Source organism: Urocampus carinirostris, chromosome 2, assembly GCF_059441175.1.
Source record: "Urocampus carinirostris isolate Australia breed hairy pipefish chromosome 2, RoL_Ucar_1.0, whole genome shotgun sequence".
In the NCBI taxonomy this organism is placed as follows: Eukaryota; Metazoa; Chordata; class Actinopteri; order Syngnathiformes; family Syngnathidae; genus Urocampus; species Urocampus carinirostris.
In genome coordinates this window covers 23,574,733-23,641,245 of record NC_142350.1, presented here as the reverse complement: position 1 = coordinate 23,641,245, position 66,513 = coordinate 23,574,733, and the positions used below count along the sequence as shown (strand labels likewise).

At 38.2% G+C, this 66,513-nt stretch overlaps 3 protein-coding genes and 1 pseudogene across 4 annotated transcripts; 1 reads left to right on the top strand and 3 right to left on the bottom strand.

The window, feature by feature from the left end:
• Positions 1–3,101: 3,101 nt before the first annotated feature.
• Positions 3,102–5,171, bottom strand: hoxa11a (homeobox A11a). 2 transcript variants are annotated; one of them, XM_088327860.1, is made up of 2 exons: positions 4,529–5,171; positions 3,102–3,376 (listed from the first exon to the last, which is right to left on the bottom strand). In XM_088327860.1, the coding sequence occupies exons 1-2, from the start codon at positions 5,169–5,171 to the stop codon at positions 3,144–3,146; spliced, it is 876 nt and encodes a 291-aa protein (XP_088183986.1). In that variant the 3' UTR covers positions 3,102–3,143. The 2 variants fall into 2 exon arrangements, with proteins under 2 accessions (XP_088183986.1, XP_088183987.1); XM_088327861.1 differs by having other exon boundaries at positions 4,541–5,171.
• A 17,086-nt stretch (positions 5,172–22,257) lies between these two features.
• hoxa13a (homeobox A13a) lies at positions 22,258–24,721 on the bottom strand. The gene is made up of 2 exons (XM_088327859.1): positions 24,037–24,721; positions 22,258–22,517 (listed from the first exon to the last, which is right to left on the bottom strand). The coding sequence occupies exons 1-2, from the start codon at positions 24,689–24,691 to the stop codon at positions 22,258–22,260; spliced, it is 915 nt and encodes a 304-aa protein (XP_088183985.1). The 5' UTR covers positions 24,692–24,721.
• A 14,163-nt stretch (positions 24,722–38,884) lies between these two features.
• On the bottom strand, positions 38,885–38,974 carry LOC148371416 (U2 spliceosomal RNA; annotated as a pseudogene).
• Positions 38,975–43,299: 4,325 nt separating this feature from the next.
• evx1 (even-skipped homeobox 1) lies at positions 43,300–48,928 on the top strand. Its single transcript, XM_088327857.1, has 3 exons — positions 43,300–43,624; positions 45,412–45,647; positions 48,425–48,928. The coding sequence occupies exons 1-3, from the start codon at positions 43,366–43,368 to the stop codon at positions 48,926–48,928; spliced, it is 999 nt and encodes a 332-aa protein (XP_088183983.1). The 5' UTR covers positions 43,300–43,365.
• Positions 48,929–66,513: the final 17,585 nt, after the last annotated feature.

The window sequence follows — 66,513 nt, the reverse complement described above, 5'->3', positions numbered from 1 at the left end:
ATGGCGGCCGAAGAGGCACTCAGGGTCGGATCATGTTCGACCAGAGTGCAACTATGAACAATAACGCGGCGTTTTATTACATCCAAGCGGAAGCATTTATTTTTCACCAGAGAGAGGTGGAAAAAGAAGGGCGGGTGGGTGATCCACACGCCTTGAGGTCCACAGACACCGAACAGATCCCTCCAACCCCCCTCAAGGGCAAGGAGAAACGGAAAGGAACCGGAGACGCAATCAGCGCCCGATCCACTTTGACTAATCCGACTTTGTACACACTTGGCACGTCTCTGCGCGTTTTTGGAAGGACGTCAAGCGTTGCTGTCTCGAGAGGGGAAACCAGGAAGATAAGTGCGCTTGATTTAGGAAGGTGGTTATTGCAAAGCGTGTTTAGGATTTACGCATAAACTGATATGGACCTTTACATGTGCACGCATGTTTTTTTCTGTTCTCAAAGATTATTTTACCTGTACAAGCTTCTCGGCCGTGACATTGGCTCCAATAGCGCCTCCCCGTGGTGACACAAAGTCCAGTCCGGAATGCTGGAAGTGAGGTCCAAAAAACCGAAGTCCAAGCATGGGCCAAGCGACAAGAAACTGCTTTTTCCTCTTATCCTTCCTCTTCCTGTCGTGTAGCTCTCGCCTCCCTGGTAACACAGTTAATAACCTTGGGTCTCAGACGCTTTATTGCGGGTGCACTCCAATTGTACAAACGCTCCAGACCCCTCAGACAGCTTTTACGACCCCGTTGCCGGGGAAACAGGGAGGATGTCCCGTAATTAGGGAACAGAATTCCAGCGCGCAAGCGAGGGGATGCAAGCAAGGCGAAGGCGAGACAAGGCCGGACTACAGCAGAGGAGTAAAAAGGGGGAGGTGGGGATGGAGGGCAACCATAAACTTCAGCCTCTCTCTCGACGGCGTTTATGACCCTTTTGACTGTCATATATGAACGCCAATGCGCTGCGGCTAGCTGCCATAAACACTGCGATAACAACAGCAAATATGGCGAAGCTGCCCAAAACTGAGGGCTTGTTTTGGGCGACCATTTCCAAAGGCAACATGAGGCATGACAGCTTGACGGAGAGAAGACACAGAAAAAAAGGCGAAGCAGAACGTAAAATCCAATGTTACAATTAACGGAAAACGTGCTAAACGAATTTAGGCGTTTTGGATGCGAATAAACTACACTGAATGCACTGTAAACAAGTTATATTTACGTCATTTAAAAATTACACGCATGCATGTGTAAAGGTCTACTAATGCATGGACCTTCAGTGTTTTTCTCCTCTTCAAAACAACGCAGAACCTATAGTCTAACTGACCCAACAATTAAGAAAATCAGTTGAACTTTTGGCCAAAAATTGTTAATTTTGACACAGGTTTTACTGTTTGTACTCGTTGATTTCTAAATTTGTATAATACAACTAAATGTATTGTCCACTCTTTATCTGGAATCCTTTTCGAAGAGCAATTGTGCTCAACCCGATAGTCTACACAATAAAACGATAACTAAAGCAACTACAAAACTAAAACCCTACTCAAAACTGATATATTTTTAATTAAAAAACGCATGATAAGAAAGTGATTTATGTTCTTAAATACAAAGGATCTTAGTGGAGCAAGTAAAATAAATACCTTCAATTCGATTCTGCTCCCAACGTTTGTCGATGTAACCTTTGTGTTTTCTTCGGGTCAAAATGACCCACCACTGAGTTGTTAAACCGAAAAATAAAATCCCCTAAATTTCATTTCATTAAAGTTTAAATGTTATGACTCTCCCTAGATTGGTCCTAACATTAGAAATAAATTATTGTTTTTATTTACATTTTCATCGACGTAAGCTGTATCAAAAAGGACGGTCCTTAAAATGAGGACAACACGAGGATTATTCCATTTTGAAACAAGACTCTAAAAATGATAACAAACAACCTATAAACTTCCAAATCAAACCCGTAGTTTAAAAAAAACTGTATTCTAAATTAACAAAACACCTCAAAGTTACTGCGACAAAAATAAACCAAATTTATGTTTTTTTGTTTTGTTTTTTACATTTGTTCGCCTAAACTCTTTTGGTATGAAAACAATCTGAGGTTCAGGGTTGTTTTGAGTAAAATTGACCAAACAATCTAACACCTCAGTCCAATTTTTGACCAACACTGTGTTATGTTTGACTCCGTAGGTCTCAGTCTGTTTATTATTTTCATTCTCGTTTGTTTTTAAATTCGAATAAAAGAAAGGAATGAGTACGCATCTTTTGGTGAAAGCTGCATGCATTCAAAAAACTCATACAAGTGTGTTTTCTTTTGTTTTTATTTGGAAATATAGTATATATACAATCGTGTGTTGAACATAACAAGCGGGCAATTCAATGCGTGCACCCTGAAATTTTCATTTCGAGAATAGTCATGATGCCGCGTAAAGGTTTCCGAATCATGTACAAAAAACTCAACAAATTGTATTGAATGATGCAGGAGAACCACTGCATGTTCTGACTTGTATTTTCTTTCTTTTTATGGGGGAGGCGTGTACGTCAGTGCAACTCCGAGCTTATGTCTCTGGTACGCCTGCAGCATTTTTCCTAAAAAGCTTGTTTAAAAAATCTAAATGACATTGTGGGTTTATTACAAAGTCGTATAAATACATTTAACCTGCTTGTTATAATAAATTTACGTGACATTAAAATAGAGTAAATGAGTGGCTACAAAATAAATACAGACACAAAGAAAAGAAAAATACGTTACATTCTCATTTGGTCACACAAATATTTGTATTGATTCACTTATTCATTAAACAAGACTTCTGGTTTGTGAAGGGAAAAAAATACATTTTGATAACAAAATACACTTGTTTCAGTCAGCGTACAAACTGAAAATAACAAAAGTATAGGACGCGTAACTTGCCTCTATTGCGCAGTGCACAATAGATAGTCTTTCTATCCTTGGAGCAAAAATAAAATACAATAAAATAGAATTAAAAGTCTTCATTCAAGCTCCAATTCTGGGGCATTTGGGCGCCTGTTTGCAAAGTCTAAACGCGCCAATTGCTGTTGTTGTTTCAGCGGCCTTGGCGGTGCAAGGACAACCAGAAAAAGAACCGCAGCCTGAGCAAATGGTCGGTGCCGTCCACCCGATCCAAGAAGCCTCACATCCACTAAAGCAGCGGATTGGATGTATAATATTGCAACCGGTCCCTGTTGAGCTTTTTCTCCTTCATTCGCCGGTTCTGAAACCAGATCTTGACTTGGCGGTCGGTGAGGTTGAGCATCCGCGACAACTGCAGACGCTTCTCCTTGTTTATGTACACACTGAAAAAGAATTCTCGCTCCAGTTCTCGGATCTGATATTTGGAGTACGGGCACCTCTTCTTGCGGGCTCTCTGACCACCTAAAAAGAAAAAAAAACATCCCAAAACATCCGTTTTAATAGCCTATTAAAATAGGACAAAACATGCGATATTCTCCCGCTTTTATCACCAATAAATTATCCAGTCCAAACAGTTGGTGCTGTTTGGCTTTGACCTTTTCCAGCAGGGGGAGGCTAAATACACTTCCAGAGTGGGTGCAACTTGGAAAAAAGACAATTCCTCAACTATACGGGGTAAGATGGGGTGACACGCTGTAAAGTCAGAAAAATCCTACGACTTAATTGTTGGAGCGAGGCAACGCCCTCGAGATTTTAAATGGGGCTTTTTGAAGAGAGATGTGTACATTTAAACAGCAACATGGCATTGTGCCCCGCGACAATTGGGTTGAAAATAACCATTTTAGGTTAAACGCACAATGGGCTATTACTTGTGTTAGTTTGGGGTTGTAATGTGAAAACACCCCAAAGTTATATTTTAAGGCAACAAAAATGCGTAAATGTGTTTCAAATCTCCCTCCTCCATTGGCTTGATTTGTTAAAAATGTCTTATCACAAAAAGAACAACAAATCTTAATAATTTGATTTAAAGATAGGTTATTCCATGTAACAACAATTAACTGAGCAAAACGTTCTATTACCCCTTTAAGTTGCCCCGTAAAATCTCACACAAGTTTCAATCACGACCCCCAAAATGCGTCATGTTGTAAAAAAGCACTCCCAAAACTGTCTTGAAAATGAAAAGATTGAGTTGATTCATACAAAATAACCCAAACGTTAATAGAAAAGATCAAATCAAGTAATAAATCAGTTTATCCTGAACCCTATTTTGAGTAGTATTTAGTTTTTGAGGTGCCTTCAGAAATTTTAATGCTTTCTAAGGTCGGTTTTGTGCTTGAAATTTAACCAAGTAAAAGGAACTTCTTCATGATTAAAAAACACGACAGTTAACAGAAAGCGGAATTGCAATGCTTTTTCAAACATTTTTCTGCATAAATTTAATTAATAAGATATTAAAATGCTCTTTAACAGGTATACGGTGCGGTTGAGAACAAGATTTGGTTGTTGGGTGGAAAAAACTGGGTGCAGACCCTCTATAAACATTATATGCTTATAAAACAGCTTATAAAAAATTTAATAGCAGTGTGGAAGATTACAAAGTTTCTGGCTACTCACTGCTGCTGCCACTGCTGCTGGATTTCTCCTCGTTGTTGCCGGAAGACAGCTCCGGGCTGCTGGTGTCCTCTCGTGGCTCCTTAGCCTCAGAAGAACCCGAACCCGAGTCGTCCGGAGCCGCAGCCGTCGGCTTGCCGTGCGTTTTGTGCTCTGCCGCCGAGTAAGCGTTCCCGGAGGGGCTCTGCTCGGATCCAGTGCCGTAGGCGGTGTCGTAAAACTGGTCGAAGGCTTGCGGGAGGACTCCGTTCCTCCCCACGCCGCCGTAGAAGTTGGAGGAAGCAGGACCAGAGTGGTGGTGATGGTGATGGTGGTGATAGGCGGCTGCAGGGGGGTTGTTTTTCACAAAAAGGTCTGCAGGCGCAGGAAGGCAGTCTTCTGCACCCGGGTAGCACTGCGACAAATTCCCTCGGTGTGGCCATTTACTGGACGCGTCGATTGCGGCGTACTCTCGGAACGTCACCTCTCGGACCGGCTGCACTTGGGGGAGGTTCGAGGAATACGAGTAAGTCATGGGTCGGGTGCTCGGACTTTGTGATAAAAAGGAAGGTAGCGCGGGGAAATCGGCCCCCGTCGATACGTAGTAAGTGCAACTGGGGAGGTACATGTTGGAGCCGACAGGGACCCGCTCGTCGAAATCCATCATGGTATCGTCGGAACCGTTTATGCATTGGATTCCATTGTGTACAGCGCTTGATCCTCTCCTGCAGCTCCGCTAGGCAGAAATTCATAGACGGAAAGCTGACGTGGAGAGCCATCGCCATCCACTCCACCTCGGCGGAGGCGGGTGTCACGTGATCACACGAGAAATTGACAGATCGCTTGTGTGTACGGGCGCGCGACCACCTCCCTCCTGCCTGTGCGCTTCTACGCTTGACATTGATAGTTTATCGCCGCGTCGGGCTCCGAATGGATTCATTGAAATTGCAACAAATCAGAAAGGCGCGCTATTGTTCCTTCGTGATTTGGACTTAGGAAATCGGAGACGATCCAGCTTATCTGCTTTTAGAATTGTGCACGCACTCATCAGCGTTTGGTTTGTTTTTACAACCGCGAGCATTTGGATATACGCGCATTTGGTTATCAGGGTCATGTTCAAAGTAACGGCTAATGTTGCAACCCAACCGGAGGCCGATAAAGAAAGAGCTATTGTGAAGTTTTCCTACATTTTAATGCAATGTGTGTCTTTGAAACGGTACGTGACTTACAAGTGAGGAATAAACCGCTCCATTTCTCGCAGCACGCTTTTTACGCGCACAATCGTTTCTTTTCTTTCCTGGGACATATTGCCCCTTTCCAAGAGAAAACATATTCCAGATGGGTTTTTGTGCATATATAATCTACATTTTCCTCACTGGGTTTCATATCAGGTCAATAATTTACTTATTTCCTTATAGCCCGGTAGTCAGCAACAGTCAGGCCGCAGACTGATACTGAGCTTAAGAAATTGTCTAATATATTGCTTGAACCGAGTTTATTCTTGTATAAGCGCATTTTTTTTCAAAACCCCCAATACTCAAACTTTGGGTTTGTGTTACTTCGGGGTTTTACGGTAGTATATCACCGTAATTGAGCAATGATTGATCAGACGACAACCGCTGCTGACCTCATTTGCTAAGCATTGGGTGCAACGGGGATGGAACCTGGCAGCGAGAGCGTTGAATCTTAACCACTAGCCACCAGGAGCATGGATGATAAAGGAAAAGGCATTATATTCTATCTCATCATCCCATTACTTTTATGGTGCTGTGTTGTACAATGTAGTAATGGAGCATCATGGGGAGGAGTTAATCCAAAACAACGTTGTACAATATGGTACCATGAGTAAAAAGAGTGTGATGATGAGATTTATTCGAATGCCTTTTCCTATGTCATCTAGATCCCTAGTGGTGTAATGATTACACAGTGGATTTGGGCTTATTGCTAACGTATTACCTGTGAACAAGGTGAGGGTGGGGATCATGTTTTTTAAGTATGTATACATGTTTGTTTTTTTTGTCCGTTTGTGTGTGCCCATCCAAGAAAAGGTGGAAGGAGTTTCGATATGTCTAGGTTACCCCAGACGTGAAAAATTCCCCAAAAAGGCAGACATAGCACCTTTGATTTTGTTGATCCAGCATCATTTTTGCAAATAAGAGCAAGAGGGTGATTTAACAGCTGCTTCTCAACTTCCAGTGTCCAGTTCCTTTTGATTTCTATGGATTATTTGCAGCGCCTATTCCAAACAATTGTAGACAGTGACATGTTTGTGCTGTTCGTACCCCCATTACAGTTTCCATCTGACCCAATCTTATTCTTTTTGGTTTTCCATTCTCATATGCCAATGACTCGGACAAAAAGTGAAACGCCACACAAAAATGGGCTCCAGTCTCAAACTGGGTGATAGTCCAATGAAGCCCATGCAGGCATTCTAGTTACTGATGTTATTGTTGGGCTGGTCCAAGAGAATATTGTCGGACTTTAAACCATTTTGTGAGACAAATAAGGTTGCCGACCACTGTTCTAGGCCACCATGCTGGTGTTGGAGCTGCAATCTGACCCTAATGCGCAGAATGGGGAGGACTTGAGCTTGGATTATGGAAAGGGGTTGTGGAGGGGGTTTTAGTAGGTAGGGGGCGATTTGGTGATAGCATATGTGAAACCCAAGCTGAAAATATCACATGCTTATATACGTTCACATGTTTTTAACATCAGGAAAACGCGCCGTGTGGCCCCGCTGCGGCTGTTTTCGCAAATTATTCATTTTTCAGTGATAAAAAAAGCAAAACAATCTTTAGAAAGTTTAAGACTCGCCTTTCTTCCCCTTTCACTCAGTCTGGGCTAATTCTACGAGGTGTGCAGAGGCTTTTAAGGTCTAATTGAGGTGGGGGGGGGGGGGGTGTGGGGGGGGACCAAAAGCAAGCCCTGCACAGACTTGCGTTTTTATAGCTGCTATACTACTCTGCTGTGCACAACGCCCCCCCCCCCCCCCCCCCCCCCCCACCCCTTTCCACAAGCCCACAGGCAGACACCACAAAAGTGGCCAAGCGTGACAGCAAGCCGCCACCTCCGTACAGAAGGCCAACACCAAGCGGTAAGACGCACTTTGCAACAATCGCCCTGATCGACTTTTTAGGGAATCTAAAAATAGTCAACGAGGCTTGTTAAGCTCCCGCTTCATTCTCTTTCTCTCTCCTTTTTTTGGCAAGTGAAGTGCAGTCTGGCACGGGGTGAGGCTCTCAAAGCCAAAGCTTTGTCTGAACGGTCGACTTCAAGTTCGGGGGAGGGAGGAGAAGAAAAAAAAGAGGAGGCACTAAGAGCGAAAGGGCCTACTTTGCCCAAGATTAAGTGACTTTACAGTGCTTTTGGGTCAAAAGATTGCGATTTAATGTCACACTGTAACTGCAGGCTTGGGCCAACCGCCTCATTAAAATGGGCTAAAGTGTCATTTTCAGTTGGGATGATAGCAAATCTGCCTGAGGGATTTGGATTTGCTGCTGTCATTCGTGAGAGAAACTATGTAGAAAACAAAACAAAAAGCATATTTTTCAGTGGAATGATGGCTTGCATGCTTGGCGGTTCGCATAAAAGAGGAAAATGTCGAATCAAAATCCATTTAAAACGAGACTGTCTGATGACACTTGCATTTTTTTTGCACAATTTTCAGTGAAAAATAGCCTCACAATGATCATTTACAACAATGACCATAAAGTGTCAGGAATATTCCTTTTACGTTCTACCCCCCTTGCCAATGATTGTAATACTTTAAACATATACACAGTTTTAGCATAGGTAGTGTTATATACTGATATCGTTGCTAGTTGAATATTTGTCTGCCATGATTCAGTAGTTAGTATGAATACAATTAGGATTAATATAGTATTCTGAGAAGACAAAATTGAATCGTACAGAATTTATTCTAATTCACATTCAAAATAGTTTCATATAAATGAAAAAGTATCTATTAATGCTTAACCAATGCAAGAGGTAAACTCATCTTTTCAGTGCTACCAGGCAACGGAATTACGGTCGATTGTTAGGCCTTGTAAATAAACAGAACAGGTCTTATTTATTTTTAGAGGTTGGTGAGGGAGAAAAATATACTTAACACGTTTTCTAAAGATAATAGCTAACTTTCAAAACACTCAGTGCAAAAATATAATATTTTCAATAATTTTCTTTTTTGTGCTAAAGTTTAAAATATTAGTTGAGCGAGGGGCTCTATCAAACCTTTTGAAATAAATTATTAGTTTTTATTGTCTGTCATGACTGAGTAGTTAGTAGGATAGAAATTAGTATTTACCGCCCTATTCTAGTCAATATGCGTGCGTCCTAATTACTAATCGAAGTAAACGTCCTAATCGATATGAATACTATATTTACGGGTGCTTCACTAATGCAAGAGGGGAACTGATTTTACCTGTTACCAGGCAACCAAATAACGGGCGATTATAATGTCATGTAGAAGAACTTGATTTTGCTGTTTTATTTTATGATTTTGATTCTTTCGGTTGAAGAAAAAAGGAGTAAACCCGTTTTGGAGATAATATTTAACCATAAAACCTTCTCACTGCCATGGGAAAACACTTTTCCAATAGACTCTAACTTTCTTTTGCAGTTCTTAAGTTTAAAATGTGAGGTGGGGGAGGGGATATAACAAACATTTTTTTTTAATATATTTTGCTGAGAAAACATTCACCTTTTAAAATAAATCTACACAACTCACTGTCATTTGGAATTTGAATTGAATTATTTTATTTGAAGGGACAGTGTGTAAGTTTTAGCGCCTCTTAGTGATAAAAATGGAAAAAAAATAAAAAAAAACTTTGCAGAATTACATGAACTCTCACATAAGCTCAATTTTCTGGAAATCCTTGTAGCGCCAGAAATTATTATTTATTTTGCATAACATGAACCTCACCTAAAGGGGGCTGACATAAATGTCCGCCATCTTGCTGCTATGGGTCAAAAAGGTCCAGGCAAAAAAAAGGAAAAGTAAAATGATGCGTTTTGGTCACTTTGAGTCTTTGTAGTTTGTATCTTTCCTTGTGTATTTATAGCACTCGTTTTTGGTTGCACTACACCATACGGGAACATCTAGCGGTCTAATAATACACAATGTCCCTTTAAATGAAACCATTTGTCCACCTTTTTAAGATTGAAAAATAGAAAGAAAAGTAAAGAATATAGGGAGAAAAGACTATCAAACAAGCATATTTTCACTTTTAACCGGGTTAAAAATTTGAATGAAAAAAAAAACATTTTATTTAATTTTTTACTTTCGGGGGAAAAAAAATGCGTAAATTAGCCTCAAGGAAAAAACGTGGACACTTGTGCACACATCCACATTAATTTAACCTTTCTGCATATTTGTCCACACTTATTTAACCTGCCAGTATATTTGAACTTTCTTTTAACATTCTTGCATTTAAATTGAACCATAGAAGAAACTGTTGTGTCTGTTTTCTCTCTCTTCTGTTCCTCACACCAGGGGTGGGCAACTATTTGGAGTCGGGGGCTGCACTGGGTTCAAAAGTGTGGCCAAGGGGAGCATCCTGGATACCTATCAATTTTTTTCATTTAAATGAAAGGTGTTATATTTTTTATATTTGTTGTGAAATCGATTAAATTGCTCAAACTAGTTTCAAAACGATCACAGTTGAAGCAAAATAATATATTCGGTCCCCGTTTTAAGCACTCCATTCGTTTGGTAGTACAGTATTACTGTAGTTGTATTTTGGAGTGCTTTTGTAGTAATTCTGCAGTCTGATTTTTGCTGTAGTTCTGTTTATTTTTTTGTATTACTTTAGTTTTTTTGTAGTACTTCTGCAGCAGTACCTTTGTAGTATTTCCACAGTAGTATTTATTTAGAACTTCTGTTGTATTTCTCGGTATTTTTGTAGTCTTTCCATAGTAGTTTTTTGTTGTATATCAGTATATAGTATTTTGATAGATTGTAGTTTTATTTTTGTATATTTTTATAATGTTTCAATCGTAGCAAAGTTGTAGTATTACAATAATTTTGAAATATTTTCTCCTTATACTTCTTCAGGGGTATTTTTGTAGTATTTCTGCAGCAATATCTATCTAGCAGTGTTTTGTATTAAAGTTTTACTGTGGTAGTATTTCCGTAGTATTTCTGTAGAAATTTTGAAGTACTTTAATTGGTGGATGTTTGTCGTATATCTTTGGTATTTCTGGGGTAATATTTCAGTATTAGTATTTTTTGTATTTTTTTCTGAATGAAAGCAAAAATGATAATATAAGGTCCATATTTTCAAACACTAAATTTTGTATTTAGTTTTATAGTAATTTTTAGTATTTTGTTGTATTTCAGTAATATTATTTAACACAAAGTTGGCACAAAGAAACACGTTGTCATTGGTAGTATTTTAACCCTTGGATGCATGACCTACCAGTACATACACTTTTCCATCAGTGAGGTCGAAAACTAGCAGGGAGGACGACAAAAAATACAATGGCATTTTGTCAGAAACATTTTGATGAGAAATACCAGAAATATGACAGCATTACAATTTGTAATTTTTTTAAAGAAGATTGACCCACTGAGCCATTTTGACCTCACTTAAGCACCTGAGGGTTGATTTGCTATCGTCATGATATTTTGACAAATCTGGTTTGAAGAGCCGGATGAACAAAAACTGACGAGCCGCATATGGCCCACGGGCCATAGTTTACTAGCTTCTGTTCCACACAGCCAAGAAAGTAGACACCAAGCATGCGCCATAAACTTTGGACTTCCGGTCAACAATTGATTGCAAAGAGGATGTAAGGGTACAGTTTAACGCCACCTCAGGTAGGTTTGCCTGCAGCTTGTCTGCTTTGGGGCTATAAAGCAAACTCAATTGGCGCATTCAAGCCTTGCAGAAACAACCTCCTGTAGTTTGGGCACCCCGAAAGGACCCACAAATTTACTGCAACCGGCTTTAATGGTGCAACGAAAAAAAAGAAAAAAAAAACTCAAATAGAAAGATAGCTCTTTGCTCACTTCTCCAATCGTTTCACGTTAAAATCTCGTTTTTGAACTTGAATGATCCGCACTCGCTGTTGCAAAGGGAGTGTAAAACCATTTGGCTGGAACAGGGTCAAAACATTTACAGCTTTAGGAGACTTTAAGAGCGGAAAAGACAAGGGCATAAACAAGGTGGGATGAAATAAATAAATAACCTGCTTCCAGGCGCATCTGATGACTCTTTTTGGGTCTTTACGCACAGCAACTCCACGGTCAACGAGAGGAACCTTCGGACACGCCGGCGAGGATCCACAATGACGGCTTTTACTTGGTTTGGGGGACACAATGGACGTGGACAGGAGGGAAGAAAGCGGATTTTTTTTAGGGCCACAATAAAATAAATGCGCCATGGAGTGAGACGGCGCCGTAAAACGCGTTTCAGCACAGAATGCATCGCACAAGTTCAAAATACAAAGGCGTGCTGAATTCCCTGTTCTCGATTCACGTTGAAAAGTTTTATTTTATTATTATTTCTTTTAGCCTTTACAAAGGCAATAGATCGTCGCTGCCGGGTTGAGTTTAACCTTGCACTGGTACGGAAAGTGTTTTGTCAAAAAAGAAATACATTTGTACGCGGCCGTCTTATTTGCCTGCGGACACGTGATGCCTTCACTTGGAAAACAAACCATCGTTTGAATGACAATTGTAAAGGGTCTTTTTCCCCTATTTGTGAGTATGTGATTTGTATATTTTTCTTAAGGGCTTTTTCCTTGGTTTATTATTTGTTTTGCGTTTGTTTTTGTGGACAGACCTTCATTTTCTGTGAGTTTTCTTGGGTAATTTTTATTTTGCATAACCCCAGTTTTATAAAAAAAAAAAACATATTCCCCTGTGTTTTATGTCTATTATCTTTAAAAAAAATGTTATCCAAAATATTTTGAAGCAGCAGATGTTCTGTGTGTGGTATAACTTATCCAATTACTCAGAGGCTTGGGAAAAAAAACTCGGTTTTTGTTTTTATCCATTTCTGAGCGGTATTTTCCTACTTTTTTGAGTACGTTGTGTACGAACCGGATAAAAATAATAAAACCGAAAACAATAAGGCAAACATCTTTAAATAAACAGAGTTCCCTCTTACGTTTTACGGAGCTTGTTTTGTATCTAATTTAAAGGTACAATATTTCCCTACTATCCCAGTTAGATATGAACAAAGTGAAACGATAGGAAACAACTTTAAAAATGGGCAAAACAACATTACACATTAAAAAGCTCCCTAAACAGAGTGTCATTTTCAGTTTTACGGAAGACACGTATTTAATCCCCTTTAAAGATAAAATACTTTTCTGCTTATTGTGGACGTTTTTTGAGAGGCAAAACAGGGGCAAAGGACTAAAAACTCCAACAAAAAATAAAATACAGGGAAATAAAAAAAACTAAACAATACAAAAATAAATATAAAGTAAGAAAAATAACATTTAAACTCCCCAGAGTATCATATTCCGTTTTACGTGGGTCATTTTTTAAATGCCCTTTAATCGTATAATATGTTCCTGCTTTTTGGATATTAATTTTAAAGAAATTGGGAAATGACCAAAGATTTCAAACCAACAACAATAAAAAAAGGGCAACAATAAGAAAATAAAGAAAAAACAAACAAAAACTCCTAAACCAGAGTATTCACTTCTGTTTTACGGGTGTTACTCAATAATCTCCCTTAATCATATAATATTTTCCTGCTTTGGATGTTTCTTAAACAAACAAAAACAGCAAAATAAAAAGGAATACACATTGGGAAAACACAGAAAGAACAGGGAAATAAAAGGGACTAAGAGCCGCAAAAACATTAACAATAAGAGAAAAAATACAGAAAAAGATGAGTGAAATAACATTTAAATATTGCACATTGGTTAATTAACTGTAACATTTCCTGCTTCTTCGTGGATGTTTAAAAAAAACAGTCTTAAAAACGGCCAAATAATAATAACAGAACCTTAAAAAATACACATAAATAGATTAGATCCCCCACCCCGGCAAATATAAAATCAGGAAAATCAGGCATCTTTTATTGTAAGTGGATTTAGCCTATTACAAACCAACTCAAACAACATTACATTTTCATTTAAACAACCCCAAAATAATCTTGCAAACGGCACATTCGAATGCAAAAAAGTCAAGGGCAACAACAAAAAAGCTACAAAAATAATTTCACGAAATTCACTCTTCATTTCCTGACAATTAATGCAAAAAACAGCTGCACGAAAACCAACGCTAAACAAATAAACAAATACATAAATCAAACAGAAACGTGACTCCCGCTCATTTAAAAGGTCACTTACATCCCAAACGGTGTTAAAAAATCCCCAACTGATTATTACGCAATAAATTCTGACATTTAATTCTTTACAGCAAATGAGTTCCGCTTGGGGGGAAATTCCGCCTCGTTTTTTTTTTTTGCAGACTGAGGCGTTTATTTGGGACATGGAGGATTTGGCGTCGTGTCGATCACGCGTTGTACTCAAGACCTGTTATGGTCGTGGGTTGGAGTTTTCTAAGGGGGGGTCGCTTTTGAGATTATAGTCCAACCTTGAGCTGCCGAGGTGGGGTATATGTGGGCGAGACTGCGCATGCGTGAGAATGTGTGGGTGTGTTTTGTGTCTGTCTTCCATTACTTGCAGACAGCGAAGGTCAATGTAAAGAGCACAAAAGCGTGCTGCTTTTGGCTTGAGGCTGTCTCCAAGCAGCGGTTATAGACCCCTTTCCAGTCTAGGGACACTTGAGATGCGCACATAGTTGACCCAAAACACAGGAGTACGAGTTTAAATAGAGCGGGAGAAGATTTGTATGTTGAGTTGCGTTTTTAGATTCGCAATATACAAAAACAACATGCCGGCAGTTTTAATGAACACACTTTTTTGGCAATCCCCAGAGGGAACGGGCATTTTCAAAAATACATTAGGAGCCATTAAAAGAACTGATTAGACCAAGGACATCACTAGGAATGTCCACATTTGCGGTGCCTATTTCATATCTAGTAAGTCATCATGGCTATCTGGTTTAGATTTACCTGAATACCAAATACCTTACACTAGTTCTCAACTAGTCTGACTTGAAGACGCACCATTCCACCCTCAAAACAAGCTGTGACCGAAATCAAGAAACACAATTCCACTTCTCAAATGCATCTAATGAAAGGATTGTACAAACCGTCTTTAAACTAAAGCAGAGACAGTAGAATATCGTCACCTTTTATTTCAAAAACCAAAACGACTTCAAGTACCATATCTACTCACATATAAGCCTAGAGCGCATATAAGCAAACTCCCTAAAACGACTTTCAAACAGCCACGTACCAAAAGATATTCAAAATATGAATAAAGCGTGTACCTAAAAATCGGTATTGATTTAATTGTGCGATTACAAAAGATTAATTTACTGATAATGTAAGCTTCAAATATAACATTTCAAACCATCTACTGTACCTCCTAGCAGCGCTTCGATGGCAGACACACTTCATACTCGTATTTTTCTTTGACTCGCTCACTATTGACACTGTTTTCCACTTTTCCTTCCTCTTATCACTCACTTTCTTGGGATCTATTGTTTTGGGCAGAAATAGGGAAAAAAACAACAAAATCAATGTATAATGAGATGTGATCCCTTTCAAACGCAGCAACTGAAGATATTTTCCAGGACATCATCACCATCTAGTGGTAAGGAGTTAATTGACCCCCCCCTAATTTTTTTCTTATTCTTAGTGGGGTTTTTTTGTCAAGGGAAATGCCTGTGACTTAAGGAGGACAAGTCTGTGACCCACTTCTGGACCCACCAGTTGAGAAACATTACTCTCATAGGTGTAAGTAAGAGAAGTGTAAAGGGGAATAGTAAGTGTTGGCTTCCAATACATACCATAGATTGTAAGTTTGCTACTACTGCTGCTAGCTATTAATTAATTGTGATGGTTATCTTTAAAAAATATTGTTATTATAAAAATAATAAATGGTAAATGGTCTGCATTTATATATCGCTTTTCAAGTCAAGCGTTTTACAATGTGCTTCACACTTACCCATTCACACACACTCACACACACACCAATAGCGGCCGTGCAGCCATGCAAGGTGCCAACCTGCTTATTGGGGGCATTAGGGATTCAGTGTCTTGCCCAAGGACACTTAGACATATAACAGGGAGGAGCCGGGAATCGAACTTGCGACTTCTTGATCAATGTATATTTCATATAATATATACATGTATTGTTAATAATAATAATAATAATAATTGATTAAACGTCATTATCAATATTACAATCGACCCTACCTACATATAATGTATTTAGGGTATTACAAGCCAAGAAATGTCAAATTACAAATTACATTTACCTGGATAAGTTTTGTGATATTTTGTACTTCGAGGAGTATTCTTAAATCACTATACTTTTCACTCTTACTTGAGTAGATTTGTGAAAAAGAAACTCAAGCTCTGCTACATTAGGCTACATTGAAGCTGTTACTCAAATCCAGAGGTGGGTAGTAACAGGTTCCATTTACCCCATTAAATTTACTTGAGTAAGTTTTCGGAAATGTTGTACTTTGGGGAGTTTTTTCATATCACTATACTTTTCACTTTTACTTGACTAGATTTATACTCTTACTCCATTGAACCTGTTACTTGAATCCAGAGGTGGGTAATATGTTTACTTTTACTCAAGTAACTATTTGTATGACTATACTTTTTACTTCTACTTTAGTCACATTATTCTTATTTTTATTTGAGTCAAATATTTGGCTAGTCCACCCACTTCTGTTCTGATCCTTTTGTGGTTTTTGTTGACTTTGATCACAAAATTTAAGTTTTTATCTTGCTGCTTGCGCATACTTTGTGCTCATTTGACATAATCGAAATAAAAATTCTTCCAATAAACTGACATTAAATCTGCCACTCTTCCTCAACAAACCACGTGCAGCTCTGTTACGTCACTCTTAATTACAAACACAAAAATCATGGGTGTAACCAGACCATTTTTGGGGGTGCTCAAGCGCCCCCAAATTCAACCTAAGCACCCTCAAAAACTATAGCATTTATGAAATTCTCTTTCCCTGAATAAAGTGTAGCATAGGCTTGAATATGATAAACGTTAGATTAAATTTTTTTTAAAACTAAACAAAATATGAACAACGCAGAGTTGGAAATACCCCGCTGCATTGAAATGGTTCAGTCCATTTGATTCATAGCACTATTTTCGATATTCAGTTTTGTCCTTTTACCGCCCTATTTTTTTTTTTTAATTTTTTTTTGCAGTCACATTTTTTGTAGTATTTCAGTATTTTGTAATTTTAGTACTTTTCCCTGAATACTTCTGTAAAAATATTTTTTCTGTCGTAATATTTATGTAGCGGTATTTTTGTATCATAATATTGCTGAAGTAATTTTTTTAGTATTTCTGCAGAAAGTATTTTTTAAGTTTTTCCATACTAGTATCTTTGTAGTAATTCTTTATTATGTTTTAATATTATGTTCTTGCATTTTTGTAGTATCCCTGTCATAATATCTATGTAGCAATATTTTTGTATTATAGTATTACTGTAGTGTTTTTAGTAGTGTTGCTGTAGAAGTACTTTTTAAGTATTTTCATACTCAAATCTTTGTAGTATTTCTTTGGGGTTTTTACATAAATTTCGTTGTATTTTTGTAGTGCTTATGTTGTAATACTTCCGTAATAGTATTTTTGTATCGTAGCATTACTGTTGTAGTTGGGATCAGAATTAAGAAAAAAGAATATATTAGGTACTTTTGTAGTATTTTTGTAGTGTTTCTGTCATAGTATTTTTGTTCCAGACAAACAAAGGGACAGTAAGGACAAAAATCAAAAATCATCGTTTTATTGGCAGTACTCTATTTATTATATAATAATAATAATAATAATAATATATATATATATATATAATGTATGTATTGTCATTCGTTATATGTTGACCATTTTCGTTAGGCGATGTCGATAAAAAAGCCTCACAGTCCACGTGTGGCCCGCTGGCCCTAGTCTGCCCGCTCTTAATCCCGTTTCTTATTCAAAGTCAAATATCTCACAAAAAAAGGAGGTCAAACCAAGCCTTGCAATACTCTATTTGGCCTTAAGATGACGCCAGAAGTCAATTTACTGAGCCCACAGTTATGGGCGTTCCATTCATAAAAGAGTCACGTGACCCCAAGGTAGACGCCCTATGAGCTATCTGTGGTCAAGTTACGCTCCGGCTATGAGAGGCGGGGCTTGCAGCTTTGAAACCGCCAAACCAACCAATCAGGGCAAGTCGTGGCTGGTGAGTGACAGCAAAGGCTTGGCAACCAGCTTCCGCAGTGACCCCGTACTGCGCATGTGTAAGAGTGAGCTGTGACCCCCAAGCTGCAGCCACGCTGTCGCAATGTGCTCATTATCTATTTTTCCGCTTGATTTATAATAAAATAAAATGTTGTCGTTTTTTAGTGTTATGATGTGTTCTTTAAAGTTTCATTGAGGTAACCTCAATTTATTCAGGCTTTAATAAAGATTAATCCCAAAAATTTTTGTTCGAGGACTTCATTGACATCAGTTAGCAGCTAGCAACGTAAACAAACAGCATATAATTTGTGCAAGTGACATCACATGCGCTAACGATTGTTTTGACTCTATTTTTAAAGCAGGCGGGAAAACACACACCCTTAAAAACGCGTGCAAACAATTTAATTGTAACGATTAAATTGGCTTTGCAAAGAAGCATTTGAATTGTATTATATTTTTTATCATTATCAACAAAAGAATGGTTACTATTTCTGAGAACTATTTAAACACTTTAGAGCAAAAAAAAAATGTTATAACTACTACTATAAGCCAGTCGATAACTATTGCCTCGTGAATATTGCTCATTGATCCTAATAATCTTTTTTTGATGTTATTTTTTTATCTTTAAGTCTTTCCTTACTTGTTTATCCTTGACTGTGTTTAATCTCGCTGTAAACAGTCCAAATAAAGACAAGTTATTGTGTTGTGTTGTATCATATTGCATTATATTGTATTGACATTAGAAAAATACCGTTAGTTAACAAAGAGGACTGATTTCAAAATGTCAATATTTTTAGGGCAAATGTGCTGATGATTTCCATTATAACTGCTACTAAGGGGCCAGTCTATAATAACTACTCTATAAATATTCCTCTAATGTAATTTTTGTATCGTATTTAATCTTGTTTATTAATTTATTTGATTAGCTATAATATTGTTGAAAACCATGAGCAGTATGTTGTGATCAAAGACAATTATCTCATCTCATCTCATTAGCTGCACCGCTTATCCTCAGTAGGGTCGCGGGGGTGCTGGAGCCCATCCCAGCAATCATCGGGCAGTAGGCAGGGGACACCCTGAATTGGTTGCCAGCCAATCGCAGGGCACACGGGGACACTCGCTCAGTCACACCTAGGGACAATTTGGACCGGCCAATTCACCTGAAATGCATGTTTTTGGAATGTGGGAGGAAACTGGAGTGCCCGGAGGAAGCACGGGGAGAACATACAAACTCCACACAGGAAGTTTGGAGCTGGATTTGAAACCACGCAGGAGGTTCCCATGACTTGAACTGTGCTGCACATGCGCTAACCACTGCACCGCCGTGCTGCCCCAATTATATTATATTATATTATATTATATTATATTATATTATATCATATTATATTATATTATATTATATTATATTATATTATATTATATTATATTATATTATATTATATTATATTATATTATATTATATTATATTATATTATATTATATTATATTATATTATATTATATTAATTTAGGAAATAAACCAGACGTAATAAAAAGGTTAATCAACAAAGAGAAGAATTATTATTGGCAAGACGCACAAAACAATAGATATCATAGCATTATAAGAATGAATCAATGGCATAATGTTCCACGGCAAGTCTAATCCTTATGGAATGAAAACAATTCGATTAAAAAAATTAACAGCAAGCTAGAAATTGTCAAGTAACATTCTTTAAAAATAATAAAATAAAATGCAATTGCATCACTGATGTGAGTGAGCCACATAGGAGAGTTCAATATAATATTAGTGCAATATCCTGATAAATGAGAACTGTACACAGCAGGAATATTGCACATTAAAGATGTTCTTGACTATTTTCATGGTTCTGAAACAGTTGTGGAGTACACACATTTTATTTGCAAAACATTGTTTTATTACAATAGAAATATTTTTACATTATTATTATTATTTTTTTGTACTGTTAAATGTTTCACATTGTACTGTTTTCGAGATTTCATTTCCATAACATTGTGCAAATGGGAGGTGTTTTATTTGTCATGATGACTTTGTTGCAGTTTTAAAATGCAATATCCCGAATATAAGTGCAAATTGAGTGAAAAGTTTCTATCTTATATATGATTTTTTTTTCTTTTTATTAGTCTTTATATTGTATTTTTTTTACCAATTAGAATACAGCCGTCATTTTGTTGTAGCAATACAATAATAATAAAGATAATTCAGATTCTGGTGATCATAAAATTGGCTCATTTAGCATTAGAGAGATGGCGTTTCTTTTGATTTTTTTGTAATTATTCTAATAAAAACACACAAAACAAACAGATGTTCATTTTGGAAAAAAAGATCGATTTAACATGCAACGTATATCTCTCTTTTTCTAAACACATCACACAACTTTGCAAGAAGCAGCACCGAACGATATAAATTATTCGTGGAGAACGAGTGGACACAATCGTAACTGTACAAAAAATATACTGTCGATGTAGTTGAAATTCTTTGGGAAAACTGAACAACTTTTACACCGTCCCCCCCCCCCCCCCCCCAAAAAAAAAAAAAAACAAAACAATAAAATAATATCCGTGTGATACATTTTTTTTAAATCGTGACCCAAAAAAGCCACTATTGAAAAAAATGAAACCCTTCATTGTTGCTTCCTTTGCTTTTATACACCGTAAATAATCATCGCATGCGTGTTAGATTATTCTCATGAATTCAAGGTTTCCTTATTCATTCCCACGCCCTCGTTACATTTGCATATTCTTTTCAATAACACACTTATTATGATGGGTACCACGATGAAATATGAATTATCATGTAATGATGCAATGTTATGACGGCTAAGAATGACTTAAGTCAGTGTTTTTAATCAGTATGTCGGGGCACACTAGTGTGCTGCAGGAAATGGCCCGATTTCATCTTCATCAAATTAAAAACATGCCATTGTTTTTTTCCAGTGATAACCAAGTAACTGCAACTTTCATTTATTTCAGTAAGTGGGAACACATTATATTTCTTTTTCTTTTTTGTTATTCTAATCATCTGCTCAGGGGGTGTTACATGGACACATATTTATTAATAATCCACTGCTTAAAATTGCCTTGCAAGAAATAATAAAATAAATGAAATACAGTAAATAAACTTGCACAGTGATTTGTTATTATTTTGTTATTTTACTCCAAAAAATGAAAAAAAAAGGTTTTGCTCATTTTATGTATTTGTTATTTTTCAGGAAAAAAATAGCAAAACTAGAAAATTGGGTTAAAAATCGAATAAAATCCAATATCACAGCAAAATTATTTAACAACATGATCAACCTGAAGTACTTCCTGAGCCATAGTAACCACAAACTATAAGAACAACTTTATAGTGTCAGTTTAAGTTTTCAAAACACAATTAAAATTAAATTATATCAGACATTTTCAATTGACAGCGTTTTTCGAGATTTTTTTAATGAAAAAAAGTTTGCCTTGGCCTAAAAAGGTTCAAAACACTGACTTAAAGCATGGTGAGGTTAGTCATAACATTCACCGCTAGATGGCAGCGTTGATCTATGTTGCAGCACAAATCCGCTGTTTACTTCTTCCACATCTAAGTTACTTCACGTTTCCAAACACTTATTTTCATTAAAAAGCAAGCAAATCCAAATCAAAATACACTATACACGCACATTTGTTCCAACAGTATGCTGCAAAATAACGCAAAACAATAAGGGGGGGTGGTTACTAAACAGAATAAGCAACTATACATATATCTATATATTTATACAGCATCTCCCCACACGAGTATACTGGTTGCAGATCAACACTTGTTTTCATTAAAAAGCAAGCAAATTCAAATTAAAATACTCTATACACGCACTTTAGTTTAAGAAATATGCTGCAAAATAACGCAAAACAACAAAGAGGACATCAAAACAGAATAAGCAACTATATATATTTACACAGCATTTCCCCCCACGAGTATATTGGTTGCAAATCAACCAAAAAGAGAAAGGCGTAGCCTTGACGTCATCATGCTACAATTTCCTTTATATACAACCACATAAAAATCACACGTCATTAAAAGCTATATGCACGACATCAACACAAGATTATCTGAGCATTCGGACAATTGCACCATGAAAATGGACATGACACGCGTTCCAACGAGCACTACAAGCTAAAAAAAATAAAATGGAAATTAAACTGCAGGACAAAAGAAGCCAGCAGCGAGATTAATAATTAACACTCCCAAGCTCCAAATCTGAAAATGCGTCGTTTCTTGTGGATTATCACTCTCGTTAAAAGTTGCACATAAAAGCGGAAGCTCTTTGTTGGAGAGTGACCCAAAAAAAAACCTCAGAATGTTTGATTTTCTCCTCTTAGGACAACAAAATGGCAGGTGACTCCAGGAAGTCTTCAAAATGCAGTTCCTTTGCAGCCGAAGCGTGTGAGAGTGAGTGTGTGAGGGTATACTCTGTGTGTGCTGCAAAACTAGCTGCTCGGTTTCAATTTGTTGACCACTTTTTTCTCCTTGACGCGCCTGTTTTGGAACCAGATGGTGACCTGGCGTTCGGACAGGTTGGTTTGCGCCGATATCCTCCTGCGTTTGTCCTTGGTGATGAATTTACTGGCGGCGTATTCCCGTTCCAGTTCCTTCAGTTGCACTTTTGTGTACGGAACTCGCTTCTTCCGTCCGCGCCGGTATGAACTCACGTCGCCGCCTGCGTGGTGGTGGTGGTGGCCCACTGCGTCTGGCAGTAGAATAGAATAGAATAGAATAGAATAGAATAGAATAGAATAGAATAGAATAGAATAGAATAGTCAAAACTGTCAATGATTACAACGGGATTTGACGTGACATTCCAGGAAAAATACCGCGTAGTTATTACTCAAAATAAATAAGAATAGAATAGAATAGAATAGAATAGAATAGAATAGAATAGAATAGAATAGAATATAATAGAATAGAATAGAATAGAATAGAATAGAATAGAATAGAATAGAATAGAATAGAATAGGTCAAAACTGTCATTGATTACAACGGGATTTGACGTGACACTCCAGGAAAAAAACGCGTAGTTATTACTCAAAATAAATAAGAATAGAATAGAATAAAATAGAATAGTCAAAATTGTCACTGACTATTTGATACTCTAGGAAAAACATGTAATTAAGACTCAAAAGATAAAAAAAGAGATAAAAAAAGGAAAATGAGAATGTTTTATTTACAAGGTATATGTGATGTAGACAGTTCTAAATTCTATGTGCAAAATCTGTGTCATGCCAAAAGCTCAAAGTTTGAAATGAAGTGCTAATCTTAGGGAAATTAAGTAGTGTTTATCGTCATTGATATCAATGGGGGGAAACATTGTAGTGCAAGAATAAGACATTGCACTCCAGGGTAAACATGTAATAAAGACTTCAAACAGAAAAAAATAGAATAAAATACTGTCAGAATGAATAGGCAACAAATATTTACAATGTGGTGCTTCATTATGGGACAAAAATATAAGCTAAACTGTAAATATAAACGTAAATTGATGTCAATACGTCAATAACTTACATATAGATGTTATCTCTATTATACATAATTAGTTACCTTCGTGTTTAATTAATTTGATCATATTAAAGGTCATAATCGATTGTTTATCGTGTTTTATCGCTGTGACGATTGTCCCCTCTATATAACGTTGTATATTGTTTTAAATATATATTTTTAGGATTTGCCTTCAAATGCTTCGCAACTTCTAATAAGTGAGGTTAAAACTGTGCACATTGTGATTTTCATCCATAAAGTGTGACTAAAAATGTTTTCCATTCGGGGAATTCATCTGGAGAAATATTGTGGAAAAAAGGATAAAAGTTCTTCTGACAGCAAGCAAAAATGTAATAACATGACTAAGGTATAAACAAGTGTGGAGCAGTGGCGCTGCTCTGTGGGGGATTATTTTATAATGGAGAGGACGACATTTCCAATAAGAATGCAGAAGAGCCAATTCAAGGACAAATGGGAAAAATGGACGGGGTGTAGGAAAACGAAAGACACCACTTACGAACATTAAAGACTTGACTTTGAAAATGACTTGATCATGGTAGCCCCCTCAACACTGCAATGTTGTCTTTTGCTTGTTTTATGTTAAAAAGGGGGACAAGACATGATTAAAAAAGAGAGAAAAAAGAAAGAATAGTCAAATGAAAGGTAGTGCAACAAAAATTGACTGGGATGTTGTGTTTTCCTGATCAAATATAATATATAAAATGCTTGCGTACCAGAAAGCGGGGACTTCCAAATGTGCCCCGATTGCGGCTGCTCCTTGCCGCAGTAAACTTGTCCGTTCCAGCCGTTGTGGGCCAAGCTCCAAGGCTGGTAGCTCTCCACGGGCAAGAGCGGTTCGTGGCGGGCCTCAGAAGGCGCACCGAGCGAGGGCACCACGGGTACGTCCAGGTAGCCGGGCATGGGTTGGTAGGGACCTGATGGGTACGTCGGGTAGAATGCAAACTCCTTAGGGCGCGTGCTGAAGTCTTCCCCAGGGGCCGACGTGTCCATGTATTTCTCCCCGTACATGGCCGAGGGGGGCTGTGCCCCGCACGGTTTGAGTCCGCCGTGGTGCGACATTCTGCACTGGTAGTATCCCCCGCCGAAGTAACCGTACGGCAGGGAGGCGCTGGAGGAATTCTGGGACGCCGAGCAAGGGCTGCATTGCTTAGCCGGCTCTCCTTGCACGCCGGGGACGTTGGGCGCGTCGTACGCGCTACTGGGCGCGAGCGGCGCCGGGTGCGCCATCAGATTCCTGCACTGGTTCCCGCCCGCAAAGCCCTCCATGTTCTTGCTCACTTCATCCGAGCTGCCCCCGTTGTCGTACAAGAACATCACCGACGGGTCGAGCCAGCAACGCGGGGGACGGAGCAGCAGTGAAGTGGTCATAGCACGGCGTCCCACATCGAAGCTTCTGCTTCTTTTTGGGAAAGTGAAAAAAGAACCATCCTGATTTTGCCGGTGACGTGCGGCCCGAGTGCGCCACGGCGCGCGCCCATTGGTCCCCTTGTGCGCACGTGACAAAGCTCCGCCAAAGGAGGGGACGGTAAACATCCCCCTGCTTGAGGTAATTCAACGGACGAATATGCGGAGGTGTAAGTTGACCGGAGACTAATTTTGTCCCTGCTCAACATTTCCAAAAGACTAAACAGCAACGCCCACGAGTCATAATCACCTTTTTAACCCAAAAGGCTGCTTTAAACGAGATCACACACCCATTCATGCAAATATAACGCACGTTTCTTCTCAAATCTGAAACAAAATCCATATTTCTATCATCTATAGTATGTGGTGTGCTGTATAATAGTGGTCAGCAACCACCGGGTCGTGTACTGGTTCCGGGTCGTAGCTTGTTTAGTATAGGGCCACAGAAAGAAAAGACAGTTGCCTTATTTTTCGCTCGTCTTTTTCTTTTATTGGTGTATACAAGCACACAAATTTGGTGTGCGCGTTATATACAAGGTTTTACGGTCCTGTATTACTGCAATGATTGATCAGTTGAAAACGATACAGGAATCGAACCCGGATTGCAGCAGTGAGAGGGCTAGATCCTACAACAGCACACTGGTTATGTAGATGACAAAAGAAAAGGCATTTTAACAATGAGCAGCAAAACCAGTACTCGGTAGCAGACTACACAAAAAGACAAAATGTTTGAAATGATCTGCATTTATATAGCGCTTTTCAAGTCAATGACTTCCCAAAGCGCTTTACATTGTGCTTCACATTTCCCAATAGCGGCCGAGAACTGTGCAGCCATGTAAGGCGCTAACCTGCTTATTGGGGGTATTGGGGGTTCAGTGTCTTACCCAAGGACACTTCGGCATGTAACAAGGACAAGCCAGGATTCGAACTGGGATCCCTTAATCCTAAAACGATCGCTCTACCTCCTGAGCTACTGCCGCCCCAATACCATATATTTTTGGGTCTAACGCAAATGTTTTATATCCATAGAATAACTCACATTTTGTGTGTGTGTCATACACGAAGTTGTGTATTACTACCATATTTGAGCAATGATTCATGAGTGGATAAATATTGCCGACCATATTTGCACAACATTGGATGCAACAGGAGTCGAACACGGATTGCAACTGTGAGAGCACCGGATCCTAACCACTAGACTCCTGGTCAAATACATGACAAAGGAAAGGGGATTAAAACAGTGGTCAGCAACCACTGGGCCGCGGACAGTAACCAGGCCGTGGACATCTGGTACCCCAGCCACACAAAAAGAACAAAATAGTTGCTCTATTTTGTGCTCATACCGTTTTATTTGGGTATACACACATGTTTTTACACACAAAATAACTCAAAGTTTGCTCAACATTAAATAAGATAAGAAACGAGAGCTCTAGATTAGAATCACTAGCCTACTATGGATGTAGATGACAAAGGAAAAGGCATAGCAACAGTGGTCAGCATCCACCCGGCCAAAGACCAGTACTGGACCATGGGTTGTTTTGGTACTCCCACGTCATTTTAATTGTATGGACGCTTTTCTATTACCCACAAAGCACCTCAAAGTTTGTGGGCACATTATACATGAGGTTTTACTGTATTCGAGCAATGACTGATCAGTTAAAGAATATTGCTGAGCACAATTGCACAACATTGGTCGAGCCGGGAATCAAACCCGAATTGTGGCAATGAGAGCACTGCATCCTGGCCGATATAGACCGGGGGTCAGCTATATGTGGTTCTGGAGCCACATGTGGCCCTTAAGCCCTGCCATAGTGGTCCCCTGTAGTTTTTTTCAGAAATGTACAAAAATGGAAATACAATGGGGGAAGAAAATAAATACAATATTTTGTGATGGTTTTCTGTAGGAGGACAAACACAACTGAAGAATTCGTAACAGTTTCTAAAATGTATATTACATGACTGAGGTGGGCTCCAGCACCCCTGCGATCCTACTGAGGTTAAGCGATGCAGAAAATGGATGGATGGATAAAATGACTAACTTTGGTGGATAAGTTCCCTTTTTCTTTTCATCTAAAATCGGTTTGTATAAGGCTTTTAATTAAGTCTGTCTTTGGGCTCCTTATGGCTCGTTTAAACTAGACTACCACACTACTACAAAAATGATTCTTGGTGCTAGTAGCTATTAAGTTTTTTCTTTTAGTAAAGTGAAACTAAAATATATTTAGCCAAATGCTATTTGATTATACCAAGTAAACCCAATGCAAATAAGGCTCTTGTAATCTCATTGTAACTATATGTGATCATTTTAAAACACACTTCTACTCTATAGCATATGAATAACCTATATTTTTTTGTGGACAATATCTCTGGATTATTTGTAATTGCAACATCCATTGCAGCCTGATCATCCTGAAAGGGGGATTACAACATGTGCGGTCCCTTCTCAAGGTTTCTTCATTTTCCTCATGTTGAGGTTTTTGAGTTTTTCCTTGCCCTCATGTTGGTTTCAGATCAGGGGACGGTGTAATAATAGTCTGAAAAAATAGTCTGTGCAATAAACTGTGCAGTCCTTTGAGACTCTTTGTGATTAAGGGCTATCCAAAAAAAATTACTTTTTTTGGTTTGAACAAATTTATTGACACTAAAAACAGAAAACAATCATGACAATCTCAACAGCAATTAAGCACATTCACAATATTATATTCCAATATTACGTTTTTAACAGCAAACACAAAGTGAGGTTTGAACAAACCTTCTCGAAAATCAAACATATTCACAATTTCATTATACAACATCTTTGTTAGTGTCAATAGATCCGTCCAGGCCAAAGTCGATTGTCCTTGGTCTGAACAAATCCACTGACACCAACAGCAGCAAAACACAGCCATCAAGCATATTCTTGACTTGACATCAATTTGGCTACAAAGATGTAAATGACAAGGGAAAAGGGGTAGGATTTTAGTTCATCGTCGCACTATTTTTACTCGGTGTCACGTTGTGCCGGGTTATAATGGATCAATATGGGAAATATTTTAGCCAAAACAACGTTGTACAATGTGGTACCACGAGTAAAAATAGTGTAATTATGTGTTACAATATAATGCCTTTTCCCATGTCACCTAGATCCCTCTTGATAAGACAGTGGAATTAGGCGTATTGTTGTTATTATTGTAATCCTTATTATTTATATTGTTATTGGGTCGGGCTGTTTTTTTCAGACATTGAACCCGTCCGTGCTACAGAAAAGCTATCACTGATTTCAGAACGATGCGAAATTACGCATTATTTGCAAAAAACTGTTGCCTTGCATCGTTATACCACACGATAAACCATATTAAGCTTTCAAATCACCGATTTTATCAAACGCAACATCCCAGACACAGTATCAAAAAATGCACATTCAATATTTTGCTCATTTTTGCGCACGCAGATGTTGGCGAAATATCAGAAATACGCAACAACACGCCAGTGGAAGAGGATTCTTATCTTAGGGGGGCTATTGTGACTCTGGTTAATTACTAGAAGGGTATGGGGGAGGTTGTGAAGGGGTTGGGGGCGCCACTGGAGGCCAAGGTCAAGTTGAAAGTTGCTGTCTCGCCGTCCGGGCTATGGGGGCCATTCAAGCTTTGAAGGGAGCGTCTGAAAAGAACGGAAGAAGGGTGAGAATTCCTGTCCCCCCAAATGAAAGCCATTGGAGGACGGTAAACTTTTATTATCATTTTTCTTTTTTTTTTGCTTCTTCTTCCTTCCAGCTCGCCCTACGTCTCAGCGGCGTCTTACGTGTAACTTTTCAACATGCAGATGCAAAGAAAAATTCAGGTTAATTTTTGGGAACCTTTTGGGGGGCGTTTTGGCAAATGTGTGCGACAATGGTGGGAACTGCGCTAAATGGGTCTGCTCTGTTTACGATCGATGTTTTGTTTGACTTTTCCAGTCTAACCTGAGCTTTTGGGGGGCCTTACTTTGTAAATAATGTCTACGTTTTCAAGAAAAAAAACTGCTAGACCAACAAGGAGACGGACGCTCAAGTCGCCTATTTTGATAAATGATTCATCTGATCCATATCTTAGTTGCAAAAAAATATGATCAAAGCACAAAACACAATACAACTTTAATAAGAAAAAAAACTGAGTATAAAGTTGAATATGATGCAATAACAAAGCTGCTCTAACCTGTTTCAATTTCTCTGTAATTAACACTAACTTTTCCCCTTGTAAAACTACAAATTCATGGACACAGTTGACTATATTATATTCCCTTTTAGGTGGAAAATATGAGGCAGAGTTAGTTCGTATTATACTCACATTGATATTCTTTTCTATTAAAATTCTCAAAAGAAAACACGTAAAGTGCGTGTAACGAAACACGTCTAGAGAGAAACAGATTGCATTAATTTGTGTGAGTGAAAAAGAAAGGCATCATTTTTATATGTAATGTTTTTTTGCAGTAGAATTAACACCAAAAGGCAACACCCACAAGAAACATCCGTTAATACGCGTAATATCCTAACCAAGCCCCAAAAGGACACGCGCACTGTGGATTTAACCCTATAAGAAATTGAATAAACAACTAACGAAGTATATGTGTTAGAAAATGGACATTGTGAGGCCGACTTGTTGCACAAAACAACTGCTTATATCACAGGCGTTTTTGGGTGCGTGTGCGTCCTAACATACATCCCCCCCCCCCCCCCCCGCGCCCACCACCACCACCACCACCCCCAAGTTCAAGTACGACTGCATTGCACAAATGTGCACAAATAAATGCCGCACGACCGTCTTATATGATTTCAATATTGTTTCACGCATCGAAGGCTATTCGTGCGGAAGAAAAGCCGAAAGGGGTTTATTGGATCTCAGGGCATGTAAAATAAGCTATATAAGATAAATCAAAGACAATCTAGGTGATTTTAGGACGTTAAAATACTAAAATGTGTGGGTAAGGATACAAAACAAAGGCAAATCTTCACGCTGTATATTCTCACTGTAACAATTACCCCCCCCCCCCAAAAAAAAAACACAAAAACACACTCATAACAATTGACTTTCACCTTCAAGAAGCTTGAAGCCGTCACAACAATTCAGTACAAACAAACAGTTTTTAAATTGATGAATATCTCAAACCCAAAAGAATTAAGCCCGCTTTGTGCGCGTAAACGCATTACAGTATTATTTCATTATAATGGAGCAGGCCTGCCAAAGGCAAGATATGACAAATAAAGCAGTTAGAACGATCATTTGGACCTCGTATGATACCAATTAAATTGGGGGAAAAAATCAAGAATTGGTGGTGTAAACAAAACTGGATGTGTTTGGTCATTTGCTCTGTTTCAATGAGCATTTGAGATATATTTGCACTATGTTTTCATTGCACTATTATTATAACTTGGGCTAGTCTCTAAGTGCTACGTTGCAAATATTCTTACCTATTATTTCTGAGAGGCTTTTATCTCATTTTCTCATCAAAGTCTTGTTTACGCCGGAGTGCCGCGTTTGATCTCGTACAATGTTTCTCTCATGCGTTGATATCAACGACAATACAGACTATTCTATTCTATTCTATTCTATTCTATTCTATTCTATTCTATTCTATATTTCTCATATTTGCACCTAAACGTGTCGAGATCTTCACGTTCAATTGACTCCCTTACATTTTAACATATTTTATTTGTAAAAAATATGCCTTCGAGTCATTTATTTTACAATATGACGTCGCTTGAGTTCAGTTTTGATTACAATCCGTGCACACAATCATTTAAACTGATAACATTTGAAATATATCGCAGGTTTTCTTTTGGGTATCTGATCTGGCGTCAATGCTCGAAAATGTGGGCCACGTTTGCACGCGCGAGACTTGTAAATCTCAGCTTTCTCAAAAGATGCCAGTCTGCAGAGCTGGGACTCTTATAGGGGCTTTGCACCTGGTGTGTGATGTGAGATTGCTACTGATTCCAGTCTACTTCATACCGCAACAACCCCCCGACCCTTTTTAGTCTAATGCACGCACAAAGTTGCGTGTGAGGAGCCGTGCGTGTATGCAAAATAATGCGGTAAAAGGAACTGTGCTTGATGCAAAGGATGAGACAAATAAGGTCTCCGTGGCTGCAGCCGACTTTGTCTCCAAGGTCAACGAGGTAAATCTGCATGCGTCATCTTCTTTCAAGGCCAAACAAACACAAGCAAAAGAACGAAAGAAAAAAAACGGGATGGGCTGTAATGGTTTTATTTCCATTCTCAGAAGCAGAGCGACCAAAACAAATCGAGTTCCAAAAGTCGGTGTGGCGTTGATTGGATTGTTGTAGACTCCATGGTCAAGTTCAAGTTGGGCTGCCCGCTGGCTCATAAAAGCTAGGGGGTGCATGAGCAGTACCCCCCTTTTCCTTTCTTGAGTTTCCCCTTGCAAAAAAAGAAGAGGCCAAGAAGAGAAGAGTTCTGCTCCGTGTCACTAAAAAAAACTCTCCCTTTTTTATGCCAGCAGCAACTAAAAACTCGTACAAAATGTAGGTTAAATAAATGCTCTGAAATGCATGTAACTTTTCACATTTACACTTCATTCAATGGCTTTTTATATAAATATTGCTGATCCTTCGGAAGAATATCCCATTACAGGTCAAGATAGTAGATTGCTTGTAGGCTTGACCTTTACTCTACAACAGTTTTCCTCTCAACAAATATTTTTTGTGTCTTATTATCCTGGCACACCCCTGAGAAAACATTAATTAACAAGAAGAAACAATACATTATTTGCACCAAAACTGCTGTACAATGCAATTATACGCTATACTTAAACATATGTCCAAAGGGAGTACACTGTACTTTTTACCCTTATATCGACTACCTCATTTATCGATCTTTATCGACAACGTGGACTAATTTCTTCATGTTGAGGTTTTGAGTTTTCCTTGTCCTCATGTAGGGTTTGGATCAGGGGATGGTGTGATAATAGACTGTAGTCTGTACGAGTATTGGAGACTTCTGTGTTTAAGGGCGTCACAAATAAACATGACTCGAATTGACTTGACTTGAAAGATAAATTCATCATAACATTTAAAATGCAAAAATATTATGAATGCACTCTCCAATACTAGCAGTACATTTCAAACTTCAGTAGCTTTTGGTATATGACACAAATTATATATTCTTTTTTTAATCTTATTTTTATTGTTTCCAGTCTTAATTACATGTTTCTCATGAAGTTCCACGTCAAATCGTTTCGTAAACAAGGTGCACTACATGTGATTTCTGAAAATAAATAGACAATTCTTTTCTATTCTATTCTATTCTATTCTATTCTATTCTATTCTATTCTATTCTATTCTATTCTATTCTATTCTATTCTATTCTATTCTATTCTATACATTCTGGGTTTATTACAAATAATTTGAGATATTGCATGCATTTCTATTGTTTTAATCTCGCTGACTGTGACGAAAACTCAAATATTCCATCTAAAATATTAGAAAAATATGCAAAAGTGTATTAGTTGGGTATTCAACTGATCAGTAATATTAAAAGGTTTGCAATATAACAGTTGATTTATGTTTAATAGAATGTAATACGTTTTCGTAATTGCTTTACAGAAAATATTTTGTAATAGATGTTTTTTGGGGGCCAATACTTTTATTGTGGGTAACATATATGTTATACTCACTGTACAGTATGTCCAAATTTGGGGGAATAATCACGTTTTATCTCTTTGGTGTAGAATGCTGATAGTTCTTAGTTGTCTGGAAAATGTGTCCAACAAAATGAAATGAAATAAACGGTTACTTATTTCTGATACACTTACAATTTAGGCCACTTTACAGGCAATGGTGGCGATCGTACGGTTCCTAAATATTCTTTCTCAGCTTATTTTTTTATTTCAAGTATTTTTATAACGTATTACTTCCACATCAAATCCTTTTGTAAACAACGCACACTATGTTGTTATCAATGACTCTAAAAATCATATTGTATTGCTTTATTTCATTGGAATTGCGTTTTAATATGTTGGAAAGGCCCAATAATCTAAATATTGGGGATACCGCCGTTTCATCCAATCTAAATAAACGTCTTGAAAAATGTGCTAAAATGCTGTTTTTGACTCTGCCTGTAGTTTTTGTTAACATTACAGCAGCAACAGTCGTCGAAATTGTAAGGGTGGTCGTTGCATTTTCAAATGAATAAAGGTTAAATGTGATTTGTCCATTTTTGTCTTGTTTGGCGCATTGCAAAGGTTTGTTTTGCACTACCTGCGGTTTATGCAAAGGGTTTCCTCTTTGCACTACCTGCAGTTTATGTAACAGGACCTGAACTGGGAAAATGGAACCTTGTGATCTTATAGAGATAACGCATTGCAGAAGACACTTTTGCGCAACCAACGTGACCTTGGTAGCTTTACAGTAGTGCCACTTATATTGCATTTGTTTTAGATAATAGTGGAGGACAACGGAAGAGCTTTAGACACTCTGCAAGTCACAGAAGGAAAGAAACAAAGTACAAACATTTTGTACTTTTCAGTTCTGTTGTTTTTCCGAAGTCTTATTACTTTACCCCCTCTGGAAAACAAATGTGTTATTTTATTCTATTTTTCTCGAGTGCTCGAGTATCAACACAGTAAAATGAAAAATAATGTTATTTTTTCATTTTATTTTATGCACGAATACAATCACAACAAAAACGCTATTATATGGACTTTAAGGCACACCAGTTTATAAGGCAAGCATCCTCAAATTAGTATTTGGTGATTTTTTTCATAACAAAGGCACACCGGGCTATAAGGTGCATGCAAATGAAACAACTGTAAAAGCTAGGGCTAAAACCAAACAACATGTGCTCACTAGGTGCGCCTATGGTCTAGAATTACGGTAAATGTGTTTTTTAGATATATTTGGGATAATTTCCTCTTGAACTATAAAGTCCATAAACATTTCTTTAGATTCTATAAAAGGGTTTTGTTTTGTTTTTCCAGAAAAAAATCCTGAGCCTTAGAATAGAATAGAATAGAATAGAATAGAATAGAATAGAATAGAATAGAATAGAATAGAATAGAATTGAATTGAATTGAATAGAATAGAGAATGGTATTTTTGTTATTTTATCCCCCAAAATTAAGGAATTTATCATTCTATTCTAAACTTTTGACTGAGTACTGTACATCTACGTCTCATATTTTTTGGCAAATACTTTAAGTGTGGATAACATATATGTTACTCAGCACTCCAAGTCGAAATTTGGGAGAATAACACAAGTTTTATTGGTTTGTAGTACAATACTGGAAAGATTGTCCATTCCTTATTTGTCCTGGAAATTCGTCCCACAAAATGAAATAAATTAAAACAATTACCTATTTCTGATGCACACAATATTTTTATTGTACAGTCATCTATATGTTTGCATATCAACAGAGGTCTTCTCTATGGCATATTGAATTTCATAGACAAAAAAAAATAACACCACTGAAATGCGTTTTTGGATCGCAAATAATGCAACATCTCCCGCTAGAAAGAGTACAAAATACGCTCAATTTCACTAAAATAATTGACTTAAAAGAGTCGGATCAAATGAGCCAAAATAAATTGGGTATATATTTAATATATACAAAAAATATTTAGATACATTTTACAGATCGGGGGTAGGTGGACAAATGAAAAAAATAAGTCCGTCAAAACTGAGTCAAATTGATGCAAATTTAAACATAATTAAAACACCTATAACTATTACAAGTATATTATAGTATTGAAAAAAAAACATATATATTAACAAATGTTAACAAAGAAAAACGGACATAAAAAATTCTGAATATTGAAATGTTGTACGTGCTCACGACCGAGCATAACAATACTGTTTTATTATATTTACACATCACATAAAACAAATCATACTAAAGAATATTCAGAGGCTCATCGAAATAAACCAAGCTGCTGTTTTCAAGGTTACTCATCTATTCTTTTTTTGTTACTCAACATTTTATCTCATGTCTGGGAAGTTTCCTGTCAAAAATATAATATTGTATTATTTTGAAAGCCGTCAGAAGGTCAATCACTATAATTAAGTATAATTTTGGCACAAATTCATTCCAAGCATATTGAAAATATTCTGCTCACTGTTGTCCAAAAATTGCAATGAATACAAAATATAAACATGTGAATTTTCCCTCATTTCGTATACTGTAAAAAATATATATTTGGTAATGATTGTTGCCGCTAATGTTATTGCATTAACTTGGGCCACCCTCTAAGCACTAGTGAACATATTTTTTTTTCTATTTACTCTAACAGTCTTTTACCTTTTCTTTTTAAAGGGAGTGTGTATTGTTTAGCGCGTCCTGGTGGTAAAAAACATCAGTAATTTCAAGGAAAACTATTTATTTGAACCATGAAAAAAATACAAAAACTATCATATAAATGTGCATTTTTTTCAAATACTCGTAGGTGGAGGGTTTTGTATTTATTTGACACAAGACGGGGACCACCTACAGGAAGCTGACATATTTGTTGGACATCTTGCCGCGCACGGTGCCCCGAAAAAAAAAATAAAACCCCACTTTTTTGTTCTTGTCTTGTTTTCTTTCTGTTTTGCCTTTTTTCTTATCGTCGTTCTCCTGTGTTCTTTGTTTTCTTTCCTTTTTTTCTGACTTTTTTTCTGTTTCTTATCTTTCTTTTATCCCTTTTGCCCTCACTTTTTTCTTCTTTCTCTTTTATTTCCTTCGATTTTCCTTTATTTTCTATTTTTTCTTCTTTCTGTTTTTTTGTTCATTTCTCCTTTTTTCTTTTACTTTCTATTTTCTTTTTTCTTTCTCTTTTTCAGTTGTCTCCCTCTTTTTTCTTCTTTTTTGGTCTCTTTTATTCTTTTGTGTTTTTCCATTTTTTTATTTTCTATTTTTTACGTTTTTTTACCTTCGTTTTTTCTTTTCTTTTTTTTCTCTTTCATTTACAAACAAAATGAGAAGGAAAACGATGCATTTTGGTCGCTTTGAGTCTCTATAGTTTGTGCTCTTTAATACTATTCTTATTTCATTTCACAATGCAGTGACACCTAGTGGTCAAATATTACACTCTGTCCCTTTAAAGTCTTTATTAAATGTTAACCCCTGAAGTGCCATGTCTCGTTGCATGCAATGTCTCACCCCTGATGTAAATAACCGGAAAGGCTATTTCTATTCTACCTATCTACCCTGGTCATATCCCTCGAGATGGGTGACCGACAAGACAAACACATACAAAAACAAGTTAAGCACATCGGCACCCAAGTTGGTCATGCTTTTGTCCCTCCAGATGACGGGTCACGAGAAAGCGGGAAAGCGGATTTCTATTCTATTCCATTCCATTTCCACACAATCGACCCAATTTCTTTTCACCAATTCTTCAAAAAGTTTATTTTTGACCCAATCATTTCATTATTTACGATTTTTTTCTCAAATAGATTCCTATATCTTAAGTTGCACATGCATCAAGTTACATTGTAATATAAGTCAATCAACTAATCAATGAAATAATCAATCAATCAATCAATCAACCACTACAAAGAAAGTTAAATATATATTTTTGGGAGCGTGCATGCTTGCAACCATATATAAACCCAAAGTATTTCTTTAGAGTACACATACAATATACTTATCATTTGGTGTGACTTTTATTGAATCTTGATAGGTTGACCGGAAAAATAACGTAATATTAAATTGAATATAGTCAGTAGTGAAATTAAATGCAATTTTTTTCCAAATAGAAAAAAATAATATGATATGATGAAAACAATATGCATTTAATATGAGGAGAATATTAGACGTTTTGTCCCTGCATGGGCGCATAAAAGACGGGAGGAAGAAAAAGGAAAGGAATTTCCCTTGACTTCTCTGCAGGCAGGCAATGAGGAAGAAGGGGGGGGGGGAGTTGAAAAAAAGCCATAGCATTACTTCTAACAGCCAGATGAGAGCGCACAAGGACAGCTGAGGTCAATGCAGTTTAAAGCTTCCCTCTCCCGGCAGAATGCTGACCCCAACCCCGCCCACTTCAGCCGCCATGAAAATCCCAGCATGCCTTGCAGCCACCAAGGGGAAACAGTATTTCATTTCAATACTCATATTTCGAAATCTCATCTTATCTCATCAGCCGTACCGCTTATCCTCATTAGATATTTCGAAATATTCAAGTCAAAACTATCATAAAGGTACACAATATCTGGAGCATTTACTGTTACTACATACTCGCCAACCTCAGGCAATTAATGATTACAATTCCCCTCATTAAGCGATTATAGAGCTTGCAACTACAACGCAGCACCAATTTACTCACAGCAAACCAGACTATGTAGAATTTAAAAAAAAAACATTATTTGTGTAAATTAGTTTATTTAGCGAGTAAATGACACAATCTTTACTATAGAAATAATGGAAAAATACTACTGTATATATATACTATGAGAATCCTTCAAAAAACAGCTGCAGAAATACTAGATTAATACTAGAGTAATACTACAAAAATCCAACCATGGAAAAATATCAACAGTATTAATACAAAAATACAACAGATATACTTCAAAATCCTGCTACTGCCGAAATACCACAAGAATTCTACAAATATGCTACTATTGAAATACGAAAAGAATACGAAAAAAATACTATAAAAATAGTACTTCGGTAATACTTCAAATTTAGTATTGTAGAAATATTTTAAAATATCCTAGTAAAATGCATTACTGCAGAAATACCACGGGGATACAAAAGAAGTACAACAAAAATCACATTACAGAAATAGTACAAATATAACTACAGTAAAACTATAAAATAAATACGGAAATACGACAAAAATCTTACTACAAAAATACAACTGCAGATATTTACAATAATCTTACAAAGATACTTCTGAATAATTACTATAGGGATACTACAGAAATACTACAAAAGCGTACAACGGAAATAATGCAAAAATACTTTCAGCATGCCAAAATACTACCAGAATCTCACAATTACACAACAAATGAAATACTACAATGATACCATAGAAATATTACAAAAATCATACAATGAAAATGATACAAAAATACTACTACAAAATCACTACCCCAGGAATATTACAGAAATATTACATAAATCATACTAAGAAAATACTCCAAAAATACTACTGCTGAAATATGACAAGAATACTTTTAAAATACGACAGCGAAAATATTACAACAATGATACTCCTGCAGAAATACTACAAAAATAGGACAAAAATACTACAAAATTCCTACTACAGAAGTGCTACAAAAATACAACAACAGTAATAATACAAAAGAAAAATAGACCAATAGTACAAAGGTCATACAGGAATAGTACAAGAATCTTACAAAAATACAACTACCGTAATGCTACAAAAATTCCAAACAAACACTACAAAAATCCTACTGAAATACTACCGCAGAAGTACTACAAGAATATTTCAAGAATACTACTGTCAAATACAAAAAAAAAATACAACAAAAATACGACAAAAATCCTACAATAAAAATACTACAGAGCAAATATTACGTTCTTCATTCATTCCTAACTTGACATGAATTTAGTGTCGGTTATTATACGTAACAGTATTTTTTTTCCCCTCCTGCACAAAAATTGTTATACGATGTACACAATTGGAAATCAAAATACGTGTAAAATACGGGTAAATTGTACATGCTGACAGGTATGGTATTATAAAAAGGCGCAAGAATGCTACACTAAAAAACAATACAAATATGATTTTACTCCTATGATGTTTCCTGAACTGCCACTTCATGTTGAAGTACTTCAATGTCAAAGGGTTTTGTTATCTGATACTTTAACTTTGAGCACTTCACTTGACTCCACTTAAGGTTAAGAAGGGGGGCCGGGGGTTAAGGTAGGTAAAAGGGGGGAGGGCGGATCGGAAAACACATGAGAGGGATGTCCTGTGGATGCATTTGGTTTAAGGGTCAGCATTTGGCGCTCTCTAGTGGCTACTTAGTGGTTTTTCAAAAATGTTTGATAATGGAAAATTATATGGACTCTGCAGGACGACAAATATTTTGTAAGGTTTATTGTTCTATATTCTTTATCAATTATCCATTATCGGTCAAATCATAATACGCTACAAAGCCAAGGGGCCGAGACACTTGCTTCCAGCCAAGAGGCTGAGTCAAAGTCCTAGCCACAGAGCCAAGCAGCGATCATTGCGAATGCACCGTTCCCGGAGGTACTGCAATACCGGGCCGATGCGTGGAGTGGACAGAGCAAGCTCTTATTCCATCTCACGATTGCAAAAATCAAAGATCCTCAATGAAATCAGAACCACAGCTGACATGAGCACGCGGTCCAATAATCACAGCCGCCATGTGCCAATCTGCAGACACAGACTGTAACACACATTTGGATGGTCTACCGTGACTCTATCGAATATGGCATTTATTTCCTCATCAGAATAACATACAGGTATGCGAGCGTGTTCTTAGTAGCGTGAGGCTACCTCCCAATCGTCGGTTTCTCTCTGCCCAGTCTGGAGGACATTGCCTGCTCTCGCTACCCCAGCAGAGCAGAAAACATCATCAAGGACTTTTCTCACCCCGGCCATCACCTCTTCGACCTGCTGCCTTCCGGCAAGCGCTACAGGTCACACAAAGCAAAAACAAACAGACTCAGAGACAGTTTCTTCCCCACAGCCATTACCACCCTAAACAGACACTGCACAAAAAACTGAAAACTGTTGCAAAAAACCACCTCACACGAATGTAAAATGGTACTCACGTACATGCTGACTGCACTATGTTTGTTCACTGCTCCAAACAGACACCGCACAAAAAAACTGAAAACTCGTGCCAACACTACCTCATATGAATATAATGGTACTCATGTCTATGTTCTGGCACATGTCGACTGCACTACGTTTACTGCTCACCTTGCACAATGTCTAACCATTTCCTTTTTCTGCACTATGATGTCTATGTTTGCACCAATGCATATGCTGACTATTTTTTTGCAGTATGATGACTTTGCACCAAATGCAATATTGCACAACCCTTACGATACCAACGGTATCACGATAACACTGTATGTAACATCCCACATGCCGACATTTCTTGTGTAAATACCATGTAAATTATAACTATAGCCTTATCCCCCTTGTTTTATAACCTTATCTTCTCTGTTCCTTTATCTTCTTGGCTCATACCTCACTGTGAATGTGTAAAACTGGAGTGTCATGCCCAATTTCGTTGTCACAATATGTTAACCCATTTTGTAACAATGACAATAAAGGTATCTTCTATTGAAATGAAATGAAATGAAATGAAATGAAAATGAAATGAAATGAAATGATCTGCATTTTATATAGCGCTTTTCAAGTCAATGACTTCCCAAAGCGCTTTACAATGTGCTCCACATTTCCCAATAGCGGCCTTGCAGCCATGTAAGGCGCTAACCTGCTTTTTGGGGGTATTAGGGGTTCAGTGTCTTACCCAAGGACACTTCGACATGTAACACGGACGAGCCGGGATTCGAACTGGGATCCCTTGATCCCAAGATGAGCGCTCTACCTCCTGAGCTACTGCCGCCCCCTATTCTATTCTATTCTATTCTATTCTATTCTATTCTATTCTATTCAAAGGCACGGTTAAGGATGAAAGTTATATTGTTATTATTAAAGCTTTGAAAACTCTCTCGGTGTACCGTCTTTCTTTGTAAATATGTGTAATATGTATTTGCAACTGTATAATTTTGTGATGTATTTATTTGTATATATTTGAGACACTTATTCTGCACGAGCAAATTAAAAAAGAGGGAAGGAGCAGACGCGGGCTGATGGGAATGTGGGGACCGGCAAAGGTGAATTTTTTTGGACACGGCAGACAAAAATGGATATATATTTTCCCCACCCTTATCTTTGGAAATATACACTTTTTTTCCTTGGATTACTATCAATGGGAACCTAGAATCTGCAGGTCTGCAACAAATTTTAAGTACCTATATCATTTTACGTTCATTTTGGCGGCTGTGATTTTTGGACTGTGTGGGATGATAACTCTGAAATTGTTTAATTGATGTTGAAAATGTCAGGAAAAAAATGTTAAAACGTCATATTGTCATGTCATATTGTCAGATATAACAAAATTGCTGTTGAGATTGTCGAGAGGGGTTGTCCGAACCTCACATTGTTTGTTTGCTGCTGTTGGTGTCGGTGGATTTGTTCAAACCAAAAAACCATCGACTTTGGCCTGGACGGATCTATTGACACTAACAAAGATGTTACATAACAAAATTGTGAATATGCTTGATTGCTGTTAACATTGTCGAGAAGGGTTGTTCAAACCTCACATTATTTGTTTGCTGTTATTAGTGTCAATACATTTGTTCAAACCGAAAAAAAAGAAAAAAAAGAAGGACATTTAGTTTCAATCGCGGGACTTGAAGTTTGGCTTGAATTAATTTCGTGTTTTTTTTATGTGGGTGCATGCGGCTTATATACAGGTGCGGCCTGTGTATGGACAAAATCGGTTTTCCCCTTAAAATGTGATGGGTGCGGCTTATAATCAGGTGCGCTCTATAGTCCGGAATTTACAGAACATACATTTGCATAAATATATATATATATATATATATATATATATATATATATATATATATATATATACCAAATACAAAATATCAAGCGTTTTTTAGTGCATGGAGTGTTCTCCGAATATACATTAATAGTAATTAAGATAATTGTAATTGTAATGTAATTTACATACAGAAATAAATTATTTAGACGGTTACATCATGAGGAAAAATTCGTTATCCAAAAACTGGTCTCATTACCTCATCTCATTAGCTGCACCGCTTATCCTCAGTAGGGTCGCGGGGGTGCTGGTGCCCATCCCAGCAATCATCGGGCAGTGGGCAGGGGACACCCTGAACTGGTTGCCAGTCAATCGCAGGGCACACAGGGACAGACAACTCGCTCGCTCATTCACACCTAGGGACAATTTGGACCGGCCAATCCACCTGAAATGCATGTCTTTGGAAAAGACAAAGACAAAAACTGGTAATTAATCACAATTATTTATTCATTTTTTAATGGGAACCAAAATGAAGGAGCTGTACAAGATTTGGAACTTTGTTACTCTCTGCCGCCATCTATGGGCTTGTGTCATCATTGCAGTCTCAGTCATCTTATTCATGATGCACCAGCAAGCACAGGAATTTCTTAGATACGCTCAAAGTTTCGTTCTACACTGACAAATACTGTACAAGGTAAAAGATAGAAACACAAATTATAAAGCATGATAGAGCTCTCCAACACTCCCCAAAAGCCCCATTCCTCAAACTTTGGTTGTCCCACCCCGAACAGCCATGCTAAAAGTAAGCTAAAAGCAGATAGGCGCAGAGAAAAGAAATGCGTAAGGGCTCTTTAAACTCAGTTGAACATTGTCAACTCATACTTATTAGAGAAAATATTCTACTTTCAGCTTTTTGAAGAGACCCCAAACGATGCCCCCCTACCATTAACACATATTCAATAGAGAAAATATTTAACTTTTTAAGGACGCTAAAAAGACGCACCCCACCCTCAGGTATTAACAGCCACCTGTGGCTCGAGAGCCGCGAGTGTCTCTTTAGCATTGTCCTATAGTGCAGTGCTTCTCAATTATTTTCTGTCACGCCCCGCCCCCTGGAAGAAGAAAATCTCTCGTGCCCTTACCTAGAAAACTCAACTGTCATATCTGCTGGACAGCTTCATCGATTTGGCTTCATGTTGTCCTCTGCCAACATTTTTAAACAAGGACATTGGTATTTCCTTGTCGAACTCAGTGGTCACAGTGAAGCCGATTACTACATACGCTTCGATAAACATTATCATCTTAGCTGTCGGGGGACTTTAATTTTCTTCTTTGCTGCCCGTCTTTCTCCGCCTGTTTTCTCCATCCCGGTTACATATCTTTTCATGCGGTCACTGGAGGGTTTGCAACACTTTGTGGCTAATGTTCATCCATATTATCTGGGCAATGCATGTGCAAAGCACAAATGTTTTATCACACAGTGCCGCTGCCCCCTACTGTAGTGGAGGTGCAATTCCATTGTAATCTAGGATTGTAAAAAAAAAAATTCCAGATATCAAACGCGCCCCCCTGGCGGAGATTCGTGTTCCCCCAGGGAAAAATATATGGAAATGGAAAAAGTTGAGGGGAAGCAAACACATTGGTTAAAAATAAGGTTCCCGTAGGATGCCAAACACAACACAAAACATATTAACATTTTACAATGCTGTAAAAAGGTCTTTAATAAATATTTAATATTAAATCACGAACTCTATGTCTGAATCCCCTTTCGGTTTTGATGCATGTTTTTAAATTGCGGCTCCAGCTTCATTTTTGTTGTTGTTTTAAGCCTCTTATGGCACTCTCAAGATTTCGGGTTGCCAATCGTTGGGTTAAACACAAAACATATTTGAGGATTCCCATTTAATTGGCCAATATATCGGTGACGTCACAGGAGCATCCTATTCAGACTGACAGCTCCAGGGAGAGAGATGGAGAGGGAGGAGGTTAGGGGGGCGAGGTAATGGAGATCCCACCCGTTCTTTTCCTTCACACATTCTCCTCCTTGGGGCAGACCGGATCGCATCCCGAACTTCTTTCTACAAAAACACAAAACTGCACCGCATTTTTTTTCTCTCCCCCTTCCCCAATGGAGAGCCGAGAGGAGAAAATGACCCAGGAGGTTTCGACGCGCAAAATCGCCGGCGGGAGCCCTGCGAAGCCCGAGCGCAGGGGAGGCTGCTTGACGGAGGCGGTGATGGAGGAGTTCGCACGCCGGAATCTGTGCGTCGAGATGGGGGACGCAAGACGGGGCGATGCCGCCAGCAGCTCGGACACAGAATCGGACTTTTATGAGGAGATCGACGTCAGTTGCACACCCGAAAGTCTGGACTACTCCTCGGCGAAAGGTAAGGCATACAGATGTGTTAAGAATCAAGATTTTAAAAATGGTCACTGACTCAATATTTTAAAACAACTTGAAAAAAGAACGTCTTCACATTATAAATGCGTGTCGTGATCAGTGTCCAATACATAAAAACACAGATAAGACAAGATGCTAGGAAAAACGGTCCATATTAAAATATCATTTTTATTATAAGGAAGAAACAATGCTTCTGATCACTGTCAATCTCAGCCAATTGCTCCCCCTTATTTATTATCGGAATTCTAAATGTGTGTCATGTTAGTGCCAAATGCTTAAAAACACACAGCTATGGAAACATGTGAAGGAAAACGGTAAACATTATAATATTATTTATTGCGATAAGGAAAAGACAATGTCACTGTCAACCTCAACCAATTGCTCACCTTCTAAATATTTGAAAATATAAATGCGTGTCTTGATTAGGTCCATTTACATAAAGAAAACACAACTTCGAGAAAATGTAAAGGATATTATCGAGTATTATAAGGGAAAAGAACAATGCTTTTGATCACTGTCAACCTCAGCCATTTGCTCCCCTTATTAATAATTGCAATTACAAATGAGTGTCTTGACAAATAAATAAGTAATTACATGAAAACATAACACATCAAGTACAAATCACAAATAAAAAACAGATTTAAAAGTAAGCATATAAAAATATATTAGGTTTGAAATAAAATGTGTGCAAAGAATGAATCAGATTTTAAATAGTGTAGTAGTGCATCGATTTGGCAGAGGAGTGGGAGGGGGTGGGATAGGGAGAGGGATCAGACTCCTGATATATTCATATTAGAGTTAATGCAACAACAGTATAGGAGTAGAAAACATAGTAGACTCTTTAAAGTGTAGAAAATGAGTAATTCATGAAAGTGAAGAAAATGTTTGTGTTAGATGTGATATTTTACACTGCACAAATTATCTCTTAACTGTAAACGGTTTAGTGTTGAATTCTAACAACAGTAAGGGTGTGACTTTTCACCTAGAGTAAAACATGACAATCACTTTGAAGTGTAGTGTGAAATAATAACTCTTATCAGAGTTAAAATAAATCTGAAAAAGTAACTCTACGTTCAGTGTACATTTTGCACCCTGTGGAAAGGAATATATATTTGTATTGGGGTAGTCTTATTATGTATTCTGTAGCGTTTGGATTATCACGGGTTATTTTTCTGCTTGGAATACAAATAAAGATCATTTTTGTAAACAAATGTATTTTATTTACCAAATAATAAACACAAACAGTTCTTACAGCATCTTTCTTTGTTCTCTCTGCAATTTTAGTAAATTAGTGTTATTATACGTAGCAGTGCAGGATTTTACTCTGTCACGGAAACATTTAATATTTGGCTTTAATTTGCAATGGACAGTATTTGTATGAAATTTCTTCATATGATTGAAATTTCACTGTCGACATTAAACTGAGGAAGACAGAAAATTACTTTATACATTTCTTACATCAATGTAATGCAATCTTACCCAAATACACTTTCAAATGTATCTATGTTTTTTTATTGGCAATTATAAATCTACTATTGCTTTGTCGTCTGCAACCAGGGATCGAGACGATCCGTGCATGAGGAGATCGGTCTAACAACAAAAGGCGTTTAAAAAAATGTACATTGTTTTTTTTACGTAGAAAATGTTATACGGCATACATAATTTGAAAAGGTCAAAAAACGTATCAAATACAGGAAAAAATTATAAATTGCCCGTTATGTGATCATCACGCCTAAGCCATTTTAATTGTATTCAATGATCATCCCTCTCCAGGTCGAAACGGGGACTCGCCGGGTCTCCCAAGCGATTCCGGTTCCGACCAGGGCAAGTCGGTCACGGGTCCAAACTCTCTGTCCTACTCCGCGGATCAGATTCGCCGGTACCGAACAGCCTTCACCCGCGAACAAATCTCGCGGCTGGAGAAAGAGTTTTACCGGGAAAACTACGTGTCCAGGCCCAGGAGATGTGAACTGGCGGCCGCCTTGAATCTGCCCGAAACCACTATTAAGGTATATCGTTTCAACCTAATTTATAGACTATTTCAAATCTTTGGAACACACTACGTTTTTCCAAAAAGGGGAAAAAAAGATCGCCTGCTCATAAGTGGGTCAAAAATAAGCAAATTCCTGTCTAGAAAAGAGACCAAAATGTCATTTTAACTTCGGGGGTTTCATCTTGGGTCTGTCAATCCATTTTTTTGGAGTAGGATACACTCAAAAAAATCATCCTTGTGCCTCGTAGCTATTTTTTTTCTTTTTGTAAAGTATATCTAAATTATATTAAACTAACTGTTATTTTATCATAAATATTAAACGTAACACAGATAGGGCTATTTTACACTAAAAGAAAACATTTTAAGTAAATTTTATGAGATGAATCATTTCGTCTAGAAACATGCAAAACAATCCAAATGTGATATAAAGTAGGGACCAAAATATTTATAAATTTTCTGAACAAGAAAAAAAATCACATTTTTTATTTCAAATTTTGGGAACATTAAAAACAACGACAACAAATAACATAAGAAATACATAACCAATCTGGGGTGATTAACAGACCAATTTCCAATTGCATTGTAAAAGGCCTACTCGTATCTCGTTTACCAAAAAAATGGCAATTTTATTTGCTGCACTACGATTACAACGTGCACTAGTCTCCAAGCACTATCCTGCAAATATGATTTTTTTCTCATTTATCCTGACGTTCTTTTATTTCATTTTCTCTTTTTGGTGTCATGCCCAATCTTGTTGCAAACAATGTCCATTACGTTGTTACCAAAGACAACAAGGACAAATATATTCAGTTCAATATTATGGGGGTTTCATACAGGCATATCAACGTGCATTTTTGTGTGAAAACCAGGTTAATTGGATCCTGCTTGGATCCAATTTGATTCTGAGGTGTTAAAGGGGTTTGGGATAAAATGGGATTTAAAAAAAAACTGTAAAGCAACAATGTGACAACTCTGGTTTAGATTATCCTCTTTTATTTTGACCGTTATACTTGAAAAGCATTTTGGGAGATAAAAGTAGTAAAATAAACACCCGAGTCATTTATTTTGAGTGTTTGAGTTGGTGGGTGCTAAGTTGGTTGAACAATAAACCAAATTTTAGTGAAAAGGGGACCGACATTACACTACATTGACAATTTCTCATTCTGGGGGATATTGGTGAGGTAAATGTGCAAAATAAAACAACCAGTTACGATTTAACACCTAAAGAATACATTTTAACACTCTCCCAGACCACTACGGGTGTAAATGACATGCGAAAAGGTTTTAGATTTTATTTCATCATTAAACATTTTTTACGGTACCACGTTAAATACATGGGGCCATGATTAAAACCATTTATCGACAACATATACTATGTACACAATACCAAAACAAAATGTACAATGTATTTATTTACTGTCCTTCAATGTCCGATTCATCATCAGAAACACCAGAGAGTTGTTTCCTTCATTGTGCTATTTTGTGGTTATTTGTATCTATCAGGAAGGTACTGTGACTAAAAGAGGTGTGATAGTGAGATCAAACCTAATGCCTTTTCCTATGTTATCTGCACCCCAAGCGGTCTAGTGCAGGGTTTCGTAAAATGATGAAAAGATAAGACAGGTTATTTATTTTGGTTAATAATTGTACAGTAACTTCAGATTTTACTATATTTTTAATCCGCTATTTCAAGTTTTCCTACATTTTTCAAAGACAATAAAAGTAAGACTTAAAATTAGCATTAAGATCTGCCTGTATAACATTTCATTTGACTAAATCAACTTTTTTCAGTTTTAATGCAGTCTTAAATAGCTTCATCAAACAAAATCAGTAATTATAAAACTTATCTCTGAATACTTCATGAGCAGATCTTTAATATCCATCCATCCTTCCATCCATCATCTGCACCTCTTATCCTGAATAGGGTGGTAGGGGTGCTGGAGCCCATCGCAGCTATCTTAAGGCAGTGGGCAGGGGACACTCTCAACTGGTTGCCAGCCAATCACAGGGCACACAGAGACAGACAACTCACTCATTCATACCTAGGAACATTTTACCTGACATGCATGTTTTTGAAAAGTGGGAGGAAACCGGAGTTTCTGGAGGAAACCTGCGCAAGCACGGGGAGAACATGCAAACACAGGAAGGTTCGATCTCATGACCTCAGATCTGTGCTGCAGACATGCTAACCACTCAGCTGCCGTGCTACCCGACCTTTAATATATAAAAAGTTAAAAAAATAAGAAACTGCTGCCACAAAATGATGTGGATGAATGTTGCGATTATTTGGCTGACCACTGGAAGAACAGAATCAAATCTATCATGAATCAAATCGAATGCCTATATTGTCATGAAATTCAAAGCTGCCCCATAGAGCGCATATATACACATTTAACTTAAAGTAACATAGAATTTTAAAGTAGTGCAATTAGCTACATAATAAGAAAAATTATATCTAACTTTACACAACACAATACAGGACACAATATAAAAACCCAGTTGGCAGCAAATGTGATAGCAGCGATCAATAATACTGAACAATGGCAAGCTTTTTGGCAAAGATAATCTTGGTAAATTTCCTGCAGCACACTAGACAAGGTCTTACCGGACACTAGTGTGCCCCGGCACACTGGTTAAAATACTCTGTTTTAGTGAAATTTACTCAAAGAAATGTCAATGTTTTTGACTCAATGACAGACTTCAAAACGCCAGGAGAAAAGAATAGTCACTCCACCCAAAGCAAAGGCGGTTAATGGAGTTAATATTTGACTTAGTGTGTCTCGGTCCCGGCAGGTGTGGTTCCAGAACCGGAGGATGAAGGACAAACGTCAGCGTCTGGCCATGACGTGGCCTCACCCCGCAGACCCAGCTTTCTATTCCTACATGATGAGCCACGCGGCGGCGTCCGGAAACTTGCCCTACCCCTTCCCCTCGCACCTTCCCCTGCCCTACTATTCGCACCTAGGGGCAGGCGCCGCCCCGGCTCCTGCCAACCCCTTTCCCAACCCCCTTCGCTCCCTGGACACTTTTCGCATGCTGTCACACCCGTACCAGCGACCGGACTTGCTGTGCGCCTTCAGACACCCGTCCTTGTTCCAGAGTCCGGCTCACGGTCTCGGGCCTGGAGGGAGTCCATGCACCTGCCTGGCCTGTCACCCGCCCGCAGGGTCGGCCAGGGCCTCAGACTTCGGATGCTCCCCAACCAGCAGGACGGACGCTTATGTTACCTTTACGCCTCCAGTTTTGAGCAAAACCTCAAACGTGGACCAGCGGGAGGAGGTTCCCCTTACTAGATAAAAAACAACCCCTCTGAACAGTGTTCAGCTTTATTCCAATTGTTTTTCCGAGACAAATGTTGTAATCAGGACAAAAAATGACCCCTAATTATTTCTTTTAGCTGTTTTTCAAGCCCCACGCATGATGTTCCTTCCTAACAAGGGGCATTTGCATACCTGACAACCTCAGCCAATTGTTCCCCTTATTCATGATTGCAATTCTCCTTATTAAGCCATAATAAACCTTACAAACACACTGCAGCACCTGTTTACTCACAGCAAGACAGGCTATGAAGAAAAAGGGTCCCCAAAATTGAAGAGTGATTTCATGCTTGTGCTTGCGGTTTTCTGTTAGTGTAGTAGGAAAATGGTGAAAGTTAGAAATGGCCTGTTTCAAAAACAGTCCAAACGCCAACCCATGCCCCATAAAAGATAAGTTTGCACGAGCGCATCTTAGAAATGCACATATTTGCATGCGCCACATAAGCAGCTTGAAAGAGGCTGCAAGTATGATTTAAGCAAAAAGATGGCGTCAGCAATTTGAACATTTTCAAATTTCTGGATAGCTGACTGCAACTGGCTGGAAACCACTTCAGGGTGTCCCCTGCCCACTGCCCGAGGATAGCTGAGATGGGCTCCAGCACCCCTATGACCCTACTGAGGATAAGCGGTGGGGATAATGGCAAAATGAAAATTCCGGATAGCACCTTTAACATTTGTCTCTGGTACCATGACTAAAGACAGTGTGATAATTAGATAAAACCTAATGCCTTTTTATGTGTCATCTGGTAGTACAGTGGTAATAGTTTGGAACTCTTACCCAGGAAAAACTTTTTTTAGGTTGAAAAAATAAGAGTTATACACCAATAAATACAGTATATAAAAAAAAGCTCTCCGGTATGTTCAGGGTGCCGGACAATATGTGGAGGCCGTAGTTTGGGGACCACTGATTTAGAATAAAAACAGAGATAATTCATGTAAATAAGTTTATTTTATTTACCAAATAAACAACACAAATAATTATTTAAGCATCTTTCTTATTGATCTTTCCACACTTGTAGTAAATTTAGTTATACGGAGAAGTGCAGGATTTTGCAGATTAAATCTTACAGATGGTGTTACTTTGTGACAAACTACAGGCCACACCAAACGGAAATGGTCGAAATATAAAGCCAATACAATAAATATAACAGTAAATAAGGTACTACTAATAAAAACATGTTTTTGGTGCCAACGTTGTCCCCATTGTCCCTTTTGTGTTTCGACATTAACAACAACACAAATACACAAATAGTACAAAAATACCAGAAAACTAAACATTAAATCTCGTGCTTTTAAAAACATTATTTTGCTTTCATTCTGAAAAGACAACCATAGAAATACTACGAAAATATGATTTATTTACTATGTGTGTACTTTCTTTACATGATTGAAATTTTCCTCACTGTCTGCATTAGCGTGAGGACGTTTGTAAATCTATTCCATCGATGGAATGATATCTTGCTCAAATGCACTTTTTTTTTATCAAAATGTGACACCTAAAAGACTAATTGGTGTTATATTATTATCATAATTCTTATATTATTATATAATATAGGTATAATAATTGTTTTTGTTCTCACATACCGTATTCATTTATGTATAACGCACACTTTTGTAACCTGATTTTTTTTTTTGCTGCACGAGGGATCCAAACTCTAACCACTGTACGATAGTGATGTAGATTACTTGTGAAAAGGCATAGGGTTTTATCGCGTTATCAAACTATCTTTAGAAAATGGCTTTTCTGAGGGATGAGAGTATCATTTTTTATGATTGAGGGCTGTACAAATTAACATGACTTGAATTGATATCTCAAATCAGATTTCGGTCTAACAAAAAAAATGAGTTTTTTTTTCTCCTCGTGCAAATCATACACAGTGTTAAATGATCAAAAAATGAATAAAATGCGAGGAAAACACTCGACAGGTATGGATTTGTTAGGCGTCTCATTAGAGGGGATCCCGGCCGTGTGCAAAAGAAATTATGAAATATGTATAGGAGCTGCTGAATTTGGAGTCCGCAATAGGGTAACAAGGCGCCTGGGGAGACGATTCGGGCACAAGATGGAGAGGAGACCAAGGGCGTAGTTTTGGCATGGTGGGAGGGGACGTGTCACCATCAATATCGAGCAATTCAAAGTTTGTCTCCACCAATATGTGATAACTTTAAAATTGCCGTATGTATTTAATGCGCTATTTCCTCACCAATATCATGAAATCATTGTTTTGTCCCCACCATTATTATGTGATTACTTTAAAAAATATGCTATGTCTCCACTAATATAGAACTATCATTGTTTTGTTTTTATGTGATCACTTAAAATGCGCTCTGTCATCTCCAATCCCAAGACCAAACCTACGCCCCTGGAAAGGACAATCAAACACTTCTAAAACAAAAGTTTGTATTCCAGTGATTCCTTATTTTCTATTATATCCAAATTGCTGAAACAGTTTTGTGTATATTTATGTCTTTTTCAATTCATTGATTTTCTGTTATAAGGATCTCATTCGCAATAAATGGCCATTAAAGTGGAGCAGTCAGGGTTTTATTTTTTATAATCTTGTTTTTGTGTGTTTCATGTAAAAGCTCCCTTGGTCCCTCTATTTTTTTCTGTTATTTGGTCGATGTGGCCTGGAGGGGATTGACTCAATTGGTTGATATTTTCCTTGGACAATTAATAGAGATACAGGAATCGATTTTAAAATATATATTAAAAAAATAATAATTGATTCATAGACATGCTGGTTGCTACAATTAGGCGCATGTATTTTGTGCAAATAAACATGGTTGTATATGTTTTTTCTATCTTTTTACTTCGTACATTAAAACAATAATTTTAACAACACGGTCTTAAATTAACCTTATCGAATAAGGCATTTTGAAAAATGCATCCTATATTTGATATCGCTCGTTTTCAAGCAGTCAAAAACATTTACATTTATTAAAAAGATCTTACATGACTACTTCTAGCAACAAAATCAGGTTATGGAGATTGAGCAACAACAAGAAAATTGTCGTGGGAAGCTCATCCTCACGGTGCGTCCTATAATCTGACAGTTTTGCGGCCATGCGTGACGATATAAGACCCCTGCACCCATTTAATTTTGATTGATGGCCTTATTAAGTGCAGTTCTTGTAAGTGTGACCGCACTGATTAAAATGCATATGTTCAGAATAAAACGCCGTTTAAGGCGTGCGTGTCTCTCCGGTTGATTTATGTATACTATCTTGCTCTATGCGTGATCATTAAATAGAAAAAATAAAATCTCAGGTGTATGAGTTTATTTATTTTTTATTTTTCTTACTTTGGACAAATTATAAGTCGAATGGACGAGGCGTTAAACCAATTAAATATAACCATCGAATCCGTCAATGTATGCGATTCTCCCGCATTTTACGCCTTTTGTTTTGATTATTTTAAATTGTGCACTCCGTATAAGAAAAATTTCCGGGGGGGGGAAACGTTACACAATACACTGCTTCGTACAATAGGCAACATTGAATTACTGCAAGTTGGGAAATAACTAGAATCTAGAAACTAAACTAACTAAAATAAACCTGTTTACACAAATTATCTTGGTTTTTATTCTACATTAGGGGTCTGCAGGATTATATTGTGAGGCCTCCACCTTAAGGGTGGGGGACGTTGTTTGAGGTGTCCCTAAAAAGCAAACATTTTTCTATTAATTATGTGCTAACACAGCCCAAGTGAGTTCAAAGAGCCTTCATAGCACTTGACTGCTCTTATCTTACTTCCAGCTACGCTTTTCGGCATGTGCAACACATAAGGTGTGGAGAAAAGGAGGCGTGCTTGGTTGTAGAGTGACTTCATGTGTGTCATTGCAGTTTTTTCCCAGTCTAGCATAAAAATGGTAAAAGTAAGAAAATGACTGGTTCAACGCCAAACCAAACCACCACAAAGATGAAAAAAAGAAGAGTTTATTTGTGCGTGTCTACAAAATGCACATACTTGCACATGCAACTGCTTGACGGAGGCTGCATTGGTGAATAAAAGCCCAAATATAATAATAATAATAATAATTTCCTTTGTATTGTCATTCATCAGCGTGTATAAAACTTCCAAATTCCATACCTTCATAAGTAAGTTTTATGTAAGGGAACGATTCGGATGCTCCCTTCAGAGAGTAGAAAGACACAGCTGTTGAACTGAAGCTCAAAGAACAGTGGATGCACCTCACAATAACTTATGGTGAGTTTCTGCCTTGTGTTAAACATGTTTTATCTGCTTGACCATTGTCACGAAACACAACATGGCTGCATTTGTTTCGTCCTATACGTCACAGAACTTAAAGGTGCTGTACGGAATTCGAAAGTTTTTTATTCGCTGGTGCCATCTTCAGGCTTAAATCATCATTGCAGCCTTTGTCTAGCTGCTTGTGTGACGTGTGCAAGTACGTGAATTTTTTCGACGCCCTCGAATGGACTCTTCTTTATACATCTTTTTGGGGGTTTTGGTTGGCGTTTGCACTACTTGAAACAGGTTTTTTCTTACTTTCACCGTTTTCATGCTACACTAACAAATAACCGTAGGGACGAGCATTAAGTCACTATCACTCCCCCTCATTCCTGCGTCCTAATGTGTTGCGCATCCCGAACAGTGTTGCTAAAAGTAAGAAAAAAGCAGATGGATTGGAATGTTTTAATAAAGGCTATCTGAACTCAGTTGGGCATTGTTTACAAACACCTAATAAAGAAATGATTCTACCTTCAAGTTTTAACTAACACCTCAAAGGACGCACCCCACTTTTAATTGTTCCGATAAATGAATTTGCAAGTAGCGATGCTCAGAACAGTTCATGTTCAGAAAATAGCAGGCTAAAGACATACATTAGAATCTAAATTACAATAATTCGTAATTTTTCAACTCACTTATGTAGTCTTTCCTGAATGATTGATATTCTTACAGATTCTCAATATATGTTTTTAAATTTTGAAACTCGTTTTATATTGACGTTTTGTCCTAAAAGATATTTGAGAGTGATATGTTCTTATCAACCCTCCAGTAGACCCCATGGAAATCAAGTTTGAGACCCCTGTTCGACATAGTCTTTCATGCTTTGAGTGAATATAATTATTATTGTATATTATGGGAACTGATATTATTAGTAAGGGGAGCAATTGGCTGAGGATGACAGATATGGTATTAGATGGTCTTTAAAAATGGCCCACAGCAAACAACCCCCGCCGCCCCCAAAGGAAAACAAAAACAAACAAAAAAACTCCGAAATCATTTGTATTAAGGGCGGTGCAGTGCAGATGTCCCAAACCGGCATACACAATTCCACAAATTGCACCCCGCCCTAATTTACGGCAGGACCACGTCGCCGGTCGGCGGAGGCGTGCATGACCCAATCACAGCCTAATGATGACGAATGGGAAATTAATGCGCGCACAAGATAGACAATTTAGACCTTCGTCTGTTTAAACGGGCTTCCAAAATCATTTCGTGAGGACGTATGAAAGTCATTCCGACCGGCGTCTTTATCTGTGCTATTTACTGCCAAGTACGATTTTTTTTCCAAATGAAAAAAAGAAGACAATTACAAAAACATGCTGAATTATTGTAAAGGATCGCAATTTAACCACGAATCCACCATTTGTTAGGGGTGCTCATTCGCCTTTTCACACGTGTATAGTTCGTCCTTTAAGACCATAACAACCAATATAATGTTGCAGTCGTCAAACACATACTTTACAACCATCATTCAGTTAGAGATGGAATGACCTGGATTATGATAAGTTAATTAAATCAGACATTCCTTCACCCCTGCTTGTTAAATTGGTTTCTTCTGAAACATGCTTACAGTGGCAATTCTACAATTAATTACTCTCTGGTGAGACCACCCCCAAGCGCCCCTTCTGGGCTCAGTCTCTTTCCGGACCCACTGAGAATCCACAGAGCACCTGGTGGTGATCAGCATTTTTTTGTGCTCTTTTGACTTTTCTTTTAGTTCATTCAATTGATACGTTTATTTTCAATGTAACTAACTAAAATACTAGCTAACGCCTTGCTGTTTGTTTTGAGTGGACACATTGACTCGTTTGCCCACCCCGCTTTTTGACTGACAGCATACACCAGCCTATCACAGTTCCCATACAAATACAGTCACGCCCACCCCTCACACAAAGCCCTCCCCAACCTGCCCGTGTGATAGAATTAACTGTGTAGTGTCTGCTGCAGAACACAATCCACGGTATGTTGATATCAATGACAATAAAGACAGTTCAATTCAATTAAAAATCTGCAAAGTATTGAAACTGTAATACAGCGAGGGATTACTGTATCGCAATTCCTTTAAAACTAATGTGTTTCATTTGTACTTAGCCCCAAGAAGGTAACCGATACTGGTATCGACTGCCTTTCGTTATCTAGAAATAAGTGTCGTGATATACTTTAACATGTATTTTTAATGGCCGCTAATATTATGATATTATTTTATGAAATAAAAGTGAAGAATTCCCATGATTGAAATGTTATTTTGATTGTCCAGCTGCTCTTCACATCATATCGCTTCGGTTCCACGGGGGCTCCGGCGGAATTGCATCGCGTGAAAGAATATTGTTTGAAAAACGATTTAATAAGCACTTTGCTTTACGACGCCACGTTATTATTTTACGATCCACTCGGCAGCCAACGGTTCTGCGGACACGTCCGCTTCGTTTTATTTTACTGCGTTTACCGCTCGGCAACCGCTGCGGACGAAGGCCACCGGAAAGTTGGACCGCTTTTTTGTGACAACTGCAAGTTGGATAGCAGGAATTTGTTGAGTATGATCATGTGGCACTAGTCAAGTATTAGCTTCTCCAAATTGCTGCCAAAATTATTTACCCAAACTATAGACATCTTGACAAAAATTTGCAGAAAGATCTGGCAAACAGGACAGTGGCCATCTGCATGGACAAAATAGCTAATGATTATGCTAAGAAGTAAAAGGAACCTCCAAATATGCTTCAACAACGGGACCCGCAGTCTCATCAGCCATGCAAGTAAAATGATGCTGAAGGTCCTACTGAGAAGACTGAAACAAAAGGCTGAAAATATTCCAGCCCAAGAACAGGCAGATTTCAGGTAGTGAAGGAACACCACAGAACCGATTTGCGCATCCTGTATGAGAAGTTTCAATAACACCAGAGAAAACTCTATCGCGTCTTGGTGAATTTCAAAAGAGTTTGGCAAGCCGCCGTGTTGGCCATCATGCTGATGTACAACATGGGCCAGAAACGCGTTCAGAGCATTGAACAACTGCATGCCAATTCCATTAGTCAACTTTAATTGGAGAGTGGTCCCAAACCACAGTCGGTGTGACACAGAGTTGCATGATCTCTCTAACTATATTTAAAATCTTCCTGGAGAGGATCATGACTGGGGCTCTGGACCGACATGAAAGTACAGTCAGCATTGGGGATACAACGTCACTAACCTCTGTTGTGCTAATGGTATTGTCGGGAGAAAAAAAGGAACTTAGATATGTGTTCATTTGCCTTGACAAAGTATAAACCCATTGTGGGATGAAAATCAGTACAGAAAACAAAAGTAATGACCAACAACTCCCAAAGAATCCCCACAAATATCACCACCAATTACCAAAAGTTTAAAGCTGAACGTAAGTTGAAATATTTTGGAGCTTTCATATCAGAAGATGGATCTAGAAATAATGGCCAGTATTGCTCAAACCACAGCCGCACCTGCTAAACACAAGCCCATCTGGAACGACAAGAACATAACAGTGATATCAAAGATCAGACTTATGCAAGCACTGGTTACTTCCATCTTCGTCTAAGCTTGCGAGACATAGACACTTACAGCAAAACTGTAAATAAAATCGAAGCCATGGAAATGCGATGCTACGGGAAGGCATTGGCTACATAGCCCATGTGACAATCGAAACGTTGCGCAACAGCATCGATTCGTGTGGCACATTGGACCCTTTGAAGAACTGTTGTCGGCAGTGCCCAGACAAAAACTGGTGTTAACTTTGCCACAACCCAACAGGACAGGAATCATCAACAGTGGAGAAAGCAGTACAGAGTTGGGCCTTATTGGTGCCCCGGACACCTTGGCAATTTAGGAATCCATGAACCGTGAACTATAGAGAAAATCAGAAAATTAGCGATCTGCCACGGCCTAGCTATTCAAGTCAAGTCAAGTCATTTTTATTTGTATAGCCCTAAATCACGAAGAGTCTCAAAGGGCTTCACAGATTATTGCACTATATTACACAGACTATTTTTCAGCCGACGAGAAGAGTAGGTTATTCATATGCTACGGAGTAGAAGGGAGTTTTAAGCTTAGATTTAAACATTTAAAAGACCAGAGAACGGCAATAAATAGAAGATTAGCTGGAGAGCAACTAGCCGCAGCAGCATCCATGCGCGCCGCCATGTTGTCACAGAAGCAACTGATATACTCCTCTGTTCACAGTATTGATATACTCCTCTGTTCACAGAAATAAATAATAGATATATTTGAAAACTACACATTTCTTTGATTAATTAACACATTTCCACCAATTTGATGACACCAAAGATGTCTCAGGGCACCTTCAAGGTCTTGTGTTTAACAAATACTGCTCTCTGTGCCTATAGCTAACCTCCCAAAAATGCAAAAGTATCTTAGCTTGTAAATTGTATTGAGAAAAATCAATAACAGCATATAGAAACAGAAATTTAATCGGATCGTAGTGATACCAATGCAACAAAAAGAATAAAAGTTACAAACGGATGTCCGTTGCGACGTTAGTTTTCTCAGGGAGGACGCTCTTTGGAGGGTTGCATGCTAAATTAGGGAGGTAAGGTTACACCATGGGAAAAAGAGCAGGCGGAGATAGCGGTACCAGATAGCGAGGGCATCAGAAGAAGAGCTAAGAGCATGTGCTTAGTGGCCTAATGGATGATTTGAAAGCACACTAACACTCTTTTGGCTAGCTGCAAACCTCCTTAAAGCCGTAAAACGGGGGCTGACTGACAAGGTAGAGGTAAGGTCAAGTGTGTGTGTGTGTGTGTGTGTGTATGTGTGCTCGTCCTACCATGATGTTGTTTACAGAGTCGACCTGCCTTCCTTTTTGGTGGCAAACAATCATAAAAGACTAGAAGGGAATGCTTTGTATTGGTCGTTAACATTTACATAACTTTTTCTCGTAACGGATACTTTTATTCTGTTTTAATATTGGAAAAACGCAAAGGAGATTCCATAGGTTGCCAGTTCGTATTTTGACTATTATGAGCCGTAAACATCATTGTCACTATTGGCTCATTAAGTTGCTGTTTTTTGATTTCCTTCTGCTTTTGTAACCTATTTCAAAATCCATTGATATGTTCTCTCCTTATTTTGCGTGTCTAATAACTTTAAACGTATCAGTAAGTGATACTGTCAAAATAAGTCCTGCCTTGAGATGAAACTATATTTGATCCCATGTAATATCTCAACAAAATGACAATGATTAGGAATGGTTATATTTGGAGATTGGCAAGTATCGATACAAGGTATCGGTGCAGACACTCGCATGGCTTATATAGGAAGAACAAAATCAATGGGACAGACGTTAGCACGGAATTTAGGATAAAAGTGTACTGGGAGTTGTGTCTTTTTATCCATGCAATACACCATGCCCAGAGAAAAAAAATGAGAAGGAGTTCTTCGAGTGGGCGGCACGGCAGCGCACTGGTTAACACGCATGCATGTTAGGTTAATTGTCCGGTCGAAATTGACCCGAGGTGTAAATGAGCGAGTGAGTTGTCTGTCTCTGTGTACACTGCAACTGGCTGGCAACCAGTTCAGGGGAATCCCCCACCCACTGCCTGATGATAGCTGGGAATGGGCACTAGCACCCCCGCGACCCTTCCAAGGATAAGCGGTGCAGATAATGGATAGATGGATGGATCTTCGAGTGGTGTTAGTTTTCAAGCTCTCAATTTTGCACATACCATAAAATATGAAGAGGTATTAGCTATTAGGTACTTAGTAAATAGTGACTTTCAGAGTAGGGTAAAATTGAACTCCTATTCCTATTTTATGTTACGCTAACATTGTTTTGTCTTTTTGACTTGTTTAATTTTTGTTTTTCTCATGTTTCAAATAAGGATTGATCATTAAGAGAAACACGTTTCTTTTGAGTGTCAGTAATCTGGGGGCGATGGAATTACTTTTTAAATGAAGTAACTAGTAACTGTAACTAATTACTGTTTTTCAGTCACACGGCCAACAATGTTCATGGGCCGCTTCGTATAGAAAGCGGCCTTTTGAATGGCCCCCGTATCCAAGTTTGATGCTAAATTGAATAATGAAAAACAAAGTACACGATTTATTTGTAGGCGATTCGCAGTCGGCAAACAGGAAGTCGATGATCGGCACTTAGAAGCCATCAAAACGTGGCAGGACATTCCTTTAATGGCCCCGTGGCGTCTTCAGGTTTTGACTCAGGGGCCGGGGAGCCGAAACTGACTCGGTTGAGAAGTTTGATTGGTCATCCGAGCGGCACTCAAGAGCGTTGTCGTTAAAACGTCCAATCCCCTACGCCCAAAGACCTGAAAACGAGACTCCAAATCCAGAGGAAGAAGGAAGAAGTTTTTACGGCGCCGCTTTGTTTGCGTAGGCTGTCCGGCGGATGAAAACAGGTTCTCCGGGTTAATGGAACTTTTACGAGTTTGTCCTGCAGTGGTGCAACCCCCTGGCGTCTCCCGTCTACTCACGTCCACATCAGAGGAGGCCCGATCTGTAAACAGGACCGAGACGGCGGCTGAGTCACCAGCCAGGGTGAATTTACGTCGGATGAATACTTTGTTTAAGCAATGCTTAGGGGGAGTCCTTCTAAGAAAGTTACCCGAAAGAGGGACGTAATCTGTTTCACTTTTATGCGGCGTGGCAAAAGGTGCTTAGCACAAATTATAGAAGCTCTTCAATTGAGCTATGGCTGAGTCCCGCCTACTTCACTTACTCAGACAAACATTCAATTAGAGGTAAGACGTTGGGCCCAGGCCCAAACCTGGCTTCCTGAGTCGACTTTTTGGGGGGAGCATTCCTTTCACATATAGGTCAACTCTCTAACTGTCATTTTATTGGAACTGAACGTTGTTCTGGCATGCAAGAAAGAAATGTATTTCTGAAAAATAATGCTGAGTCAGTAGAACAAAAAAGTGCCGAGTCAGCTTTTTAAGGCATTTTTCACATCTCGGATAACCTACCTGACAGCCTGTAAAAGATGGCGTTAATATTCAAGGTTGTTCTGGTCTGGGAGAGCCTGTCTGAGGAAAACAATGCTGAGTCAGCTTTTTTTGCATTTTTTTTCACATCTAGGGGAACATACCTGACTGCCTGTGAAAGATGGTCGTTTATAAACTCCTTTCCCCTTTTATCATACAGTGTGGCACGGTAAAAAAGATGTGATGATAGGATAAAAACTAAAGCATTTGCTTTCAACATCTACAATCCTAGTGGATAAGGGCGAGGAATTGGGGCTTTCACTCCCGTGATCCGGGTTCGATTGTCGTTGCATCCATTGCTGAGCAAATGAGATTACTAATATTTGTCAAACAAGTATATACAATCATAAAAACATCATCATGGACTTTTCTCACCCCGGCCACCACCTCTTCGACCTGCTGCCTTCCGGCAAGCGCTACAGGTCACACAAAGTAAAAACAAACAGACTCAGAGACAGCTTCTTCCCCACAGCCATTACCACCCTGAACAGACACCGCACAAAAAAACTGAAAACTGTTGCAAAAAACTACCTCACACGAATGTAAAATGGTACTCACGTACATGCTGTCTGCACTATGTTTGTTCACTGCTCAAAACAGACACAGCACAAAAAACCTGAAAACTTGTGCCAACACTACCTCATACGAATATAATGGTACTAATGTCTATGTTCTTGCACATGTCGACTGCACTACGTTTACTGCTCACCTTGCACAATGTCTGACCATTTCCTTTTTTCTGCACTATGTTGTCTATGTTTGCACCAATGCATATGCTGACTATTTTTTGCACTATGATGACTTTGCACCAAATGCAATATTGCACAACCCTTACGATACCAACGGTATCACGACAACACTGTATGTAACATCCCACATGCCGACATTTCTTGTGTAAATACCATGTCAATGATAACTATAGCCTTATCCCCCTTGTTTTATAACCTTATCTTCTCTGTTCCTTTATCTTCTTGGCTCATACCTCACTGTGAATGTGTAAAACTGGAGTGTCATGCCCAATTTCGTTGTCACAATATGTTAACCCATTTTGTAACAATGACAATAAAGGTATATTCTATTCTATTCTATTCTATAAAACTACGGGGTAACGCACACTCACACTTTGAGTTATTTTTCTGCATGTATGCACAAATACAATATGAATGAAAAATAAGGCATTTTTTTCCTTTTGTGAGCAACCTGGTACCAAACAACCCACAACTAGTTTGCAGCCCGGTATTTTCCGACCACTCTTCAATTACACAACTGGTTAAAATAGAGTTTTAAATATATTTTTTGTTCCATTTCATCATACATTTATATTTGTTAATGTTTACATTTTATTGTTTTGCATTTTCGGGGAATTTGTGTTAGTGTTCAACTTTAAATGTGTTTAGTGTGTAAAGAGCTAAAAATGTTTTGTATTTAATTTTTTTGTAGATCTGTTACTCTTTTAATTTTCATTAATTTAATTTATTTATGTCTTTTTCAGGGATCCCGTGCAAAATACTGGACTGTCTCAGAAAATTAGAATATTGTGATAAAGTTCTTTATTTTCTGTAATGCAATTAAAAAAACAAAAATGTCATACATTCTGGATTCATTACACATCAACTGAACTATTTCAAGCCTTTTATTATTTGAATATTGCTGATTTTGGCTTACAGCTAAAAAAAATTAAAAAATCCTATCTCAAAATATTAGTATACTTCCTCAGACCAAGTAAAAAAAATAATTTTATAACAGCAAAACTAAATCAAACATTTGAAAATGTCCATTGATGCACTCAGTACTTGGTTGGGAATCCTTTTGCACGGATTACTGCATCAATCCGGCGTGGCATGGAGGCAATCAGCCTGTGGCATTGCTGAGGTGTTATTGATGCCCAGGATGCTTCGATAGCGGCCTTCAGCTCATTTGCATTTGTAGGTCTGGTGTCTTTCATCTTCTTCTTAACTATACCCCACAAATTCTCGATGGGGTTCAGGTCAGGGGAATTAGCAGGCCAATCAAGGACAGTGATGCCATGGTCAGTGCACCAGTTACTGGTGGTTTTGGCACTGTGGGCAGGTGCCAGATCATGCTGGAAAATGAAATCCTCATCTCCATAGAGCTTTTCAGCAGATGGAAGCATGTAGTGCTCTAAAATCTCTTGGTACACAGTTGCATTTACTCTGGACTTGATGAAACACAGTGGACCAACACCAGCAGCTAACATGGCTCCCCAAACCATTGCTGACTGTGGGAACTTCACACTGGATTTCAAGCAACTTGGATTTTGCTCTTCTCCAGCCTTTCTCCAGACTCTGGCGCCTTGACTTCCAAATGAAATGCAAAACTTGCTTTCGTCTGAAAAGAGGACTTTGGACCACTCTGCAACTGTCCAGTGCTTCTTCTCCATAGCCCAAGTCAGACGCTTCTTCCGTTGTCTTGAGTTCAGAAGTGGCTTGACCATGGGAATACGGCTATTGTAGCCCATTTCCCGGACACGTCTGTGAACTGTGGCTTTTGATACCTGGACTCCGGCTTCAGCCCACTGTCTTTGAAGCTCCCTCAAATTCTGGAAGCGGCTCTTCTTCACAATTTTGTTAAGGCTGCGGTCATCTCTCTTGGTTGTGCAGCGTTTCCGGCCACATTTTTCCCTTCCAACAGACTTTTTGTGGATATGCTTTGAAACTGCACTCTGTGAACAGCCTGCTCTTTGAGAAATTTCTTTTTGTGTCTTACCCTCCTGATGGAGGGTATCAATGATGGTCCTCTGGACAGCAGTCAGATCAGCAGTCTTCCCCATACTTGTGATTTAGTTTACTGAACCAAGCTGAGTGTTTTTAAAGCTCAGGAAACCCTCGCAAGGTGTTTCGAGTTAATTAGATGATTCAGGTGATTAGTTGAATAGCCTACTTGTATACTTTTTCATGATATTCTAATATTTTGAGATAGGATTTTTGAGTTTTCTTTAGCTGTAAGCCAAATTCAGCAATATTCAAATAATAAAAGGCTTGAAATAGTTCAGTTGATGTGTAATGAATCCAGAATGTATGACATTTTTGTTTTTTTAATTGCATTACAGAAAATAAAGAACTCTATCACAATATTCTAATTTTCTGAGACAGTCCAGTATATGAAATGACTTCTTACTCATCTCTCATCTCTCTCATCTCATTAGCCGTACCGCTTATCCTCAGTAGGGTCGCGGGGGGCTGGAGCCCATCCCAGCAATCATCGGGCAGTGGGCAGGGGACACCCTGAACTGGTTGCCAGCCAATCGCAGGGCACTTCTTACTCAACTATTTATAAAAAGATAAAAAACAGGTGTTTGGGAACTGAAAGATCCGACTCTTCTCAGTGAGCCAAGCCAAAAGAGACGGTTTTCTAAATAGAGCTATCCTCTTGGGTGCGACCAGTAGAGGGTGGTGACGCTTCACAGGACAACGCCATAATGACAATAGCAGTCGTGTTGGCGTCATTTAAACAGACTTTTTACATTTTTGATTCATTTATTGCATGATCTAGAGCAGGGCTGTCGAACTCATTTTAACTTGGGGGCCACACGATAGAACAAACATTCTGTTGGGAGCCGGACTAGTAGATTAAAGAGAAAGAAAAAGAGAGATAAAGAAATAAGAGAAAGAGGGAGGGTAAAGGAGAGAGGGCAGGACAAAGAAAGAAAAAGAGAGAGGGAGAGAGCGTGAGAAACAAAAGAGATAAAAAGTCGTGAGAGAGGGGAAAAAGAAAGGGAGAGGAAGAAATAAATCCAAGGAGAAATAGAAAGACAGAAGGAGAGAAAAGAGAAAAGAAAGCACAAAGGGTAGGAAGAGAGAAAGAGAAAAGAGAGAAAAGGAAAAAAGGAAGTTAGAGCAAAAGAAGGTAAAAAGACACAGAGAGAAAGAAACAAAGAGCAAAAAAGGAAGATAAATAGAGAGACACAGAGAGTGAAATAGAGAGTGTGAGAAAAGGGATGGAAAAGAGAGAGAGAGAGAGAAAGAGAGAGAGAGAAAGAAATACAAGTACAGCGTCTTTGTTCGAGGCACCTGGCTTTGACATATTTCAACCTGATGCTTGTTTTTCTCTTGCGCTTCTCTGAGTGTTGTTTCGCAGGCCGGATTCAATCCCTTAGCGGGCCTGATTTGGCCCGCGGGCCGCCTATTTGACACTTGTGATCTAGAGAGTCAGACTGCCTAAAAAACATGGCAATGGCAACACTTTCAAGCATTTTCAGGTACTTCACGCAAAATTCAAGCATTTTCCTGACTTTGAAAACACAAAACTAAAAATCAAACATTTTCAGGGATTTCAAGCACCTGTATAAATCTTGCAAGATATTGTGTTTCGGAATTGATGGTGAAGGGTAGGTCGGAATATCTGTCGTAAACAACTTCCAAGTATCAGATTCAAATTTAAAGGCACAGCCAAGAGCTTGTCAGCATGAGTTTTTTGATTGGGTTCCATCATCGCTGTGTCGATTGCAATCATGGCGCTATCGGAGAGGCGTGATTGACACTTGACGCTAAGGTGATACTCTGGAGTGAATCCCAGAATTGCAGTTGTGGAGTTGGATGGCGGCGAGCACATCTGCCTCGTGGTTCTGAGGTTTCGGGTTTAAATCATTGGTAAATAAGGCAACTAGAGCAGTGGTGTCTAAAGTTACTATCAGCTTGTGAGTTTAATAAATTATTTTGTTTAACAAAGCTATTTAAGATTGCACTGTAACAAGACATGAATCAAATGATAACGCTAATAATGATAATAATAACAATAATATTAATACATTTTACTTCAAAGCACCTTTCAGGACACCCAAGGTCGCTGTACACCGAATGCTGAAAAACAAAAAAGCAAGCAAGTAACAATTACAAAATGAAAACAAGGTAGAGTTTAAAAGAAGTACCGTATTTTCCACACTATAAGGCGCACCTAAAAGTCTTCATTTTTTTCAAAAGCTGACCATGCGCCTTATAATACAGTGCGCTTTATATGTGGCTCAATATTAAATCGCAAGGTCTCGCAACTTACGCAACAGCCGCCGACTCGATTTACCTCCGAACGTGGAGTAGTCCGCGGTGTATGCTGGGATTTATATACCGGCGTTTCATTGGCTAACCGATGTGTCAATCATCATTTGAATCGATCGCTATTGGCTAAAGTTATTCGGAGCCTCGGATAGGCTAGAGGGCCGAAACAAACCCTGCAATTGGCCGAAAAAGATGTGTCAATCATCAGTCAAATCGATCGCTATTGGCTGAAGTTATTCGGAGCCTCGGATTGGCTAGAGGGCCAAAACAAACCCTGCAATTGGCCAAAAAATGATGTGTCAATCATCCGTTAAATCGATCGCTATTGGCTGAAGTTATTCGGAGCCTCGGATTGGCTAGAGGGCCAAAACAAACCCTGCAATTGGCCGAAAAAGATGGCTGAATAGCAAGCTTGCTAAACTACGCCATAAAGAAACATGTTTCATTAGTCTGTATTTGTAAACATTTTACTCTCCTGGATTCACTACACTCACGGTTGTAAGAAGACCATGATTGCGTATCATTATTGAACGTGAGAACTTAGGTGAGCTCTGCGGCTTTATATTTTCCCGGTATCTTGTTTTAGAACGATCTTGATGTTGCTGTGATGAGTTGAGTGAATTAAACTCAATTCCAAGTGTTTATTGTCATATGCACAGTAAAGTTGCGAGCGAAAAAGAAAATAGAAACTAATGAATGGTTGGCATTTCTTGAATCCCAAGACTTTAACCTTCCGAATGATATTTGAAACGATGCATTTGAGTGACATCGTACGGACACTGCATCCGCACGTGTCTACGACACGTATTTGCTTCTTTGCAAGCTTTGGGAATGTTAAGGGGGTAATCAGTTTGACTGAATCATCTGACTGTTTTGTCGACGTTCCCATTGTAGCGCCTTATAATCCGGTGCACCTTATCTATGGAAGATATAGGACTAAAAACTATTTTTTGGGGGTGCGCCCTATAACCCGGTGCGCCCTATAGTGCGGAAAATACGGTAAGCAGAATGTGAGTCAGATAATTATGTATAGCGCAATTCTGAAGGGGTGGGTTTTGAGTCCCGATTTGAAGTAATAGACTAAAGCACAAACGTTTTCTTATTTTAAGTATTTCCTTCTTTTTATATCCTAATTATCTGCTCTACAGGTAGTACATTCATAAATTTGAGATAACTTACACTGTCTGATGAAGCTGTTTAATATTGCATTAAACAAATAATACGTCAAATAAAATAAAATTGTTGCACATAATTTTGCTGATTACAATGATTACTTTCTTAGTTTATCCCTCTACAAAAGAGAAAAGGTTAGTACATAGTAAAAAAATGATTA

What these genes read in the sequence shown, in the direction of transcription:
- hoxa11a (XM_088327860.1), bottom strand. Translation starts at nt 5,171, where the DNA reads ATGATGGATTTCGACGAGCGGGTCCCTGTCGGCTCCAACATGTACCTC. An exon ending in CAGCAGCAGTGGCAGCAGCA is followed by an intron (nt 3,377 to 4,528) that starts GTGAGTAGCCAG and finishes TTTTCTTTTTAG; the next exon opens with GTGGTCAGAGAGCCCGCAAG.
- hoxa13a (XM_088327859.1), bottom strand. Translation starts at nt 24,691, where the DNA reads ATGACCACTTCACTGCTGCTCCGTCCCCCGCGTTGCTGGCTCGACCCG. An exon ending in TTGGAAGTCCCCGCTTTCTG is followed by an intron (nt 22,518 to 24,036) that starts GTACGCAAGCAT and finishes TTCTACTGCCAG; the next exon opens with ACGCAGTGGGCCACCACCAC.
- evx1 (XM_088327857.1), top strand. Translation starts at nt 43,366, where the DNA reads ATGGAGAGCCGAGAGGAGAAAATGACCCAGGAGGTTTCGACGCGCAAA. An exon ending in GGACTACTCCTCGGCGAAAG is followed by an intron (nt 43,625 to 45,411) that starts GTAAGGCATACA and finishes ATCCCTCTCCAG; the next exon opens with GTCGAAACGGGGACTCGCCG. An exon ending in TGCCCGAAACCACTATTAAG is followed by an intron (nt 45,648 to 48,424) that starts GTATATCGTTTC and finishes CGGTCCCGGCAG; the next exon opens with GTGTGGTTCCAGAACCGGAG.